The sequence below is a fragment of the Emys orbicularis genome, chromosome 2, assembly GCF_028017835.1.
Source record: "Emys orbicularis isolate rEmyOrb1 chromosome 2, rEmyOrb1.hap1, whole genome shotgun sequence".
Lineage (NCBI taxonomy): Eukaryota > Metazoa > Chordata > Testudines > Emydidae > Emys > Emys orbicularis.
The window spans coordinates 131495160-131566878 of record NC_088684.1 but is presented as its reverse complement, the minus strand read 5'-3'; the positions used below and the strand labels follow the sequence as shown (position 1 = coordinate 131566878).

Here is a 71719-nt window from a genome sequence, read left to right as displayed (position 1 = left end):
TGGAGCGACTCCCTGACTATCTTTAGGTGCCCAAATAACTGTTCCAGTCCATAGTGACCAAATCTTGCAGTTTCACCAGGGCAGTCCTAGTTTTCCATATGGTGTCCCAGGCTTTTCTCTCAAACCATCTGACATGACCCAGTTTTTAATGTCATCAGCCCACACATTTGTTGTAAAATTTTCTAAAATGCCAAAGTGAGTTAGGCTCATTTTCAGAAAGACGCTTAGAAGCTTATTTAGAGTTTATTGCTTGATTAGAATTTGCTCTGTATTTACCAGGGGTGGAAAGTGCAGTGGAACAAGTAAGTGTGAGGAACAATGTTTAGGATGAAGGTGCAGGAGAGACCCTCTCAGAGCTGTTCTTTTGCTCCAACTGATTAACTAGACTTGTTCAGTGTTACATGACAAACTCATTCAGACACAGTTACTAGGAGGTAGAAGCTATTGTTTGTTTGTGCATGTTCTCCATTGCTCATAATCTCATTTCCCAGGTCCATACCCCTGAGATGTGATAGCAGGTACTATCTTTCTAGTTGTTTTCCTGCATGCTGATCACTGTTTTGCCCTGGCTCATAGTGTTCCTTGTGTGACCTGCCAGGGTCAGAAATGTATGTTGTTTCTCAGCTCCACAAAGACTGCATGAACATAATGTCTAACCTCAGCCTGCTGTCAGAGAATAAAGTGGAGAATAAATTTGTAATTGCCTGCGTTCTTGACACATTCCCTGACACTGACTTCACAAACCCCGGTTTCAATTCAGGTATTCTGTTCTGTGTCTCTTTAAAACAACAACCCCACAAGTGCAGAGAAGACAAGTGATCCAGCAACCCTTTATCCTTGGAAACCCAGAGTGCTACACTAAGGCCTGGTCTACACTACACCTTTAATTCGGATTTAGTGGCTTTAATTCGAATTAACTCTGGAACCGTCCACACAACGAAGCCATTTAATTCGAATTAAAGGGCCCTTTAATTCGATTTCTGTACTCCACCCCGACGAGCGGAGTAGCGCCAAAATCGAATTTGTCAATTCGAATTAGCGTTAGTGTGGCCGCAATTCGATGTTATTGGCCTCCAGGAGCTATCCCACAGTGCACCATTGTGACCGCTCTGGCCAGCAATCTGAACTCGCATGCACTGGCCAGGTGGACAGGAAAAGCCCCGGGAACATTTGAATTTCATTTCCTGTTTGCACAGCGTGGAGAGCACAGGTGACCACAGAGAGCTCATCAGCACAGGTAACCATGCAGGCTGATAATCGAAAAAGAGCACCAGCATGGACCGTACAGGAGGTACTGGATTTGATCTCTATATGGGGAGAGGATTCAGTGCTAGCTGAACTGCGTTCGAAAAGACGAAATGCCAAAACTTATGAAAAAATTTCCAAGGGCATGATGGAGAGAGGCCACAATAGGGACACAGATCAGTGCCGCGTGAAAGTCAAGGAGCTCAGACAAGCCTATCAAAAAGCAAAGGAGGCAAACGGTCGCTCCGGGTCAGAGCCGCGGACATGCCGCTTCTACGCTGAGCTAAATGCATTTCTAGGGGGGGCCGCCACCACTACCCCACCTCTGACTGTGGATTCCGAGCTGGGGATAATCTCATCAGGTACACCTGATGATTCCATGGAAGGGGAAGAGGAGGAGGAGGAGGACGAGCTGGCAGAGAGCACCCAGCTCTCCGTTCTCCCCAACAGCCAGGAACTGTTTCTCACCCTGACTGAAGTACCCTCCCAAGCCTCCCAAGCCAGCACCCAAGACCATGACCCCATGGAAGGGACCTCAGGTGAGTTTACCTTTTAAAATATAAAACATGGTTTAAAAGCAAGCATTTTTAATGATTAATTTGCCCTGAGCACTTGGGATGCATTCGCAGCCAGTACAGCTACTGGAAAAGTCTGTTAACATGTCTGGGGATGGAGCGGAAATCCTCCAGGGACATCTCCATGAAGCTCTCCTGGAGGTACTCCAAAAGCCTTGCCACAAGGTTTCTGGGCAGTGCAGCCTTATTCCGTCCTCCATGGTAGGACACTTGACCACGCCATGCTAGTAGCAAGTAATCTGGTATCATTGCCTGACAGAGCCTGGCAGCGTATGGTCCCGGTGTTTGCTGGCATTCAAGCAACATCCGTTCTTTATCTTGCTGTGTAATCCTCAGGAGAGTGATATCGCTTAGGGTAACCTGGTTGAAATAAGGGAATTTAATTAAGGGGACTGAGGTGGCCGTTCCTACTGGGCTGTTTGCCTGTGGCTGAAAAGAAATCCTTCCCTGCATTTAGCCAAGTGCAAGGGGGGGGGGAGGATTGGCCCAGAGTTTTTCGCGTTTTGCTAGCAGGGATCTTCCCTGATACCAGCCACGCGGTGGGGGGAGGGATAAAGCACTCATCCCAGAGAATTCATGGCGGGTGGGGGGGGGGGTGTTAGTTTGGTTCCTGCAGGGATCTTCCCTGATACCAGCCACGCGGTGGGGGGAGGGATAAAGCACTCATCCCAGAGAATTCATGGCGGGTGGGGGGGGGGGTGTTAGTTTGGTTCCTGCAGGGATCTTCCCTGATACCAGCCACGCGGTGGGGGGAGGGATAAAGCACTCATCCCAGAGAATTCATGGCGGGTGGGGGGGGGGGGTGTTAGTTTGGTTCCTGCAGGGATCTTCCCTGATACCAGCCACGCGGTGGGGGGAGGGATAAAGCACTCATCCCAGAGAATTCATGGCGGGTGGGGGGGGGGGGGTGTTAGTTTGGTTCCTGCAGGGATCTTCCCTGATACCAGCCACGCGGTGGGGGGAGGGATAAAGCACTCATCCCAGAGAATTGGATGGGGGGGGGGTGTTAACCTTCAGCAGCAGAAAACAAGCTAACAGGAAAACTGCAGCACAACGGGCTTTGCTTGGTATGTGGGAAAGCAGGGCGCAGAAGCCTAAAGACAGTGGCTTACCATGGCAGCATGCAAGGTGAATTCTGTTGCCCCGACCTGCGTCTGTGATCTCTAGCAGCAAAGCCACAGGCACTCAATATTAAGAGGCAAAATGCGACCTTGCACAGAAATCACATGTGCTATGTAATGTGAATAGTATACACCGTGAAAGAGTATAAGCATTGTTCTGAAAAATGTATCTTTTAAAAAAATTCTCTCCTTTTTTCACTCCCTCCAGCAGGTGCAAATGTTTCAAGCCTCCCTCCTCCTTCCCGAAGGCTATCCCAGATAAGGCGTCGTAAAAAAAAAACGAGAGAAGAGATGTTTTCCGAAATCATGCAATCCACCAGGAATGAAAGAGCTCATCTGAATGAGTGGAAGGAGACGGTTTGCAAGTATAGGAAAGAAGCCAGTGACCGTGAGGACAGGAGGGACCAACGTGAGGACATGAGGGACCAACGTGAGGACAGAAGGGACCAACGTGAGGAGAGGAGAGACGCTCGAGATGAGAGGTGGCGGCAGGAAGATCAGAGGAGTCGGGAAGCAACGCTGGGGCTGCTGCGTGAGCAAACAGACATGCTCCGGCGTCTGGTGGAGCTTCAGGAACGGCTGCTGGAGAACCGAGTGCCGCTACAGCCCCTGTATAACCCCCCTACCTCCTCACCATGTTCCATAGCCTCCACACCCAGATGTGTAAGAACACGGGGGGGGAGGCTCCATACACCCTCCCATTCCACCCCAGTGGACAGCCCAAGCAAAAGGCTGCCATTTTTTTAACCTTTTTTTACTGGGCTTTTCCTTCCCGCAGATCCTCCTCCCAAACCCCACTCAGGTTCTGTGCCGCTACAGCCCCTGTATAACCCCCCTACCTCCTCACCATTTTCCATAGCCTCCACACCCAGATGTGTAAGAACACGGGGGGGGGAGGCTCCGTACACCCTCCCATTCCACCCCAGTGGACAGCCCAAGCAAAAGGCTGCCATTTTCTTAACCTTTTTTTACTGGGCTTTTCCTTCCCGCTGATCCTCCTCCCAAACCCCACTCAGGTTCTCTCCCTCTTTTTCTAATCAATTCATAAAGAATAAATGATTTTTAAACAATGGTGACTTTATTTCCTTTGAAAGCAAGCTGGGGGAAGGGGGAGGGTGGGTTCCTTACAGAGAATGAGTCAATAAAGGGGGCGGGTTTTCAGGAAGGATAAACAAACATAAATTTCACACTGTAGCCTGGCCAGTCATGAAACTGGTTTTCAAAGCTTCCCTAATGCGCAGCGCTTCATCGTGTGCTCTTCTAATCGCCCTGGTGTCTGGCTGCGAGTAATCAGCAGCCAGGCGATTTGCCTCAGCCTCCCACCCTGCCATAAAGGTCTCCCCCTTGCTCTCACAGAGATTGTGAAGCACACAGCAAGCAGTAATAACAATGGGGATATTGGTTTGGCTGAGGTCTGAGCGAGTCAATAAGGATCGCCAGCGACCTTTTAAACGGCCAAATGCACATTCTACCACCATTCTGCACTTGCTCAGCCTGTAGTTGAACAACTCCTGACTCCTGTCCAGGCTGCCTGTGTATGGCTTCATGAGCCATGGCATTAAGGGGTAGGCTGGGTCCCCAAGAATAACAATTGGCATTTCAACATCCCCCACGGTTATTTTCTGGTCCGGAAAGTAAGTCCCTTGCTGCAGCCGTTTAAACAGATTGGTGTTCCTGAAGACGCGAGCGTCATGAACCCTTCCCGGCCAGCCCACATGGATGTTGGTGAAACGTCCCTTGTGATCCACAAGTGCTTGCAGCACCATTGAGAAGTACCCCTTGCGGTTTATGTACTGGGTACCCTGGTGCTCCGGTGCCAAGATAGGAATATGGGTTCCATCTATCGCCCCACCACAGTTAGGGAATCCCATTGCAGCAAAGCCATCCACTATGACCTGCACATTTCCCAGAGTCACTACCTTTCGTAGCAGCACCTCCGTGATTGCTTTGGCTACTTGCATCACAGCAGCCCCCACAGTAGATTTGCCCACTCCAAATTGATTCCCGACTGACCGGTAGCTGTCTGGCGTTGCAAGCTTCCACAGGGCTATCGCCACTCGCTTCTCAACTGTGAGGGCTGCTCTCATCTTGGTATTCTGGCGCTTCAGGGCAGGGGAAAGCAAGTCACAAAGTTCCATGAAAGTGCCCTTACGCATGCGAAAGTTTCTCAGCCACTGGGAATCGTCCCACACCTGCAACACTATGCGGTCCCACCAGTCTGTGCTTGTTTCCCGGGCCCAGAATCGGCGTTCAAAGCCTATAACCTGGCCCATTAACATCATAATCTCCAAAGCACCGGGGCCCGCGGTCTCAGAGAATTCTGTGTCCGTGTCCATGTCCTCATCACGCTGGTCGCTGCGCTGCAATCGCCGCCTCCTCCTCCTCCTCGCCTCTTTTTTCTGGTCCTGTGTAAGCATAAACTCCACGAGAAAGCGCGAGGTGTTTATAATGTTCAAGACTGCGTTCTGGAGCACAACGGGATCCATGCTTGATGCAGAATGGAGTCTGCAGAGTTCACTCAGGAAAAAAGGCGCGAAATGGTTGTCTGCCGTTGCTTTCAGGGAGGGAGGGGGAGGCTGTACCCAGAACTACCTGCGACAATGTTTTTGGCCCCATCATGCACTGGGGTCTCAACCCAGAATTCCAAGGGGGGTGGAGACTGCGGGAACTATGGGATAGCTATGTAAAAGCTACCCACAATGCAACGCTCTGGAAATCGATGCTACTATGGTAGCTTGGACGCAAACCACCGAATTAATGGTGCCTAGTGTGGCCGAATACATTCGATTTTACAAAATCGGTTTCCTAAATTCGAATTATATAAATTCGAATTAATCCTGTAGTGTAGACATACCCCAAGAGAGATGGGAACATGTTCAGTCAGCTGCACCCAAGCTGCTATTGGTAGAGATGAGTAGTCAAAACTATTCTTCCCCCTTGCCGGGGCAAGTTCATGGTTAAGTATCTGCCAACAACTCCCTGACTATCTAACCCACCAGTGCTTTCATGGGGTGCCTTCCCTATCACCACCTCCTTGCTGCAGGGATGGTCCTTGGAAGGGTGGGTTTGGGGTGAGCGTTTCTCATGCTGTAATGATGAATGTTCCAGATGTTCTACAGTGTTAACAACGGGATTTGTGCCCCATGAGGGCCTAAAGGCCCCACTCAAGGATCAGGGCCCCTTGCTGTAGGGGACGTACAATAAGAGTCCCTGTCCCATTGAGTTGAGGGCTAGAGTTTCAATCTAGCTCAGGGCATTGGGCCATAGGTGTCACAATGGGAGCTGCTGGGTGCTAAGTCTGAACAGGAGTTTGACGCCATGGCCCCTAACACATATTACTGCCGCTGTCCTGTTTTCAGCCCTAGATCTCTGAGGACATGACAACACTGTCCCTTTTTTGTTATCCCCATTTCCAGAGGGATAGTCTAAGGCACAGAGAGGCTAAAGGTGTCTCTACAGTTGAAAAAATTAATCTGAATTAACCAACAGTGGATTAGTTAAACGGTGTTAACCCCATGTGGATGTTCTTGTTCAGAATTAAAGTGTCCTTAATTTGGTTCAGTTAATTTGTTTTAATTCTGAATAAGAGGGTCCACACAGGTTTAAGAGGTGGAAATGAGGTTTAACTAATCTGCTTTTAAAAGTTAATTTGGATTAACTTTCCTGAGTGTCCTTGGCAGCTCAGAATGAAACCTTGCTCTGCTGCTTATCTGTCCCCTGCCCTATTCAGTGGGCCCTGGCATCTAGCTCCCCCTCGTTTTCTCTTAGAACAGCTGGCCAATCACATTGCAATCTTTCTCATCTCTCCATCTAAGTATTTCTACAGCTCCTATCACTGTGGTACCTAAGCACTGGAGTCCCCCACTTTCTCCTCCCCACTGCTGGGAATTATTTTAAATCACAGTAGGAAACACAGGTTTCATGTCTCCCACAATCTCTGCTCTGGCCAAGTAATGGCAAAAGTAGTGAACTATTTAGGTGATTCTCTGTTACACTGGGGTCGTGTAAAAGGGCCTTAAACTGTCTGCAAACCGTATGTCAGTCATATTGGACAGCTCCATCTTCAAAGCCACAGTACCCGCTGTTCTCTACAGCTAACTGAGAAGTGCAGCATCAGAAGGGAGGAAGAGGCAACATGCCAGAGCCCTGCGACCTATTCTGTACTGTGACATATCTAATTACCAGGGCTCTTCACTGTTACTGTTGCAACACATCTCCTAAGCAGATGCGAGGCTCCCGCTGTCGGCAGTGACTGCATTTCAGTGGAAGGGGCAGATGCTCAGTGCCTTGCCATTGTACTCTTTACCCGCAATCAGAGTTTCACTGTGCTCTGGAAGTCATGGACCCAGGCACGTGCCCTCTTGACCATTAATTTAGTGGCTGTCAGGGAAATTCCTGCATTCAAAGGGTTGACTATTTTGGAATTTTGTTTAAGACATGCAGACACAGCCTGACCACTGCCAGATAGCGGGGGGCACTAGTGGTGTATCACCGCTCCCAGGGGAATGTGCCTTGCCCGGCTACCTGAGCAAACCTGATAGAGTGATCAGAAGAAGCCCACGTTATTACACGTAGGGAACCTGCTTGGGAGGCTGCAGGATGCAGCGCCCTAGGGAGACATACTCCTACCAGATCTGTGCATTTATTAGTCCAAAGTGGATATGCCTGAATAATGTGCACGTGCTTATTCCTCCCAGACACCTTTAAATGAGTCAATTTAATTGGGCCTGGCTTGTTCAGACCACGCTGTATGAATGTATGCTTGTTCTTTAGATCTTATTGGCCAAATTCTGCCCTGGTGTAAGCAGTTCCAATCACTGATGTAAATGGCATCAAGTCCTCTTATACCAGTGGTGAATTGAGCTTTGCCGTATATATTCCGCACTAGCTCTATCCCCCGACAGCAGCTTCCTGTGTCTGAGTTAGCAGTGGGAGGGAGGCTGCCAAAGAATACATCACCGTTTCCAAGGCCGTTCCCCTGGATGTTTTTCTAAAAGATCGGCTCTAGGAATTATTTTGGGGAAGTTCAATGCCGGGGTTATGCTGGAGGTCATGATCACACTGGTCCCTTCTGGCCTAGGAATCTATGAACCTATTCTTGTTTATAGTTCGTTTTTTGGAAGCCTGAAACTGGCCTGTTTTTCTTATCCATGTTTTCCTCTCTGTCAATGCAGGGCTGCCATTGGGCTGGTTGGTTGCTGCAGGGCGGACGATGCATTATTGTAGGGTTGCTGTGAAGAGTGTTTTGACTCGGGTACAAGAGGGCCAGGCTAAAGCCACACCTGGGAAATGGGGTAGATCTCAGCGTGCACTTGGGAGAGTTGCAAATCCCACATAACGGCAGAGGACTTGCCGCTGTGCTGTGAGGTTCATGGACAGAATCTATTCCCAGGTCTAGGGGCAGGCTCAGAGCTCCAGTGCAGGCCCTCTGGCCCACCCATGGCTTCAGTTTATGGGCTGAGAGGCACCTATTGCTTCTCACCATGCCCTGTGCAGAAACCCCACATCTTCACCCGAGGCCCCCCCCTCACTGTACCAGCCCGCTCAGAGCCAGACTAGAGCCAGGCCTCCTAGGGCTTAGGAGATGTAGAAGCCTCCCAGTGCAGCGGCTCTGCCCAGGCACTCCTGGGGGGACCCCATTGAGCTGAGATACTAAGGGGATGGGAACATGGATAGAGCTTTGCAGCATCTCTGCCAACTGGCAAATTCCACAACACCAATGAGAAGTGTCCTTGCTTCTCTCGCAGACGGTAGCTGCCAATGGAGGACACAGCATTCTCATTCCCTTGCATCCACGAGTTTACCATCTTGAACAAAAGCCCGGGGGCTGCTCAGAAATGACTGCTGCGTAATACATATTCAGCACTGCGATGAGCACAGCATATCAAGCCATGCTGGGCAGAGAGGAGCAGGCCTAGAGCAAGGACATTGCCTATCGGAGTTATTAGAATTGCAGCAGATTTACCTATGAATGACAAGCCTGTAACCGTGTTGTCTCTCTCAAGGAGCACGTTTTCACAGGCTCGCTCATCTACCAGACTGCCTGCTGCTCTGTTTGCGCAAATGACGTATGACTGAAGGGTGATAAATACACAGTAAAGGATTCAGGGAACGCCCTCTTGGTTACCTACATAACTCCCAAATCAGCGCGAGGGCCTTTCACGTCATTCTCGCGCTTTCTCCTTGACTTCCTCTTGCATCTGTTTGCTCTGGGCTTTACTCTTGCTTCCCTCCATTACAGTCAAGCCCTGCTCACACCGTTTTTGCTAGCAGGATCTTCCACATCCAGGGGGACGGGGAAGTTTCCCTAAGGCCTCTGGCACCCCATTTTTCAAAGGAAAATTCCCCCTCCATACAAGGTGGGAGATCCTGCAGGATCTGGCTTGTAGGGTTTGCTCTTGAACTAAGTTTGTGAGTTGAAAACAGAAAAAGCTCTAACAGGAAGCTTGAGCAGCATGATGTGAATGAGGGTATGTCTACACTACAAAATTAGGTCGAATTTATAGAAGCCGGTTTTATAGAAATCGGTTGTATACAGCCGATTGTGTGTGTCCCCACATAAAATGCTCTAAGTGCATGAAGTCGGCGGACCGCGTCCACAGTACCGAGGCTAGCGTCGACTTCCGGCGCATTGCACTATGGGTAGCTATCCCACAGTTCCCGCAGTCTCCGGCGCCCATTGGAATTATGGGTTGAGATCGCAATGCCCGAATGATGCAAAACAGTGCCGCGGGGGGTTCTGGGTACATTGCGTCAGGCCCCTCCCCCTCCGTCACAGCAACGGCAGACAATAGATTCGCGCCTTTTTACCTGGGTTACCTGTGCAGACAACATACCTCGGCAAGCATGGAGCCCGCTCAGCTCAGCTCACCGTCACCATATGTCATCCGGGTGCCGGCAGACGTGGGACTGCATTGCTACACAGCAGCAGCAGCTAACTGCCTTTTGGCGGTAGACGGTGCAGCATGACTGGTAGCCTTCATCGGCGATCGGGATGCTGGTAGCTGTGGGGCTGGCAGCCGTAGGGCTGCATTGCACCAGCCCCTTACCTTTTGCCTTTTGGCAGTAGATGGTTTATTATGACTGGTAACCGTCCTCGTCGGACAATGATGGCTATCAATCGTAGTATACTATTTTCTGCCAAGTATTGTCTGCTAAGCACCCAGAAGAGGCCGAGGGCGATCTGGGTGCTGGCAGACATGTGGCTGGCACACGTGGGGCTACATTGCTACACAGCAGCAACCCCTTGCCTTTTGGCAGTAAATAGTATATTATGACTGGTATCCGTCATCATCATACTGCCAAGCACCCAGTATTTGCTGCCAAGCACCCAGAAAATGCTGAGGGCTATCAGTCATGCTGCACCGTCGTCTTAAGATGTAAAAAATAGATTTGTTCTGTATTCATTTCCTTCCCCCCTCCCTCTGTCAAATCAACGGCCCGCTAAACCCAGGCTTAGGAGTTCAATCTCGGGGGGGGGCATTCTGTGTGAGAAGTTGTTTGTATTTCTCCCTGATGCACAGCCACCTTTCTTGATTTTAATTCCCTGTACCTGTACGCCATGTCGTCACTCGCCCCTCCCTCCCTCCCTCCCTCTCTCCTTCCCCTGGTCCTTCAGATACTAGTTTCGCGCCTTTTTTCAGACCGGACGCCATAGCTAGCACTGGGATCATGGAGCCCGCTCAGATCACCGCGGCAATTATGAGCACTATGAACACCACGCGCATTGTCCTGGAGTATATGCAGAGCCAGGACATGCCAAAGCAAAACCAGGACCAGCCGAGGAGGAGGCGATTGCAGCGCGGCGACGAGAGTGATGAGGAAATGGACATGGACCTAGACCTCTCACAAGGCACAGGCCCCAGCAATGTGGAAATCATGGTGTTCCTGGGGCAGGTTCATGCCGTGGAACGCCGATTCTGGGCCCGGGAAACAAGCACAGACTGGTGGGACCGCATCGTGCTGCAGGTGTGGGACGATTCCCAGTGGCTGCGAAACTTTCGCATGCGTAAGGGCACTTTCATGGAACTTTGTGACTTGCTTTCCCCTGCCCTGAAGCGCCAGAATACCAGGATGAGAGCAGCCCTCACAGTTGAGAAGCGAGTGGCGATAGCCCTGTGGAAGCTTGCAACGCCAGACAGCTACCGGTCAGTCGGGAATCAATTTGGAGTGGGCAAATCTACTGTGGGGGCTGCTGTGATCCAAGTTGCCAGGGCAATGAGAGACCTGGTGATATCAAGGGTAGTGACTCTGGGAAACGTGCAGGACATAGTGGATGGCTTTGCTGCAATGGGATTCCCAAACTGTGGTGGGGCAATAGATGGAACCCATATCCCTATCTTGGCACCGGAGCACCAAGCCACCGAGTACATAAACCGCAAGGGGTACTTCTCAATGCTGCTGCAAGCCCTGGTGGATCACAAGGGACGTTTCACCGACATCAACGTGGGCTGGCCGGGAAGGGTACATGATGCTCGCGTCTTCAGGCACTCTGTTCTGTTTCGAAAGCTGGAGCAAGGGACTTTCTTCCCGGACCAGAAAATAACCGTTGGGGATGTTGAAATGCCTATCGTGATCCTTGGGGACCCAGCCTACCCCTTAATGCCATGGCTCATGAAGCCGTACAGAGGCAGCCTGGACAGGAGTCAGGACCTGTTCAACTACAGGCTGAGCAAGTGCCGAATGGTGGTGGAATGTGCATTTGGGCGTTTAAAAGCGCGCTGGCGCAGCTTACTGACTCGCTCAGACCTTAGCGAAAAGAATATCCCCATTGTTATTGCTGCTTGCTGTGCGCTCCACAATATCTGAGAGAGTAAGGGGGAGACATTTATGGCGGGGTGGGAGGTAGAGGCAAATCGCCTGGCCGCTGATTACGCGCAGCCAGACACCAGGTCGGTTAGAGCAGCACAGCAGGGCACGGTGCGCATCAGAGAAGCTTTGAAAACTAGTTTTGTGACTGGCCAGGCTACGGTGTGAAACTTCTGTTTGTTTCTCCTTGATGAAATCTCCGCCCCCCCCACCCACCCGGTTAACTCTACTTCCCTGTAAACCAACCACCCCACCCTCCCCTACCCTCCCCCCTTCAAGCACCACTTGCAGAGGCAATAAAGTCATTGTTACTTCACATTCATGCATTCTTTATTAATTCATCACACAACTAGGGGGATAATTGCAAAGGTAGCCCGGGATGGGTGGGGGAGGAGGGAAGGAAAAGGACACACTGCAGTTTAAAACTTTAAAACTTTAACACTTATTGCTCGGGAAATCATCTAGGGTGGAGTGACTGGGTGGCCGGAGGCCCCCCCACCGTGTTCTTGGGCGTCTGGGTGAGGAGGCAATGGGACTTGGGGAGGAGGGCTGTTGGTTACACAGGGGCTGTAGCGGCGGTCTCTGCTCCTGCTGCCTTTCCTGCAGCTCAACCATACGCAGGAGCATATCAGTTTGATGCTCCAGCAGCCGGAGCATCGACTCTTGCCTTCTGTGTGCAAGCTGACGCCACCTCTCCTCTTCAGCCCGCGATTCAGCACGCCACCTCTCCTCTCGCTCATATTGGGCTTTTCTAAAATCAGTAATTGACTGCCTCCACGCATTCTGCTGTGCTCTGTCAGCGTGGGAGGCAGTCTGTAGTTCAGTAAACATATCATCACGCGTCCTTCGCTTCCGCTTTCGAATATTCACTAGCCTCTGTGAAGGAGAAACATTTGCAGCTGGTGGAGGAGAAGGGAGAGGTGGTTAAAAAAGATACATTTTAGAGAACAATGGGTACACTCTTTCACGTTAGATTTTGCTGTTCACATCACACAGCACATGTGCTTTCGTTACAAGGTCGCATTTTTCCTCTTATATTGAGAGCCTGCAGGTTTGGTGTGAGAGATCACTCACGCAGTGCCAGGCCACAGATTTCAGCTTGCAGGCAGCCATGGTAAGACACAGTCTTTTGGCTTTTTTAACCTTGTTAACATGTGGGGATGGTTTAAAACAGTACTGCTCTCATTAACCATACCAAGCACCCGTTGGGTTGGCCATTTAAAATGGGTTTGCAATGTAAAAGGAGGGGCTGCGGTTTCCGGGTTAACATGCAGCACAAACCCAACTAACTCCCCTCCCCCCCACACCCAATTCTCTGGGATGGTCACTTCACCCCTCCCCCCCACCGCGTGGTTAACAGCGGGGAATATTTCTGTTCAGCAGAGCAGGAAGGGGCACCTCTGAATGTCCCCTTAATAAAATCGCCCCATTTCAACCAGGTGACCGTGAATGATATCACTCTCCTGAGGATAACAAAGAGCAATAAGGAATGGATGTTGTCTGCATGCCAGCAAACACCGGGACCATACGCTGCCATGCTTTGTTATGCAGTGATTCCAGACTACGTGCTACTGGCCTGGCGTGGTAAAGTGTCCTACCATGGCGGACGGGATAAGGCAGCCCTCCCCAGAAACCTTTTGCAAAGGCTTTGGGAGTACATGAAGGAGAGCTTTCTGGAGATGTCCCTGGAGGATTTCCGCTCCATCCCCATACACGTTAACAGACTTTTCCAGTAGCTGTACTGGCCGCGATTGCCAGGGCAAATTAATCATTAATCATTAAACACGCTTGCTTTTAAACCATGTGTAATATTTACAAAGGTACACTCACCAGAGGTCCCCTGTGTGCCCACAGGGTCTTGGGTGAGTTCGGGGGTTACTGGTTCCAGGTCCAGGGTGATAAACATATCCTGGCTGTTGGGGAAACCGGTTTCTCCGCTTCCTTGCTGCTGTGAGCTATCTATATTATCTCCATCCTCATCTTCCTCGTCCCCCGAACCCGCTTCCCTGTGTGTTTCTCCAGTGAGGGACTCATGGGACTCATAGCACACGGTTGGGGTAGTGGTGGCTGCACCCCCTAGAATGGCATGCAGCTCCGCGTAGAAGCGGCATGTTTGCGGCTCAGCCCCGGACCTTCCATTTGCTTCTCTGGCTTTGTGGTAGGCTTGCCTTAGCTCCTTAATTTTCACGCGGCACTGCTGTGCGTCCCTGTTATGGCCTCTGTCCTTCATGGCCTTGGAGACCTTTTCTAATATTTTGCCATTTCGTTTACTGCTTCGGAGTTCGGCCAGCACAGATTCATCTCCCCATATGGCGAGCAGATCCCGTACCTCCCGTTCGGTCCAGGCTGGAGCTCTTTTGCGATCCTGGGACTCCATCACGGTTACCTGTGCTGATGAGCTCTGCGTGGTCACCTGTGCTCTCCACGCTGAGCAAACAGGAAATGAAATTCAAACGTTCGCGGGGCTTTTCCTGTCTACCTGGCCAGTGCATCTGAGTTGAGAGTGCTGTCCAGAGCGGTCACAATGAAGCACTGTGGGATAGCTCCCGGAGGCCAATAACGTCGAATTCCGTCCACACTAACCCAATTCCGACCCCCTAAGGCCGATTTTATCGCTAATCCCCTCGTCGGAGGTGGTGTAAAGAAACCGGTTTAAAGGGCCCTTTAAGTCGAAAGAAAGGGCTTCCTCGTGTGAACGTGTCCAGGCTAAATTCGAATTAACGCGGCTAAAGTCGACCTAAACTCGTAGTGTAGACCAGGCCTGAGACTGTGAGGGCTCAGATCTCAGGGGAGTAGACCCTTCAGCCACAGGGAGGGCTTCTCACTTGCATAAATATTTGCTAGCTTGGGACATGCCAGCTATGAAATTCTTTAATCCATCATAAAATGGAGTAATTGGGTGTGATTAACTGCACACAACACAGCTGTTGCTGGCATGTTTACACGGCAGGGTGCACGGGCAGAGCACAGACAGCGGAGCTGCTTGCTTTGTCTGGAATGAGTGGCAGGACCGATCAATCCATGTAGAAGCGGGTGAATCCAACATGCTGGAAACACCATGGGAGCTTTCAGTGCTATTTTGCCAAGCCATCTGGAGTCTCTGCATTCACTCCTCCAATGTGTTTGCTACCAAATGAATTTCTTAAGCTCTTGGTGCTTGAACTGGGGGACAGGAGAGTGCTGGCTGACAAGGCTGGCAGAGCCATATTCCCTGCTGGAGGAGCTTGTCAAGCGGCCCTGAGTATCCCTGCAATTAGCTCCTAGAACTGTGGATTTAACATTTGTGGCTTGGCTGCACTAGAGTTTTACCTCCATTTTCTCCAAACCTTTCCCTAGGGGAAGCCAAAAACATTTGGGCAATGGGCACTGTCCACACAAGCCTTTACAAGTATGCTGCTAACTACCTCGAGTGAAACGTCAGTCAGCTGGCTGGAGGTAAACGTACCCCTTGGGAGATTCATTATCGACATGCCAGCTATGAAATTCTTTAATCCATCATAAAATGGAGTAATTGGACTGCACCCAGCACAGCTGTTCCTGGCATGTTTACATGGTGCACAGGCAGCAGAGCATTTGCACAGATGCATCCTGATTGCAGAGAGGGGGCAAAGCACTGCCAGGTCAGAATGGCAGCACTTCACACCCACTGCACACTTGCTTTGCACGCGGGCAAAGGGCTACAGGAGGGGCGGAACAGTGGAAAATCTGGACCGTATGTCATTCGTTGGCCAGAGCACAGGTCTGGTTCTCCGCTCTCGCATCCCAAGGTGAATGAGGAGTAACTCCACTGAAGTCAAAGGAGCTAGCCTGGTGCAAGATCAGAATCAGGCCCCAAGGTTTTAATTTCTCATTCACCAACTTCACTACTTAGTCACTGACTAGTGACTAAGACGCAAAGCAGGGAGTGGTCAGGATACGGGTCCTAGCGTGCCCGCTGTCCGAGTGCTGCACTGATGTTGACACATTCCCAGCTTTCTGCTTGCATTGATTCACTCTGCGTTCTGCATCTACCTTGCAGTGAAAACGATTTGCTGCTTTTTTTCCCCCCAGGTGACCCCAGGTGTGTAGCAAGTGTGATGTCCTCTGCCTCTGCTTTACCCCTACAGGACTGAGCAGTGAGGCGCTTCCACGCTTTGTCGGGGGCATGTTCGGCTCAGCCTTCAAAAACAACGACCCCCTTCAAAGTGGCTCGGAGCCACACAATTCCCCACCTTGGCCTAGCCTGCTGCTGCCAAGATTTCCTTTGTTTGCTTTCTGCAATTATCTGTTGCCCTAATTGAATGGCTGTTCGTAATTACAGGAGCTGGTGATAGCCTCTGTGGCAGTGCTGGGATTCCAGGTGTCTCTGAGCTGTGTGGAGATGGAAATTCCAGCTGATTGTCTGATTTCCTCCCCCCCCCCCAAACCTGATACCTGCATTTCAGTTACTCAGTGAGGATTCATGCTTCAATATGATGGGTAAGAAACCCCCATTTCAACAATATTCTTTCTTCACTGGAATGGAATCCACGGGCACAGCATGAGAGGAAGGATGCTGTGTTAACATACTGGATGGGGTTCACAAGGTGCTCAGTTAGCCACCTGGCTCTGCCACAGACTAACTGTCTGACCTTGGGCAAGTCACTTCACCTCTCTGTGCCTCAGCTCCCCATCTTTATCATGTGGGGGTGGGGGGGGGTACAGTGCTTCCTCTTTGCCTTGTCTATTTAGGCTGGGATTTTGAAAGGAGCTAGGCTCCGTTCCGTTCCTTTGACAATCCCACTGTGAGATTGTAAATTCTTCAGCGCAGGGGCTGGAGTTTGCACTGGTTTGGCTACTTCAGTAGCTAAAAAACTCATTGCAGGGCTGGAGCTCCAGGTCCAGCCCAGTGCAAGTTGACCCCCACCAATGTACCTGCACGCTGCATACCCCTTAGGGCCGGTCTGCACTGGGAATGCACATCGCTGTAGTGACATGTCTCTCCGGGGTGTGAAAAATCTCTGAGACCACCAATAAAGGGCTCTGCAGGATGGGGATGGGTTAGGTGCAGAGGCGCTGGCTCACTAGTGGGTGCCTGGGTGGGGGCACTGCCACGCTGTGGCTTCCACAGTAGCGGTAATGGGGACGTCACCTGCTCCTGTTACACTTGTAGCAGCTGGGACAGGGGAATGCAATTCCTTTGTTGCTGTGATGCAGACAAACAAGACTGCAGCCATCCCTCCTCCTCCCAGTCATTACGTTTTTATGGCAGAGAAGAGACCGTTTTAAATATTAACGAGCTCGGCACAAATGTCTCACTTCCTGCTGCCAACAAAAACATCTCTCTGCCTGATGCTTGTCAGGATGGGCTCGGGAGATCTCCCCACAGCTCTCCTTTCAGAAGGAACTTCGCCCTTCTCATTAGATCCTATCCCATCCCATCCTTTGAGTAGCGTCTCCTGGGGTCCCCTCCCCCTCTCTGATTGCTCCTTTAATGACTCATTGTCTTAAGAGCCTATTGTCATTATCCCCACTCTGTCTTCCTTTGTTCTCAGCAAGGATTAGGTTCAAGTGCGATTTCACCAGTCAGAGCATCTATCGCTCAATAAACTCAAGTCCCTTGGGCTCTGGACAGCTCACTCATTAGTTGTCAAAATATATGTATTTAAGAGCTGAGTTGTCAAAAGTTTTCGCCACGCCATTGCCGACGCCCACACAAAGTACATGCAGTTATACAGGTCGGGATTTTGCACAGCTCCATACCTGCGTCCTTCGTTATCGTTTATAGCTAGGTAATACTTAGTCACCTCAACCATGTTGGGGCCCCATTGTGCTTGGCGCTGTACAAACAAAGGAAATGTCACTCCGTGCCCCAAAAAGCTAGCAATCAAAGGTTCTGACCCTGCCAAGATGTACGTGTGCCGAATTTTAACCTCATCGATAGTCCAATGAAGGTGGCTCCTGCACTACTCCTGTGCTTGAAGTTAAGCCCATGCATAAATCTTTGCAGGTTGCAGCATTAAAAACCAGGCAGATGGAACAAACAAGTGGATGAGGAGGAGGGAGGACAAGGTAACGAAAATAAGCAAATGCTTAAACAGAGACTAGCTGTGTGAGCAGTATCTCTCCACTTGCCACGTGTCTGGCCAGATGTGCAGTCTCCCCAGGCAAATATCCAATTGTACATGCAGGCGCTTTAATGGACTGCGTAATTTTTCCCTTGGTGAATGATTGATTTGGGTTTGGGTAGTTGCAAAGCTTCGCTCTCATTCCTCCTGCCTAGACTCTGATTCTCAGGCATAGGTGCTGGTGGAAACAGTAAAAAAGCCTGAGCAGAGAACATCCATGCAAGGAGCTCAGGGTCTGCACTTACTCCTGTCAAAGTCAGTGGGAGTTTGCCATTATTCTGTGGAGCTAGAAGGGACTCCTAGTTATCTCCATTCTTTCAGCAGATATGGATGGCAGGTAATTAATTGAGCAGTAACTGCATTAAAGTCAGTGCTAGAAAATCAATTCAAAAATTGCTTAACAAGCCTGTGTCTTTAGGGAGTCCATCCACTGCCATCTGAGACCCAGACTTTCCACTCTGTGTTTGGAAATGACCTTAATTGAGTCTTTCAGTTACTAAGTGGCTTAGCTGGTCTGAAGCTGAGACTCCCCTGGCTGCGGAGAAGTGGCTGCTCTTTGTACTTGTATATCTTGTGTTAATACCTCACTCAGGGTGGCTTCAGCAAGGATAAGAAGGGCATGAGACGGCTCCATGGCAGAGGATGGTCCAGCAGGGGGAGTTCAGATTTGGGAGTGGGGAGCGGTGGCTAGAGGTTGTACCATAGGAAATAACATTCAGAAGCATAGAATGGGCCAGAGTCATCCCTGGTTATAAATTAGGCCTAATACACCTCTACCCCGATATAATGCTGTCCTCGGGAGCCAAAAAATCTTACCGCGTTATAGGTGAAACTGCGTTATATCGAACTTGCTTTGATCCGCCGGAGTGCGCAGCCCCGCTCCCCTGGAGCGCTGCTTTACCGCGTTATATCCGAATTCGTGTTATATCGGGTCATGTTATATTGGGGTGGAGGTGTATATGTTTAGTGTCTGATCCAGATACCTGGGTAGTTGTTTGACAGGGACTGGAGGAAGGCTGCGAGTATGTTCCATGTTAAAGGTGCTTTTCTATTGCTTTGATTTACTGTATGACTGAGCTAAGTAGTGACCCATATGTGATTATTAACACTGCGGGCTGCCTGAGCTAACAGGTACCGTGCGTGAGTGCCTAATGCTGCTGAGTGGTCGTCAGGATGTTACTCTATGTTTTATTAATTGTTAGACTTTCTCAAGGCTTTGGTTTGGACATTTTTATGTTTAAATCCAAATAAGTAAATAAACTGGGCTTGATGACGAAATGCATGGGACTAGATAATCAAGCCAGCTTAGAATGGCAGATCTGCCATGTAGACACTCGCATCCGATCTGTTCAGCTGCCTTTGTTACTGTGCACGGCACAGTGGTCTGATCACAGCTCCGAGAGCCAGGAACTCCTGAGTTATGTGATTCTGAGAAGGGCAATTTCCTTCTGTGCCGCTGTTGCTGAGGGATTTGATTTGTCAGTGTTTACACAGTTCTTTGAAAATGCAGCGCTATAGATGTGGTTGTTATGTTGCTGTTTCTGACCTCTTAATCGTTCATTCATTTTTAAGTGCAGTGGGTTGTTTTTTTCTATCACCTGATTGAAGGGAAGGCAGGAGCCCCTCAGAAGGGCACAGGCACAAGTAGCTGCACTCTCTTTATTGAGGTGAGTGCTTCTGCATATATTTTTATTCGTGACCTATCCACTAATGGACAGAGAAATTATTGTCTTATATCTGAAGCAACCAAATATCTCTAGTCTCTTCCTTTCAACCCGCACCCACGGGCTACGGCCATATACCAAAGATAACAATGACGTTCATACCTACTTCATATTTAGTGCTTTTCATCCATAGTTCTCAAAGGGTGCGTCTGCACAGCAAGCAGAAACCTGCGGCAGCGAATCCCGAAGATTGGGGTCCACAGATTCAGGCTTACGGGGCTCATGCAACGGCACTAAAAATAGTGTGTGTCGACATTCAGGCTGGAGCTTGGGGTCTGACACCTACAGGCTGGGGCTTTTAGCACCACAGAGCTAGCCCTGTGAGCCTGAGTTTGTAGACCTGGGCTCTGTGACTCGCTGCGGCAGGTTTTGGCTTGGTCTCTAGAGGTACCCAAAGGGCCCGAGAGAGGAAGTAGGCTGCCAACTCTCCTTACTCCAGAGGACTCAGACTCCAGAAAGGACTGCTAACGGCTGCCTGTCTTAGAGAAGAAATAGGGCTTAGCTGTGATGGATATAAAGGGGGTTCTTTACATAGTCTGCTGGGCACAGATCCTGTGGTTCCCACTGGCCCCTGATCGACCCAGCCTAGTGCTACCCAGTGTCACCACACAGTGTCTTCCTGGCCTGGACTCAGCAGTCATGGAAAGGGCTGTTGATGACACTGCAGTGGCTTCAGTCACATCTGCCAGTGACCTCTCTCCAGGTCATGCGTTTCTCTGGGCACAGAGGGTGCCTCGTAACACAGGAACAAGGGAGCATCCACTGACAGGAAAACACAGCAAAGTCAAAACTGACGAAAGGAAGTGCTTTTTTTACTTGATGCATAATTAGACTGTGGAACTCAATACCACAGGAAGCGGCTGAGGAAAAGAACTTAGCAAAACTTGAAGAGGGACTGGATATTTATATGTATAACTAGAATAGCCAGAGTTAATGTTATAATTATCATAGTTGATTTTTGGAGGAGCTATAAAGGCTCCTAATTCAGGGTTTCCGCTAATCTCTAACTATTAGGGATTAGGTTGAGACCTGTATGGGGGCAGATTATACCACATCTGCCTGTGGCAGAGTTCTCACACCTTCCTCTGAAGCTGCCCGCTGTCACTGACAGAATATGGGACTATATGGACCTGGAGCCTGATCTAGTCTAGCAGGGCCTGTGTTCCATTGAAGTCTTCGCTCAGGCAACACAGTGCAAGGGAAGAGGAAGTGGGTTGACATTGGGTCAAGAAGGGGGACTGAACAGGTGAAGTGGTGGGAGCCAGGGAAGGGGGGAACCTTGAGCTCAGGCAGGAGCGGGAGACTGTCGGGCAGGACAGCAGGAGCGCTGGGAAGCACGGAGTTTGCAGTCCACACTGTCCCCGGTTATTCTAAGGGAGTAACGTGTTTCTTTTTTACAATAAAGGCCACAAGGCTCCAGCCAACTTGTCCATCGCCACACATCACCCTCTCGGTAGTAGCTCGTCGTATGGCTGTGAGGGACCCTGAGATGATACGGGCGGGGCCAATTGCAAAGGCCCCTTTGTGTCGCCACCATCTGCACAACTGAGTGCAGCCTGGAGAACATTCGGCTGGTTTGTTTCACTTCCGAGAGCTGAGGTTTTCCCCCTCCCCTGCCCCAAGAAACACACGAGAGTTTACCCTGCTCCTGAGATGTGGTTCTTAAAATAAAATGAATTGCTGTTTCAAAAACAGGCTGGCACGACTGGAATGCAAATGAACAGGCCACACCGCCTGATTGAAACGTACCGACAAAACAACTCCTTCATGTGTCAGGAACGCAGCCCATTGTCAGAGGAAAATGTGAATTAACGAGTCATTGCAATAATCCCAGGAGGCCAGGCAGCCATACGAGTGACATGTCCAACTCGTCTCAATTCAGACAGAACCGCTCCGCCCTCCATTTCCAGGTGCATCTTTTGCAGCTTCCTGCCATGTCCTTGTCCAGCATGCGCGTGAGCCCAGCACAAACACCAGCTCCTAGCCCCAGGCACATCTGGAGTGGACCTGCAATGAGGCTCTGACACAGGTGGGATTGGGAACGTGGTGCTGTGACTGTGTGTAGGGGCTGAAGGACCCTACCAAGGAAGGCTGGCCTTGTGGTTAAAGCACTGGATTGGGACTCAGCTGATCTAGCTTCAGCTCCTGGCTCAGACACTGGCTTCCTGTGTGACTCTGGGTAAGTCTCTTTGGGTACAATTTTCAAAAGCCTCTAAGTGACTTTGGAGCCCGAGTCCCCTTTTCATAAGTGACTTGGGCCCCTGGAGCCTGAGCCTAACTGAATGGCAAGGTCTCCTAAGTTACCTAGGAATTGGGAGAATGTTGCCCATTGTGTTTCTGCGCCTCAGTTCTGCAAAGCAGGGATCCTGCCTTGCTGTTTAGGTTGTCGGTGCTTCGTGTCAGGGGCTGTCTCCTATTACATGTGTGTACAGCGCTAGCAGAGTGGGGCCGGGGCCTCTAGATGCTGCGTCGCATAATAGCTCATTGACACATGCACCCCAGAGACTCCCTCAGAACCTGCTGCAGCTGTGCATGCGGCCGGGGGTCTCAACGGCATACGCGGGCACACTGCATGGTGCACCCTGTAGAAGGAGCTGGGCCTGAATCCTTGGCGTTTGGGCTGTAAGGCAACACTGGCAGATTTCTCAGCCTCCCTTTACGCGTCCCTTGGTTTTTGAGCCATTGATCGTGATCCTGTCCCTGTGCATCAGATACATGATTGAAGCCAGTAGAAGCTACCGGTGCTCAGCACCTGTGAATATCAGGCTCTAAGAGTCTCTGAGCAAGGATTTTTCACTAATAGTAGTGATACCTAGGCTAGGGCTACACTACCACTTATGTCGGTGTAACTTACGTCACTGAGGGGTGTGAATAAGCCACCCCCAGGAGAAACATAAGTTACACCAACCTAAGCGTCAGTGTGGACAGGGCTATGTTGGCGGGAGAGCGTCTCCTAGCACCAGAGCTACCGCTGCTCCTTGGTGGATTAGTAAAGTCAACAGGAGAGCTCCCTCCTGTTGGCTTAGCGCGGTTACCCAGAGAGCTCATAGCTGCATTGGTGCAGGTGCACCGTGGTAAACTCTCCAGTGTAGCCATCGCCTTCGCACTTCCGAAGCAACTCCCACCTAGGAGTCTCCAAGCACGTTCTTCATTAAACCTCACAGTGCCCCAGGGAGCTAGAAAAGCATCATTGCACCCATTTCTCAGATGGGGAAACAGAGAAAGGGGCAGGGATTTGCCCAATGCCTCTGTTGCAGGCACAGAGGCCCGAGAACAGCAACAGCGGGGTTCGTTGCCCGGCGTGCTTCGCGCCAATAAACATACCGGGGTGGAGAAACAATCCAAGTTTATTTGAGATCTCAAAGTGGTGCAAGGAGACAGGCAAGTCTCAAATCGAGCACACCAGCAAAAACAGTTTCTCTCTTCATATACTTTTCACAACTAAGCCCCCCCTCTCTCCCCCTCTACCATCCCCCCCACTCCCCCTCCCCTCTCTACCGAAGGCATGTTTATACATTTAAGCCGTTAAATCATTCTAGGGCTATAAATCTAGCTTGTTAGTAACATTCCTCTAAACAGGTATTTGGTTTTGTTTACCTTTAGTTTATTACCCCTTCTCCATCTAGAAACAGGCAAACCTCATCATTATCGCTTGGTACCTGGTATGAGGGGGGGGTTGTAATTGGTAACTGGCTATTTACACATTCCAATTCCTGTCCTTGGCTCTTGAGGTCGATTAGAGTTAAACGTGGAAGGACAGAGTTTAAACATGGAAGAACTCTGGTTCATATATATAGGCCTAGTAACCCCAACAGTTCCCTCCTTTGAGAATACTCAACAAACTTTTGGCTGAGTTTCCTCATATTCTGTAGACAAGATACGATTGAGTGCCATAGAGCTGGGGTTCTCAATGAGAGGGTATGCTGGGATTTCTGGGGAACGGGGGGCACAAAGCTTACGGAGGAGCAATTTAAAACAAGCAATCAGGAGGAGGGTGACCAGGCACAGTACCACACCTGTGAGGAGGAGACGCACAAGGCTATTTCCTAGTCCTCCTAGGTTGGGCAACCAACTCCAAAGGGAATCAAAAACTGTGGGTTCCCTTTCCTGAGCCTTCCACTGCTCAAAAGCCTGTTCAGCTGACAGGACGTGCTTGTTAATGTCCTGTGAGTTTTCTGGGACATAAGTACAACATTCACTCCCAATAAGGACACACACCCCGCCCTGGGAGGCTAAAACATAATCTAAGGCCTGTCTGTTTTGCAGGGACAGCAACCGGAGCTGGTAAAGCTCTGAGTTAAGGCTTTCCTCTATGGCCAAGGTCTCATTGGCATACTTGGTGAGAAACACAGAGAGCCTACGATAAAACTGAGCCAGTCGTCCCACCCCAAAGGATGGGAGAAAGATCATACCCAATCTGTCTCCTTCTGAAATGGGCTCTGGGGTGGCATACAAAGATCTACGCTGCCTAGGGCGGCCAGGGGGCAGTTTAGGGAAGACACGAAGGGGAGGGGCAAGATATCCTAGGTAGCAGCTTCCATACCACCGATGCGGTAGCCACTTATAGGCAGAGGTACCGCAAATATAAAAGGAGTGGCCATTCCCTACCAAGCCATTATAACCGCTACTCCACCTATTTGTTTGTCTGACATTAAACGATCCGAACCGGGCGGTAGAGTCGGATTTGCCGTTAACATAGACAGGGACGGAAGCGTCACTGTCGGGGGATAAATAATACTGACAGGCGCTATTCCCAGCAAACCAGGTGTGATTGCTGGACTTAAACTGTCGATAGCACACCAAACCAGGGGCCACTGGCCGCAACCTAATAGGGGAAGGGATATACGTTGAGTTGGCCTGCGGCTTCCAGGGGTCGTCCCTTAACGCATACTGGGACTCAATGGTACAGTTCTGCGACAAGGGGGTAACCGAGGCATTTTTCCCCCTACTGAACCATCCCCAACAGATATCTGACCAATTCTGGGGAACTACCCTCCAGGGTAACCCTGCAGCATGGTGCAGGATTTGGGAGCATACCCAGCAGTTAGAGAGGTTAAACTCTTGGGCAAAGCAAACCTTCAGGGACTCATATGTGTTTGTCTCTAAGTTAGTAGGGATTCCTTTCCATCCCGCATGTGCCTGGGGGGGAAACGGGAGTTAACAAGAGGAGTGTCTCTATGGCAAAGAGCACCACTGTGGCAGACCCTGGACCTGAACTCATATTGGGCAGGTGACCCTAGGGCCTAACAATCACAATTCCCCAAATACCCACAAAATAACAATTACCAATAGCAAGCAGATTAAAAACAACAGGGACCAGGCCACCAGGTTAGGCCGGCCCTGTGAAAATAAACACAACCAACGCTCAGAGGTCTCGCGGGGAGTGCGCTGTGACTGTCCAAAGAGATCACGGGGCATTCCCAGCAGACACTATTGTCGCCTGAATAACAGCTTAAGTCCCAGATCGTCGCTGGCAGTCTTCTCTGCAGGCTGGACGGTCCACTGTTTAGGAGCAGGCACTGCTTTCAAGCGAGAGTGATGAATCCAGTTCTTGTGTCCCTCAACCTTTGCTGCTGTATGGGAGACCAGCAGGACGGTGTGAGGTCCCTTCCACTTCTCTTGGAGAGGCTCGTCCTTCCAAGTCCGAACGAGTACAGAATCGCCTGGCTGCAAGGAGTGAATCGGGGCATCCAGCGGGAGAGGCTGCAAATCTTTGGTATACCTGTGGAGAGAACAAAGAACAGCAGACAGAGAGCACATGTACTGAGATAAGAAGCCACACCCCATTTCCCACTCCCCTGCCAGAACCGGTGTACCATTCATAGGCCATGCCCTTCCAAACATAATCTCGAAAGGACTGAGCCCTAACCTGCCCTTAGGGAGAGCGCGAATGCGGAGCAAAACAAGGGGCAAAGCATCAGGCCACTTAAGGGAAGCCTCTTGGCAAACCTTTGAGAGGTGCCGCTTAAGAGTCTGATTTGTACGCTCCACTACCCCACTGGCCTGCGGTCACCATGGCGTGTGAAGCTTCCAGGGGATCTGTAGGGCATCCGATATCTTCTGAACGACTTGGGATGTGAAGTGTGTTCCATTGTCAGATTCCATCCACTGGGGGAGCAATCTGAGCCTTACTCTGTGCCACTCGATATCCTCGGAGTCCAACAAAGATCAGGAGGCTCACAGTGGCTTTAAGGCAATAGGTTAGACCCACAGCAGCAATTAACAAGTCATCCGCATATTGCAGGAGGAGGACTTTGTCCTCGTTGTCCCACTCCTCCAAGTCTCTAGCCAGGGCCTGGCTGAAAAGGGTGGGGGAATTTTTAAATCCCTGGGCCAGCACTGTCCAGCAAAGCTGCTTTCTAACCCTCCTTTTTGTCCTCCCACTCGAAGGAGAAAATCTCCTGAGACTGGGGGTCAACCGGAATCGTGAAGAAGGCATCCTTTAAATCCAGGACTGAAAAATGGGTGTACTGCCCCCCTATAGAGGCCAACAATGTATACGGATTTGGAACAAGGGGGTGTAGAGTCTTAACCCGCTCATTAACTGCCCTCAGGTCCTGGACCAGCCGGTATGTGCCATTGGGCTTTTGTACAGGCAAGATAGGAGTGTTCCAAGCTGACTGGCATTCTCGAAGTACCCCGCACTTTAGGAACTGGTCTATAGTCTCCTGCAGTCCCTCTCTGGCTTCCCTTTTGATTGGATACTGCTTGATTCGCACTGGACCTTTTCCTGGCAAAAGCTGAACAGTAATAGGAGTATGATGGGCTGCCTTTCCTGGGATCCCTGATGCCCATACCAGAGGAAAAACCCGCTTCTCCCACTGACTCCACTCTGGGGCTTGCATAGCTGATGGCTCAATTGCAAGTGTCATTATCCAGGCATTCTCTAGGGGTAAGGTGAGGCTTATTTCATCTTGAGTGAAATGCAGGGTGGCACCTAAGCGACAAAGCAGGTCCCGTCCCAATAGAGGCGTTGGACAATCGGGGAGGTAAACCAGTTTGTGAGATAGAATTCTGTTCCCCAAAGCACATTCCGCTGGGGCATATACTGGGCACTTAGTTCCTTTCCCTGTGGCTCCCACCACAGTGAGGGAATCTGCCACAGGCAGCTGAAGGGGTTGGTTTACAGCAGTTCGTGCAGCTCCAGAGTCTATTAAAAAGTCTATGTCTGAATCTCCCACCCGCATTTTTACTCGGGGTTCCGGGGGCAGGATAGTCCGTCTCCCCTGACACCCCTATTCTTGATCCTCTGCTGCCATCATAGGGGTACCTTCCCTTTCAGGGCTCTCATTTTTCCAATGTCCCTCCTTTCGGCATATGGCACACTGGTTGCGTCCCAGACGCCTTTCCTGTAAGCCAGGGCACCCACGCCCACGTCCTCTCATTCCCCGGCCCCTTCCACCTTCCTGAAATCTTCCCCTGCCACCAGCCTGTACTGCTGCAACCATCATTTTCACTTGCCTCTTCCTTTTCTCCCTCCCTAAGGCTGTAAGCCCTGTTTGCAGTTTCCAGAATCTGTGCCATTGTCATGCCCATCAAATCCTCCTTTTTCTGTAGTTTCCTTTTAATATCAGGGGCAGCACGGCTGGTAAAGATACCCTTTATAATTGCCTCAGTAGCCTGATCATCGGGATTTGCATTAGTAGTTTGCCTGATGGTATCCCGAATACGCTGCAGAAAAGCAACCGGACTCTCTTTTGGCTCCTGTACTAACTCATACGGCTTAGCCCAATTGTTATGTCGGACAGCTGAGTGTCGGAGACCATGTAATAGGAGCTCCTTGTATACAGTGAGACGGGTGAGATCCGCCGGCACGTTGGGATTCCACCGGGGGTCTGCTGTAGGGACCTGGACTGCAGCAACAGGGACGTTTGCTGCATCTGCCTCATGTCTATGCTGTGCCTCCTTCCGTGCCTTAGACACAACCTGATTTCGCTCCACCTCAGACAGCAGGGTCCGCATAAGGATATTACAGTCATCCCAGTCAGGCTTATGGCTAGCCAGACACCCTTCAAAGACCGAGATAAACTTGCTTGGATTCGTAGAAAATTCCCCTGCCTGTGCCTTAAAAGCTGCTAGGTCCACTGGGTTAAAAGGCACATGGGTATAAACCTGCATTGTAGTGGCTGGGCGATTATCTGTTCCAGTACGGGCTATCCGAGTCTCAGTAATCAATGGATAGAATCCCACCGAGGGGGCAATCTCTGGGACCTGAGGCACCCTGTCTTTATATGGTGGGGGTGTTGGAGCCGAAGGGGACACCGACTCTGCCATCACAACTGGGGGAGGGTTCTGGGGACTAACAGTAGTTACTACCGAACCTGTCGGAGTCAAATTACACCTTTGCAAAAGATCTGACCTATTTCTTAACAACATAAACAACTGTACATACATATGTTCATTCCATTTACCCGTACGCTGACAAAACAAAAGCAATTGAAGGATCGTATTATAATTAAGTGATCCCTCCGGTGGCCACCTTTCCTGGTCCTCTAGCTGATATTGAGGCCAGTCTACTGTACAGAATCTTTTCAGTTTACTTTTAATTAACGGATCCGATCCAAACACTTTCCAGTTCACCAGAATGCATTCTAAGGGCGTACACCTTGCCCTGCCTGCAGTACTCTGCCCCTGCCCCATACTCTAGGGAGACACTGGGCGTCCCCAGGTCAAAACAGGTAAAGTCCCCACTGGACTGTTCCTACCTTATCCAAGGGTCCGGTTCTGCACCGTCGCCCGCAGCTGCTTCTCCACTAATCGAGCGCGTTGCACCGTTGTACCCTCCGGGGTCGACCAAACCACGTCTCCGCCGAGGCCCCCGATGAAGTCACCGGTGCGCGCTGGGCGTCGGGCGTCGCCGCAATCCGTCGACCTCCGAGAGGGGTCCGGGCAAGGCTAAATTTCAGCCTCGAGCCCACCCAGGGACGCCAAGACTGTTGCAGGCACAGAGGCCCGAGGACAGCAACAGCGGGGTTCATTGCCCGGTGTGCTTCGTGCCAATAAACATACCGGGGTGGAGAAACAATCCAAGTTTATTTGAGATCTCAAAGTGGTGCAAGGAGACAGGCAAGTCTCAAATCGAGCACACCAGCAAAAACAGTTTCTCTCTTCATATACTTTTCACAACTAAGCCCCCCCCCTCTCCCCCTCTACCACCCCCCACCACTCCCCCTCCCCTCTCTACCGAAGGCATGTTTATACATTTAAGCCGTTAAATCATTCTAGGGCTATAAATCTAGCTTGTTAGTAACATTCCTCTAAACAGGTATTTGGTTTTGTTTACCTTTAGTTTATTACCCCTTCTCCATCTAGAAACATGCAAACCTCATCATTATCGCTTGGTACCTGGTATGAGGTGGGGTTGTAATTGGTAACTGGCTATTTACACATTCCAATTCCTGTCCTTGGCTCTTGAGGTCGATTAGAGTTTAAACATGGAAGAACTCTGGTTCATATATATAGGCCTAGTAACCCCAACACCTCCCTTGAACTCGTCAGGCCCAAGGGAGTCGTTGGAATTCATTATCTGTGTCACTCAACATGATACCACGGCTCCTGTGTGAGGTGTTGGGCTCTGCTGAAATGCACATAATAATAGTCAGAAAGCCATAGTTTCTGTATTTCCCTTGACAAGCTACAGATCATGACATGTTGTGACTGCTGCTCAGCCAGACCTAGCGAGCACTCAAGCTGTATCATGATATATGTCACATGTTTCCTGTTCTTAATGGATTGTCACAAGAGGAAGGCATGTGGTGCAGTGACAGCTGGCAAGATGTGCCGGCTATTCCTTCCTCTCCATCTGTACAGAGAACAGCTCTACAGCTGAGCCACTCCCCTTGCTGAAGGAGCCCAGCCGTTCCAATGCACACTGCTAAGTGCTTCTCGACTCCCCATTCCACTTGTTCTGTCAGGCCCTCCATGTGTGTACGCCTGCTTTCATCTTCTAAGTGGGGAAATGCAGTTTGCTTGCATCTGATATGGCAGTGATCAAAGTCATTCAGTGGTGATTGATGCCTTTGAAACTTCAGACAGATGCAGACTGCCAATGGGCAGAAGTCTGATAAATCGTGGGATGAAGAGGCAGCTACGACAAATGCCCTGGTGCGCGGGATGGGTTTGCTGGATTGGTCTTGTATAAACACACCACTAGAACTCTCCAACCCTGAGCTGCATTAAGGTCTGAGTCTGCTGCCCTTATGTTCCCTGGTACCCTCCTCTGCCACCACCACCCCTCAAATCATTGGGGCTCCAGTGAAATCCAGGGGAGGGCTTGAATACCAGATACTACTCTATGGGAAGGCAGCAGGAATAGACACATAGGGCTGTATTATGGCATTTCAGATAGGACGGGAGTGTCACATTTCTAAGTTGCTGGCTACTCTCATTTGCAAGCCCAGATGTGCTGGGATATCAGTCATTGGGCAAACCAGTTCAAAATGACAGGCCCCACTCCTAGCCAAGTGCAGCCAAGGTTCCAGTCTGAGCCTGGCCAGAGCATATGCAAAATACCAGTCACTAACCGGGAAATGGTATGTGCTAAAATCCTAGAAAAGTGGAGCAAGGAACACAGGGCTGCTCGTGCTCTCCCTCACACCTACAGCTGCTAGTTTTCATTTGGAACAGGTTTTGGAGGGAAAATGGCTTTTTTATCAAAAAGTAAAATTCTAGGGGAAATACCCCTTTCCAACTAAATTTTCCAGATCCTGGTCAGGATTGGTTTCAGTTAAAGGGGAGAGGGGTTGGGTTTTCAATGAAACCTGAAAATTTTTGAAGCAAAACTTTGACAAAACCTTTTTTTCACATGACCAAAAACTTCGAACACCAATGTCGATCCATCAGCGCCAGTGGGGTTACTCCTGATTTGCACCAGCATAGGGCCTATTCTGTGCAATATCCATCTGAAGTATCATTTCCCTCCTGCTGCGTCCCTCTGACCCATCTCCCTGAACTCAGTGAGAGACTGAGACAAAAAAAGGAACTGCTCAAACTACCTCCACTAGCACCTCTCTGCCTGGCATTGGCCGCACTGATAACCCCCCTTCACTCCTTCCCGCAACGGCAGCAGAATTCTGCACTGCCCCAAACAGCCAGAGGTTCATTAGTATGCTTGGCTTCCCACCTCAAAGTCGTGATAGCTGCCGACCCTGAGCCTTTCCCAGCGAATCACATCGCTTCAGATGCTGTTTGCACCCTGGCAATGGGTTTGGGAGTGAAGCTCGAATGGCAGATTCCATTAAGATAATAGTTGTCAAACACGTAAAGTGAAAGTGAGAGCCATCAAGTGCTGCTGGAAACCCATGATCTGTCTACACTGCCTTGTAAACTTGGGCTCATGCTCGGCTTTGAGTCCAACCCCTCCCCCCACGTCCACACACATAAGAACGGCCACACTGGGTCAGACCAAAGGTCCATCTAGTCCAGTATCCTGTCTTCTGACAGTGGTGCCAGGTGCCCCAGAGGGAATGAACAGAACAGATCATCATCAAGTGATCCATCCCCTGTCGCTCATTCCCAGATCTTCTGGCGCACAAATCTTTCTGACTTGGCCCTTACGTCTTAGGGGGTGGGTTCAAGCCCAAGTCCCGCTGGGATTCAGGGCCAAGCCCTGTCATTTTGCAGTGTGGATGCAGCTCAAGCCTGGGTTTGTAGGTGACTTGAGTTGGGTCTGTGTGTAGTATTGTCACTCCAGCCTAGTCCAGCACTTGTAAACCCGGGTTCACAATGCAGGGAGGAGGCACAAGTGCAGTCTTGGAAAGACCAAGTCTGCAGCTGTGGGTCCCACAGACCCCAGTGTACAGTGCAGTGCAGCTGCACCCTGAGCGGTCTCCAGAGAGTCCTCGGAATCGGCCAGTCCAGTAAACAGCCATGTTCTCATTCCCTGCTGCTCTGATCTGAGACAGAGCTGGTGTGAGGTGGATAACTCAGTGAGGACTTCAGTACGCCACGTGGCCTATTCATGATCCAGCGGCTGTTCCAGTACTACACAGTCCATAGGGGGAGCCCTGCGTTGACTAGAAAGGAGGCTGAGTGGACTTCCCATCTCAAATTTCTATGATACTAAGTTATAAACAAAGATGTTCAATTAATTCTTTTCCTGAAGTTGTTTTAATGGTAACTCTTCCTTGTGTAGTCTAGTCATGAGTTCTAATCCTGCCTCTCTGTGCCATTCAGTATATTACTTGGCCACTCTGTGCCTCAGTTTCCCCCAGAACACTACCTCCCTAGGGCATTGTGCAGATTACTGAGTTAATGTCTATGGATAGTGCTTTGAAAATGGAAATGTCTATAAACATGTTCGGTGTTATTGGTCTTCGTTGTTCTGCTATGTCAGGTGAGCTCTGAGGGAGGAGAAATCAGCACATAGTACTTAACGGAGGAAGGATGGTCCAGTGGCTTAGGTATAGAACAGAATTTAGGAGATCTGGGTTAAATTCCCTGCTCTGCCACTGACTTGCTGTGTGACCTCAGGCAAGTCACTTCACCTCTCTGTGATTCAATTCTCCCTCTGTAAAATGGGCAGGATATATCTCTTCACCCACCCTCCTCTGTCTTGCTAATTCAGACCCATGAGCTCTTGGGGGCAGAGATGGTCTCTCACTATGCATATGTACAGGCCCCAGCACAGAGGGGCCCCAATCTCAGCTGGGATTCCTACATGCTACTATAATATTATTGCCCCTTGAACTCACACTGGACCAACAGACACTCCAGCAAGCTGGTTCTGAGTTATGCTAATAAGCGTAGTTACATTCACTTTAAGGCCCCTTTCCCCTGCCAGAGCAGTGTGAAGGGGCCTTTGTGTGAATGAGAATCAGCCCCAATCTGTCTCCAAACACATAACTCACCAGCAGTAATTGGGGAGTCTCTGGGAATAAGGAGCAGAACCATTCCCTGGGGGCTGGAGGGAGTTGGGTTTGGATCATCCATGGGGTTGTTCTCCAAATACCGCTGACAAAGGGCAGCATTTCCATTCACTGGGAAGAAGGTGGAAGGAAACCTCCCAGGGAACAAACCCTTCTTGGCATATGAGAGCACTGGGGGGGTGTTGTCATACTAATTGAATAGCTCTCTGATGCGATGTGCTGGCAACAACGCAGAAAAACAACAGTTTTTGCCACTGTAGACAAAGTGATTTCAGAGGTGTTAATTAATGCGTTTCTAAAAGCCCCCTGCGGATGAGTCGACAAAGCAAGCAATATATCCAGCACTAATTGCCTGAGCGCGGAAGCCTTCATATTGGATTGATCTCTGATTTATGTAGGAACCACCCTCTCTGCACAATTGAGTGTTTTGTTCCTTCCTCTGTCTGCCAAAAGAGCTAGTTATACATGCAGGTGATGGATTCAGTTGAGAACAGGGCCTTTGGCTTTTCTTCCAGGAGACTGGACAAATGAGGATTAAGCTTCAAGTTTAATTTACTGGATTGCAGATGAAAAACAAATTCACAACATCCTCCCTGAATCAATAATCTGTCAGTCATGTTTGGTATGATGGAGCAGCCTGGGGAGTCCCTGTAACAGAAACAGATGGCCTCAAGACTTTCACAAAATACACCTGATTCTGACCATTTCATTAGCAACAGCCGTGGAGAGGGTTTTCCTGGGCTCCCCTTCCCTGACTCCCCTGGCCTGAGTGGGGAAAGCGAATCCAACCTGATGTCTTATGGTGTGATCATGTGGTTCAGGACACATTGATTTCAAGGCCGCTCTTTGGTGCAGGATTCATTTTCTCTTGGAAAAGGAGGATGCTGCAAAGATGGGAAATGGGGTGGGTTGGTGTTCTGGAAAGCTCCCATTAGCCTGTGAAATGGGTCACCACTCACGTTGGGGCAAAATGCAATGGTCCCTTTTGGCCTGTAACACACAAGGGCAGGAATTTCTGTTGGCATCCAGGATCTAGTTTTCTGCATTTAAATATTGGGATTCCCTGCTAGATTAACTTAGTGCTGGGGCACCGCACTAGTTTGGCAGCTCATTTTAGACCAGGGGTCGGCAACCTTTCAGAAGTGGTGTGCCGAGTCTTCATTTATTCACTCTGATTTAAGGTTTCGCGTGCCAGTAATACATTTTAACGTTTTTAGAAGGTGTCTCTCTATAAATCTATATTATATAACTAAACTATTGTTGTATGTAAAGTAATAAGGTTTTTAAAATGTTTAAGAAGCTTCATTTAAAATTAAATTAAAATGCAGAGCCCCCCAGACCGATGGCCAGGACCTGGGCAGTGTGAGTGCCACTGAAAATCAGCTCGCGTGCCGCCTTTGGCACGCGTGCCATAGGTTGCCTACCCCTGTTTTAGACTCTCCTCTTTATGTTCAGTTCTTTCTGCCTCTGCCTCCAATCCCCTTTGTTCTTTGGAGTCCTTCTCATTTCTCATTGCCACAAATCCCAGAAATCCAGAGAAATGGCACAGAACCCATTAAAACACTGTGATGAATTTCCCTATGTATCGCAGGGGCAAGACACGGGCGTGAGGAAAAGTCACTGATTCACAGTGCTCATGATTTTCCAGCAATGTGATTATGAATAGACGTGAGCTGATTTAGCATGGGCTTTGTAACCAACAGGAAATGGTTACGCTATTGTGTGTACAATTTGCATGAGCTAATCTACATTCAAAGAAGGGGTACAGATGGATCAAAGAGCATAATAGACTCATGTTCTAGCAGACCTGTGTGGCTGACTGCCTGCTCAGGATGTGTTGCCAGTGAAATCTCCAAGGGCCAATCACTGGAACAGGCACACTGTGTATTGCACATCACAAGCTCTGCTGAGGGGCAATGCCCTTGGGGGACATGCAGTTCTGCATTGTCCCCAAGCAGCCCCTGGCAGCTGGGGAGAAGATGGGGTAAGCTCTCTTCTCCGACACAGCAATGTGCATCTGGAGTAACTGCCCTGAGAGAAATGGTATTACTCTAAATTTACACAAGTGTAAATGAACAGAATTTGGCCAACGGTCTTTGGTGATGTCTGCTATTCCATTGTTTCAGTAGTTCATCGTGTCCACAGGAGGAATTTTTGCTGAGCAAAATGCCAAGCAGTAACAAAGGCCTAGTCCGTACTAGATGAGTGCACTGGTTGAACTAAATCAATCAGAAAATTGATCCATTATACTGGGGGAAATTCCTAATCCAGATGCGCTAAACCAGTTTAACCCTTGCCAATTTCACTGTAACGTACTGACTCAGCTGAACCTGTTTAAATAAAGGTTAAACCGTCTTAAGTGTATCTATATTAAGGGTTTGTACTAGTTGAATTAGATTATTTTTTAATCTATTTAGTTAAACCAGTGCATATTTCTAGTCTAGACAGGGTCAAGGAGCAGGAATGGTGAAAAGCATCAGGAACCTGCCTACTCCCATGCTTGAAGATAAGCATCTGCTTAAGTGCTTTGCTGGATTGGGGCCTAGATGGGTTTTCTTTTTTAATCCTTTCAGTTTTAAAGTGATCTTAGTAACAAAAGTGTGGAGTGTTTATTGTGGCACTCTCCCTGGATACAGCTGCGATTTCTTGTGTTACACTGCAGAGCTGCTGGAATGGTTTTTGTGTACTGAAGTACTGACCCTGGAACCTTGCAAGAGCATCCAGAGAGAGACTTCGGCTGCCCTATCAGCTTTGGGATTCTCTTCCGCACATATAACAGATGGGGCGGCCCAACAGCAGTAGGAGCTTGACAGGCAGCAGTTTGCTAACACAAGAAGACAAATACTCATAGATTTTTTTTTTTAAATGCAAAACTGAATCCTGACCTGTGAAATACATTTTTCCACCCCCAAAAGAACCACATTCTGATTGCAAGCCAAGGAAACTCTGCATGGAGTTGTAGCTTTAAGACATAGACATTTTATATGACAGCTAGCCTCAACTATACACTGAAAGCGATTGACAGATATTTGTGCATCGATAGGAATATTGAACAGCAGCTCCATGCGATTCATTTTGCATTTACAAAACAGAATATGAATAGCTAGGTACCGGGCCTGAGGGGAAAATACTCCTCACTGCACACTCATCACCGTAACAAATAAAAGTGACGTTTGCAAATGGAAAGAGACAGCATTCCCATCTCGCCAGCCGTCTCACTCATCCCATGCTTTGCAGACTTTGTTCAGAGGGGTGATTTTATCAATATCCTGCAGGTGAAGTCCCTGTTTCTGGGCCTGTCCATTCTGCACGGGGCAGGGGACTTTGGCATGCAGGTTCTTGAGGCAGACGGAGTCGGAGGATTCCCTGTCCGTGAAGATCTTGTTGCGAGTGCTGAAGCCACTGGTGCTGCCCGTCACCTTCTCCGAATAGGCCTCATGATGCCCTATCTCCTCCGAGCAAACTTGGAACTTGAAGGCTGCCTGGAAGCCCCGCTTGAAGTTCTCATTGAAGTAGCCATAGATGATGGGATTGACGCTGCTGTTGGAGAAGGCCAGCCAGTGCGCGAAGGGGAAGATGTAGCCCGTCAGCAGGTCGATCTGGTCGTCATCCAGCTTGGTGTAGTCTGTGAACAGCATCAGGGTCCACAGGGGCAGCCAGGAAAGCATGAAGAGCAGGGCCACCAGAATGAGCATCTTGATTACCTTGACCTTCCTCCTGGAGACAGCAGCACTGCAGCACTCCTGGTTCTCCACCCTGTGCTTGCTCACCGGGCCCGATGACCTGTAGAGTTTGACGCCAATCCTACCGTACATGACCATGATGAGGGTCAATGGGGCCACGTAGATGTGGGCAAAAAGGACAGTGGTGTAGACCTTGCGCATCTCGCTGTTGGGCCAGGCCTCGTAGCAGGAATACAAGGGGTAAGCCAGGCTCTGGTTGTCATTGTACACCATGTAGTGATCCTCAATCTGCACCACCGTGAGCATGACAGCAGAAGGGCACATGATGGTGATGGCCAGGACCCAGATGACCACGATGGTGTTCAGGGCCTTGAGCAGACTGAGCTTCGATTTAAAGGGATAAATGATGCAGCGGAACCTGATGCAAAACCAACACACGGATAGGTGAGTTCTACTGAGAGAAACTTTCACAGAGCAAGACCCAAAAGCAATCTAAGCACAAAGCAGTACCAGGTTCTCCTGGGACATGGTGCATGATTACCTTGGGCCAGGAAAACTGGTAGTTAACTCCCAGATCATGTCTCTTTGGGCCCGGGCCCATGCCCACAGAGGTGGAAAGGGGCAGAGGTCCCCAGTATCTAATCCAACCACTTGCTGGGTTTTTCAAAAGCTCTTAGTATTGGCCTAATTCTGCTTCCATTGAAGTCATGGTAAAACTTCCATTGAAAGAGAGAAGGGGTGAAATTGTGGATTGGTGCTAAAATGCCAAGATTGACTTCAACAGAGCCAGAATTTCACGGCTTGTGTCTTTACACTGTACCCCCATTCTGCAGTGGAGGTACCGGTTATTGATTCCATAGCACCAAGGAGCCCCAGTCCTGGACGAGGCCCCTGCTGTGCTAGGCGCTGTACAAACACAGAACAAAGGGATGGTTTCTGCTCTGAAGAGCTGATGATCTAAGTGTAAGACAAGCACAGCAGGTGGGGACAGGCAAGGGTGGAGCACAAGGAAACACTGAGACCGTGCTGGTTAGGAGGATAGGCAGTGGTCTCGGGACACCAGCAACATGACCGTTGTCAGGTGAATGTAGGCTTCGTGGCAAAGGAGATTTGAGAAGGAGGATGAGTAAGGTTTGTGGCTGTGGAGGGGATGCTCGTTCCAAGCGTGAGAGGCAGAAGGGGAGAGAGCTTTTAAATGAAAACCTAACCACTTTTTGACAAAAATGGATATTTTTCATGAATTTCTGTTTGATCAAAAAATCCATTTTCCATCATTAAAAAAACAAAACAAAAACACACCACCCCGGTACCATCCCCCTTTCAGAGGAAAACATTCAACCAGCTCTAAAAATACCTTTTTTTCTTAGGACAGAGGGGTTGCCAGATTAGCTCAGACCAGGAGTCCCTCTTGCCCAGTATCTCACCCTGGACAGGGGCCAGTACCAGCTGCCCTCAGAGGAAGGGTCAAAAAAACCTGCAACAGGCATTTATGGAATCACCTGTGCAGAGGACCATTTTCTTCCTAACTCTGATCAGTTAGAGGCTGGCATGTGCCCGGAAGCGGGAAGGTAGAACCAATGGCCTACCCTTCCATTCCAGTCTTATCTGGAGTTTGCAGGTTCACTCATAAAGTCAAACTCCCCCAGTTAACCTGCAGCATAAGATTGCAAAACAAGGAAGCCTGCATTTGATTGAGGTAATTGTCTGCCTTTGCCACATTGTGCTGATGTGAATGGCTGCGAGGAGGCACACGGCTCTGAATGATTAAAACGTACGGGAGTGGAAATAACCTTTTGATTCTGGCTGTTTCTTACTTGAAACAATTTTGGAGTTATTAATTCAGCAGTTCCATAACTGTTCTCCAAGTAATGGGGTTTTTAATTAAACGTAGTTGTCTTGCAAAAATATCAGTCTTTGAAGCCGTTCACGCTCAGCGTAGCGTCACAAATTTCAGACATGAAAAGCCTCGCGTTGGGACTGGATGGCTCAGGGACTGATAAAGGGAAGAGGAGCGGCCCCAGCAGCACACAGCTCTGTCCTGCCCCTCGTGCTAGCAGGTCCTAGCTGATGGCTGCTCAGGGCCCATTGTGTGGAAGGAGCTTGGGGCTTGCATGTGGGCAGGCATCCACTAGGCAAAAGCCACCAGCAGAACTGGCCTGGACTGGCCACATAGCACCTAAGGGCAGGCCTGCCCTTGGAAGGCTTGGCCAGTCCTGCTCTGCTGATGTGCTATAGCAGCCAAGCGCTCCCAGTGTGGACACAGCTTACACCAGCGCTGCGCTTTAGATGCTACTGTCTAGCTCATGCCTGCCTCCACCCCCACCACCCTGGCTTTTGCCAGCACACCTCTGTTGGCCAAAAATCTCACCCCTGACCAATAGAGCTATGCAAGCAAAAGTTCTGTGGTGTCGACCTGGCCTAAAGGCCAAATGCTTGCAGCGAGCAAGGTTCCCCCTCAGCACCTTGGCAGGGCAGTGTGGGGAAGGTGGCGTGGCTGCACCAGATACTGCCGGCACTGTGGATAAAGAGCCTGCTCCAATCTATCTTTCCCCGTTGATCTTAATGAGAGTCGGAAGGGGGTTCAGAGCCCTGTGCTTTGATTTTCTTTATTTAAAGTCAGGGGGTGGGGGAGCTTCCGTTTATGCTGCTGCAGCTCCACTTTCCCTTGTACAGCCTCTTCTCACCTGTCCACGGCAATCGCCACCAGCGTGAAAACAGACGAGGACACAGACATGCCCTGAACCAGCCCACTCATCTTGCAGATTCCATTGCTGAAGGGCCAGCCTAGCAGAAAACAATCAGACATGGGTCAGTGTGAGTCTGGGGGAAGCAGAAGCTCGTCAAACCCAAGAGGTGCAGTTTCAACTCAGTTGCTGCACCATGAAACGCCAATGCAGTTTGCTTTGCCCAGGGGAGATCACATGATAGAGAGATTGGGAGAGGATGCTGTGGCCGAATACAGCACTAATTGCGCGCTGCAGCTGAAAAGAGTCCATGCAGCTTGCACATTAAGCCCCTACCCTGCAGAGAAGCTGTTGGGGGTGATTTCATTGTTAGCGGCTCTTCTCTGCCAAAGCAGCAATCGTCTCACTACAGGAACTCAGACAAGTTACAGAGTGGTAGCCGTGTTAGTCTGTATCAGCAAAAAGAATGAGGAGTACTTGTGGCACCTTAGAGACTAACAAATTTATTTGGGCATAAGCGTCCGTGGGCTAAAACCCACTTCATTGGATGCATGCAGTGGAAAATACAGTAGGAAGATATATATATATATACACGGAGAACATGAAAAAATGGGTGTTGCCATACCAACTCTAATAAGACTAATCAATTAAGGTGGGCTATTATCAGCAGGAGAAAAAAAACTTTTGTAGTGATAATCACTGTCTTTTGTAGTGATAATAACTAAAGTTTTTTTTCTCCTGCTGATAATAGCCCACCTTAATTATTAGTCTCGTTAGAGTTGGTATGGCAACACCCATTTTTTCATGTTCTCTGTGTATATATACATCTTCCTACTGTATTTTCCACTGCATGCATCTGATGAGTGGGTTTTAGCCCACGAAAGCTTATGCCCAAATACATTTGTTAGTCTCTAAGGTGCCACAAGGACTCCTCATTCTTTTTTCAGACAAGTTAGCATCTTATATATGTATATGAAATGTCCAACTGAGAACAGTTGGCAGATCTGGGGAGTGATGGGGTGCAGGCCTGGGCAATCATGGGGTGCTGCAGGTCAGGATCGAAGGGCACTGGCAGACTGTGTGAGGGGGGCTGCAGGACAGATATTAAAGGCGTTGTCAGAGCAGTGTGGAAGCCCAGAACTGGAGCAGAAAGCCCTGTGGGTCAGGATTGCTGTGACTTAGCAGGGCTGTGTGGGAGCTCTGGACTTGCAGTAGCAGAGAGTTTTCACTGGCAACGCTGCCAGGGTCAGTGGGCTGGCAGGGGGCACAGCAGGTCTGGACTGGTGTCTCTTGGCAGAGATGTGTGTGGGAAGTTTATACAGAATCTCCTCTCCCTGCACTTGGGCAGCACTGTCAGCCCCTCACTCCAGCAAGCAGAGAATTCACTTACCAGTTAGAGAAAATGAGATGCATTTCTGTGGCCCATTTAGTGAGCGTGTCTCAGAGCATCCCAGTATCCTTAACCCTCCAAGGACTTTGGGTGCCAGCAACCATAGAAGCTTCAATGTGTTAGACAAAGTCATTGTTTTTTCCAGGCTACAAGCCTGAGACCATACAGATGCCAGCTGCCTCCTGCCTGACCCCTCTGGCAAGGGCATTATTCCGAGTTGCTCCTGGGCCAGAGCAGGAAGCGCTTAGCCAGTCACCCCTACCCAGGCCTAGGCAGCACAGGAGAACAACCCCGTGTGCTCTAGAGGGGAGGGAGCTGCTGTGCTCAGCAGACACTTAATGAAGCCTGAGGGAACAGTACTGATCCCTGTGGAGAGTCCTGGCCTGGGGACGGGCCCCAGCCGTCACCGGGCCAGCTCAGGAATGCAAGAAGAGACTCTCCTGACCCATTCTACCATGTGCAGCAGCCCCACAACTTTCCTTAGGGACCAAGGACCTGATCCAGAGGTCGCTGGAGCCAACAGTTGACTTCAGCGGGCTTTGGATCAAGCCTGTAGCACACACAAAATGCCTGCACAATTCCCCTCATCTTGCCAACAGCATGGAGCAGAGCATGCTAAGGTGCTAAGCAGCTGCTGATCCCATGGAAGTCAGTGGGAACTACAGGCCCTCGGCCCCTTTGCAAACAAGGCAGCATTTATTTAGAAGTCTGCCACGAGGCACCCAGGTTTGCAAATGTTGGCTAGCTTTGCAGCACTCGTACAACCCTAAATGATCCCTGTCTCTCTCAGGTGCTTACACCTTTGGATGCTCCCAATGGAGCTTCATTGCCTGTGTTCCTAAGGCTGCTTTAGGTCTTAGTGGTTTCCTTACTCTTAGCATTTATAAGTCAATTTCCTTCTTCAAAGGAATTAATAAGTATTAGCTGACACCTCCCCTCTGAGGCAGGTGCGTATGTAAATGGCCCAGAGCAGTGGAGTTATGTGCCTGAGAACCCAGAGGAAACTGGGATTGAGTCAATCCTGTGCTCAGGGCCTCTCTTCTCATCAACTCTTGTAGGTGGGACACTGCTGGAGGTCTGGCCAGCACAGAGAGCGCTCAGTGTCACCCTCTCTCCTTACCTGTGATTAAATTGTCCACGAGTGTGGTGGGCACACAAAAAATCCCAACCAGCAGGTCGCTGATGGCTAGGTTGAGGATAAAGAGGTTGGTGACTGTTCTCATCGGGCTGTTCTTCAGCACAATGAAGCAAACCAGACTGTTCCCAACCATGCACAAGGCGAAGATAAACAAGTAGGAGATTATATAGATAGCGGCAACAGGCGGGGAGTGCTGGTAGTAGGGCAAATATGTCAAGTTCCTTTTATGGCTCATTAAAGAAGAGATCGTCTTGTTGATTCTGCCTTCTGACTCCATCCTGGGGCCATCCATGGGCTGGCAGGGATTTTGCTCAGCTGTGAAAGACCATAGGAGAATTATGGGAATTTCAGTGTTTTGACAACAGAGAAGTTTCAAGTTGTGACAAGACTCTCAGAAACAATGGGTATCAGAGTGGTGCAGATATAGAGACTGAGATGGGCGTGTGCAGAGATAGATAGATGTCCCCGGGGATAGATGCAGAAATGGGTATAGGTGGAGTGGTGAAAGATAGAGAAATGAGAGAAGGAATATTTGTACAAGACAATTTCCCCAGATATGTACAAACCAGCTTGGAATGTGTCAAGTGAAGTAAACAACTTATTAACTCATAGGCAGAACATTAATGGGAGAGGCAAGGCTGAAGGGAAAGTCCACCCAGCAGAAAAGTCATCTGCGTAATTGGCATTCCATTATTGCATTTGTGTAATTAGTTTATGTACATAATGAGGGGGAGCACAATGACACCGCGGGAGCGGGCGGCGCAGCTCTGCTGTGTAATTATTATGCCTTTTAATGAGCAGGTGCCACAATAAGACAGATCCTCAGCTGGTGTGAATTGCCAGAGCTCCACTAAGCCAATGCAGCTCTGACCGTCTACACCAGCTCAGGATCTGCCCTTCTGTTTTCAGACTAATTCCATCCCTTGCGTTTCGAGTGGTTCTCTTCCCTAAAGGAGATTTGCATGCAAATTGGCTCTCAGTGCCTGAGTTATCCACCGATGCGCCTTGCTCAACAAGGGAGAGAGTTAGACTCTCAACAGCACAATATCTTCTGCACAGCAACCAGCAATGAGGCCCCCCTGAGGGGATGGAGCAGCAGGGGCAGTTGGCTTCTGAAGGAGCAAAGGGCTTTGGTTTTGGGGTAGCTAATAAGGGCATGCCTCCACTGCAATAGAAGACACGCAGCAGAGCTGAGGCTGGCCCGGGTCAGCTGACCTGGGCTCGGGCTGCAGAGCTATAAAATTGCCGTATGGACGTCCAGGTTCAGGCTACAGATATGGCCTAGCCCATCCTTTCTCCATGGCTTGTCCCACTTTTATTGCCACTGCATGTTAAAGAGCAAAGGACTTATAATAATGGGCATGTAGTGAAGAAAGGAATGCAAGCATCCTGCTCTAGTCCTTCATCAAAAGAGAGAGTGCCTCGCTACTACAGTGAGAGATGATTTACAGAAGAGGTAAGTAGCTAGGGAGAGATTTTTTGTATTGCACATATCAGCCTCAAACAGTGATCAGGGCTCCATTGCGCTAGGCACTGACAGCCCCTGACCCAAAGAGCTTGCAATCTAGATAGATAGATCTGTATGGGGAGGGAGGGAGGCTAGATAGATACCGGAACAAATTATTAAACAATCCATTTGTTCAAACGTAGAGGAGAACAGGGTTATAAGAAATAGCCAACAGAGATTTGTCAAGAGTAAATCATGTCAAACCAACCTACTTTCCCTCTTTCACAGGGTAGCCAGCCTAGTGGGTAGGGGGGAAGGGGTAGCTGTGTATCTTGATTTTGACCCAGTTCCACATGACGTTCTCATAAGCAAATCAGGGAAATATGATCTAGATTTAGTTTCTATAAGGTGGGTGCACACCTGGTTGAAAGGAATAGATGGCTGTCACACTAGGTGGGAGGACTTCTCAAGTGATGTCCCACAGGGGTCTGTCCGGGGTCCGGTGCTATTCAATATTTTCATTAATGCCTTAGATGACGGAGTGGAGAGTAGGCTTATAAAATTTGCAGATGACTCCAAGATGGGAGGGATTGCAAGCACGTTGGAGGAGGATTCGAATTCAAAAAGATTTTGATAAATTGAAGAATGGGTCTAAAATCAATAAGATGAAATTCAATAACGACAAGTGCAAAGTACTGCACTTAGGAAGGAAAAATCAAATGCGCAGCTACAAAAAGAGGAATAAGGAGCTAGGCAGCAGTACTGCAGAAAACATTTGGGGAGTTAGAGTGCCTCTCGTGCAGAAGGAGTCAATTTGGGGGCTGTATTAACAAGAGTGGTGTCCCATTGTTCCTGTGTGTAAGACACGGGAGGTAATTATCCCAGTGTACTTGGCACTGGTGAGGCCACGCTGGAGGACTCTGTCCAGTTCTGGGTACCCCAGTTTAGGAAAGATGTGAACAAATTGGACAGAGTCCAGAGGATAGTAACAAAAATGATAAAAGGTTTAGAAAACCTGATCTATGAGGAAAGGTTGAAAGAATTGGGAATGTTGAGTCTAGAGAAGAGAAGGTGGGGTGGGGTGGAGGGGCTGATAACAGTCCCCAAATATATCAGAGGTTGTTATAAAGAGGATGGTGATCAGTTGTTCTCCATGTGCACTGAGGGTAGGGCAAGAAGTGATGGGCTTAATCTGCAGCAAGGCAGACTGAGGTTAGATAATAGGAAAAACTTTCTAACTCTCAGGGGAGTTAAGCTCTGGAACAGGCTCCCAAGGGGGCGGGGGGGGGGGTGGAATCCCCATCATTGGAGGCTTGTAAGAACAGCCTGGACAAACAGCTGTCAGGGATGGGCTAGGTTCATCTGGTCCTGCCAAGGGCAGGGGGCTGGACTTGATGACCTCGCGAGGTCTCTTCCAGCCCAGTATCTCTGTGGTGGATGGATGGATAGACACCTGCATGCGTTTGGATGAGATTTTTTACAAAGTTTACATCCAGTGAAAATACAAACTGGATTCCTGCCCCCTTACAGGAGATGGGCTACATGGGACATAATAGGCCAGGGGTTGGCAACCTTTCAGAAGTGGTGTGCCGAATCTTCATTTATTCACTCTAATTTAAGGTTTTGCGTGCCAGTAATACATTTTAACGTTTTTAGAAGGTCTCTTTCTACAAGTCTATAATATATAACTAAACTATTGTTGTATGTAAAGTAAATAAGGTTTTTAAAATGTTTAAGAAGCTTCATTTAAAATTAAATTAAAATGTAGAGCCCCCCGGACTGGTGGCCAGGACCCAGGCAGTGTTAGTGCCACTGAAAATCAGCTTGCGTGCCGCCTTCAGCACGCGTGCCATAGGTTGCCTACCTCTGTAATAGGCCCTTTTCATCTCTGTCTCTTATTCGCCAGCTGACTTGTCCCTGAGCAAAGCACTGTGTTACAGTGGGAACTCTATGAGCATCCTATTGAGGGGCACTAGAGGGCAGTTCTGGGCTGAGAGAAAGCCCGGAAAGCTTTGGCTGGACAAAGGGCATGTTCTGGGCTGTCGGGTGCTGTCAGTGCTGAGTGTCGGTTTTAAGCTGTCAGGCTCACTCCAGGGAGATTTCCAGACACTTGCTGTAAGCCCTGTCCAAACTCCCTCCCCCAGCCACCCCTAAAAGCCGAGGGCGGGGTCGCACTTTCAGGCACACCCCCGAGCAAGGGTGAGTGGGGATGCACAAGGAGCCTGGTCCTCAGAGAGGTTGCTCTGTGGCACAGTGACTCCCATCATTCCCCACCTGTGCCTGCTGGGGCGCTGTCAGCGAGAGCCCTTTCCAGGTGCGGCATAGTCCCCGTGCAGCCAGCCAGCTCCCACGGGCCCCACGGGGAACCAGGGCTTCGCCCTCTTGCCCACTCGCTATCCAGTTACTGCCAGGGAAGCATCCCTGCATGCCAGGGCCCCAATCCATGTGACCCTAATGCAGGCCAGGCACAGAGGGTGTGATAGTCCTTACCCCCCCACCCCCGACACACACACACACCCTTGTGCAGAAGGCCCCGGCATGATCAAGCCATTGATCTTTAACTTTCTTGGCCATCCTGGTGCTGCCCACGTGCTAAGAATTGTCTGCCCAGCACCTCATCCAAATGGCTGAATTCCTGGCACGGACCATCCCAGTCTGATCCCCACTGTCTGGCGGTGTGTAATTCTCCCCCACTCTCTGGAGCTACAGTGCTTTCCCCTGGGGAATGCCACACACCCCACTCTGCAGGGCAAAGCCAACCGGGCAGGAGCCTCTTCCCCTTCATGTGACTGGCTCCTCCTTATGCCTTGTTCCAGGGCACTCAGGAGTTCATCTAGGCTGTCCAAGCTGCACCTCTTGTTGAAGTATCTCCCGCGTGCACACATTTCCCTCCTGTTGGGAACAGAACCGCTACCATCGGCACCAAAGAATAAGGTTACAGGTGGCCTGGAGATCAAGACATGCAGACAGTTATCTGTTCTCACTCAACCACCTGGAGAAAAAATGTTCTGCTGAGATAAGCCTAATCGATAAACACAGAGCGGTCATTGTCACATCCTTCAGAGCCCTATTCAGCGGTACAAGAATACAAGCAGTTCCCTCGTCTCCTTAGACTCCTTCCACATCTAAGGCTATAGCTCCGCTCACACAGCAAGCGCCAACACTCATGCTTTAATTCTATGCCCAGGCTGAATGATACAGAGCCCTGTCGTTAACCGGTTGCTCCAGTGAACTGATTTGGACCCTGAAGGCAGTAGAAATAGATCATGTTCATCTGATAGAGCTTTCAAAGTTCCCTGCAACATTTGGGGCATGTTTTTGGCTGATCCAAGGAGGGGTTTGTTCTGATTTTGAGAAGTTATTAGTGCAAATTCTTTCACTGAGTCTCTTTCTGCTTTGTTGATCAATGACCCCTCACTTACCGGGAAACATAAAATACCTACAATATCTATTTCTTCATCATTCTTGATATTGCGAGGGGAGACAGATTTTGCATCCATTTCAGCCGCCAGGAGAATAGCACCACTTCTCCATAGGGCAGCTCTGCAGAATATCAGGAATTATTTAGTTTCTTACCTGTGTCCTCTAGGAGTTGAGGGAATCCTCCTTTCAGGCTGGCAGAAGAAGCTACCAACTTCCCATTTAAAATCTTATATTTCCAGCACAAGAAGACTGGCCAGTAAAAAAAGAAAAAGAAAGACAGGTCTGATCTCTAAATTATCTAAGCTTAACCCCTCAATCCATGGTGGAAATAAAATGCGAGCCTGTTCTGTGGTGATAGATGGGAGGTGCAGTTGTTTCTAATATGCTTATCTGCCTGAGCTCAGACTGAATGCAGACTCCTAGGTCCCCTTTATTATAAAGACAAGAACAGTGATGTCACTGAAAAGGCTTCAAAATGCAGAGACCAGTTGGAAGGACCTTTTGGTGTGAGTCTCTCTGTCACTCTCTCGCTTCTCCCTCCTCCTCCTTAAAGAACCCATTCCTTCTCACTCTGCACTTGTTCAAATCTTTTGGTCTAACCACATTTTTTTTAAACGTCCCCCTTAAAGAGGCAAGATGGTTTAAATCGACGCATCGCATGGAATCACAGTGGGTTAGAAAGCTCAATCCTGGCTCAATCATGCTGACACGTTTATTTTGGCATGCATGGAAAGCGTGGGGATGTGATTATTCTTTTGAATAACAACCCCTTGCCTGCCTCTTCGTCCCAGCCTCTCAAAGCACTTTACAGACACTCATCGAACACCGTAGCCCCACGGGGAGGTAAGTATTATCCCCTCATGTACAGAGGGGGAACTGGGGCACAGAAAAGTGCCTTGCCCAGTAGAAAGCAAAACCCTTGTCTCCCAGCCCTCTGCACTGAATGCAGGGCCGTAGCAACAAAGAACGTGGCCCCCTCCGAACGGTGGCCCCCTCCGAACATATGTCCGGGCGGGGCCCCATACAATGCAGAAACTGGAATGCGGTATTTATTTTGCCACTTTTAGGGGCCCCCTTCCTTGCGGGGCCCCCTCCGGTCGGAGGGTACGGAGGGCGCTCGCTACGCCTCTGACTGAATGAATGAGCTCATCAAGCTTATGATTGATGATGGGCCAAACAGCTCTATGCAGCTTGTGCAAGGTGCAAGTCCAGTATTTTCACCCCCTGATAAACACAAGTGCCCCTGTTCTTTCCTCCTCTTCCCCCTCCCCTCCACCCCACAGAGCGTTTCAACAGCATTAGCTTTGGATTGAAATCTGCTGTACATTAAAGGTTGTTTGTTTAAATGTTGCATAGCTTCACAGCATCCTTGAGCTTGTCTAGCACAGTGTTTTTCAACCTTTTTTTGGGCAAAGGCACACTTGTTTCATGAAAAAAATCACGAGGCACACCACCATTAGAAAATGTTAAAAAATTTAACTCTGTGCCTATATTGACTATATATAAAGTAATTCGATGTCTCCTCCTGTCCTCCTCCTGTTAGTGTAACAGTGACACCGGAGCTATTTATAGTCCTTAACATCAGTGGTGGGATTCAAAAATTTTAGTAACCAGTTCCGACATTCAAGCATGGTTTAATATTTTTTTCCCACGGCACACCAGGCAACATCTCGCGGCACACTAGTGTGCCGCGGAACAGTGGTTGAAAAACACTGGTCTAGCACACACAGTCACAGCATGTTGTTCACTCTGATTTCGGATGCTAATTGAGCCTGGGAAGGTGCAACTGTATCATTCACACAAATTGGGACGTGTAGCTTGGAAAGTTCCTTCCACCAGGAACGTGCTGAAGAGGAATGCAGGCTCGGTGGAGGCAACTGGGATGGGGAAAAGGCACATTTAAAATGTACACATTCAAAGTCCTCTAGAATATATACCAAGAAAACAAATACACTTAAAGGTTTCCTTTCCTTACTACCTCTGAGTCTCTGCATAGTTTTGCACCCAGCCTTCTGCCCCTTGCAGTGGAGTCAATTATGGACTTAGGTGGAAGTGAAGTAAGGGAGCAGCACTTAGGACAATCATACCAATGAGTGTTATTTAATTAGGTTCTGCCAGCCTTGGCAAGGCACGCTAATGCTTTGGCTGGTCATATGGGCATTTCCCAGGGGAAATTACAGCCAGACCTGTCCTCTTAACCTCAGTATATACTGGAATGAAATTTAGCAAATAAATCTGAGGCAGGTTAGGCACAACACTCATTTTTCTCCTGGCTGTTTTAACAACAGAAGCCTATATACTGAAGTGAAATATCTAGGCTAGAGAGATGCTATTTGTCTATAAACAAATGCAAGAAGTATAATGAATAAACCGGAAGAACTGAAAGTATTAGTACAATAAGATAAATTATGACTTAACTGGCATCCCAGAGACTTGGTGGGATAAATCTCATGACTATAATATAGATATAGAGGGGTCTGGCTTATTCAGGAAGGACAGGCAGGGAAAAGAGGGAGGCAGTATTGCATTATAGGTCAATATACACACTTGTTCTGAGGTCTAGCAGGGGGTGAGAGGCAGACCAGTTGAAAGTCTCTGGGTAAAGATAAAATGGGGAAACGCAAGGGTGACATCCTGTTAGGGGTCTACTATAGGCCACCAAATTAAGAAGAGGAGGTAGATGAGGCATTTGTAGAACAAATAGCAGAAATAACCAAAATGCAAGACCTGGTAATAATGGGGGGACTTTAACTACCCAGACATCTGTTGGAAAAGTAAAATAGCACAATACAAAATGTCCCATAAATTCTTGGCCTTTACTGGGGACAACTTCTTGTATCAGAAAGTGAAGGAAATAAGCAGGGGGCAGCCCTTTTAGACCTGATTCTGACCAACAGGGAGGAATTGGTAGTGAATCTGAAGGTGGAAGGCAGTTTGGGTGAAAGTGACTGTGAAATGAGAGATTTCATGCTTCTAAGGAAAGAACGGAGTGAGAGCAGCAGAATAAGAACAATGGACTTCAGAAAAGCTGACTTTAACAGACTCAGAGAACTGGCATGCAAGATCCCATGGGAAGAAACTCTAAGGCATAAAGGAGTTCAGGAGAACCAACAGTTTCTCAAGGAGACAATATTAAAGGCACAACTGCAAACCATCCCAATGCAAAGGAAAGACAGTAAGAATAGTCAAAGGCCAATATGGCTCCATCTGGAGCTTTTTAATGACCTGAAAAGCAAAAGGGAATCCTACAAAAAGTATAAACATGCATGAATTGCTAAGGAGGAGCACAAAAAAGATCACAAGCTTGTATGGACACAATCGAAACTGCTAAGGCACAAAATGAGTCATGTATAGGAAGGGACATAAAATGCAGTAAGAAGAGGCTCTTTATACATTAGAAGCGAGAGCAAGACAAGAGCTCCTCTACTTAGCCAGGAAGGGGAGATAATTACTGATGATATGAAGAAGGCTGAGATGGTTAATGCCTATTTTGCTTCAGTCTTCACTAAAAGGGTTAATGGTGACCAGATACTCAACGCAATTAATATTAAAAACAAGGGGGAAGGAATGCAAGCCAAATTAGGGGAAAGAACAGGTTCAAGAATATTTGGATAAGTTAGAAGTATTCAAGTTGGCAGGGCCTGATGAAAGTCATCTGGGGTACTTATGGAACAAACTCAGAACCGTTAGAATCTTTGAGAACTGCTGGAGGACAGCGGAGGTCCCAGGGGACTGGGGGAAGGGAAAAAACAGTACATCTCTTTAAAAAGGGGAACAAAGAGGACCTGGGGAATTGTAGACCAGTCAGCCTAACTTCAGTACCTGGAAAGATACTGAAACAAATAATTAAACAATCAATTTATAAGCACCTAGAGGATAATAGGGATAGCCAGCATGGATTTGTCAAGAGCAAATCACGTCAAATCAACCTTATTTCCTTCTTTGACAGGGTTACTGGCTGAGTGGATGGGGGGAAGCCGTAGATATGAGATACCTTGATTTTAGTAAGGGTTTTGACACAATGCCATATGATATTCTCATAAGCAAACCAGGGGAAAGTGGTCTAGATTAAATTACTATAAAGTGGGTGCACAATTGGTTGAAAACACATGGTCAAAGAGCAGTTATCAATGGTTTGCTGGCACACTGGAAGTGTCTCTAGTGAGGTCTCACAGGGGTCTGTCCTGGGTCCGGTACTATTCAATATTTTCATTAATGACTTGGCTAATGGAGTGGAGAGTAGGCTTATAAAATTTGCAGATGACACCAAAATGGGAGGGGTTGCAAGCACTTTGGAGGACAGGATTAGAATTCAATGACCTTGGCAAATTAGAGAATTGGTCTGAATGCAAAAAGAGGAAATTCAATAAAGGTAAGTGTGAAGGAGGGAAGGAAGGAAAAATCAAATGCTAAACTACAAAGTGGGAGATACTTGGCTAGGTGGTAGTACTGCTGAAAAGGATCTGAGGGTTGAGTTGAAGACAACAATGTGATGCAGTTGCAAATCAGGTTGATATTCTAGGGTTTATTACCAGGAGTCTCATATATAGGACACAAGAGGTAATTGGTGCTGGTGAGGCCTCAGCTGGAGTACTGTGTCCAATTCTGGGCACCCCGCTTTAGGAAAGATGTGGACAAATTGGAGAGAGCCCATAGAAGAGCAACAACAATGATATAAGATTTAGAAAACCTGACCTATGAGGAAAGGTTAAAAAACTGAGCATGTTTAGTCTTGAGAAAAGAAAACAGAGGGGACCTGATAATAGTATTCAAATATGTTCAGGGTTGTTGTTATACAGAGGACGATGATCAATTGTTCTCCATGTCCACTGAAGGTCGGACAAGAAGTAATGGGCTTAATCTGCAGCAAAGGAGACTGAAGTTTGATATTAGGAAAAACTTTCTAACTCTAAGGACAGTTAAGCTCTGGAACAGGCTTTCAAGGGAGGTTGTGGAATCCCTGACACTGGTGATGTTTAAGAACAGGTTGGACAAACAGCTGTCAGGGATGGTCTGAGTTTACTTGGTCCTGCCTCAGCGCAGGGGGGTGGACTTGATGACTTCTCGAGGTCCCTTTCAGCCCGACAGTTCTATGATTCTGTGCTATTCTTATTCAGCTGTGTCCACACCTTTCTTGAATCTTACCAAACCAATTGTCTTAGTAATATCAATCCATAACCGTCTCAGAGCTGACTCTGTACACTTCATTCTGAAAATATACTGACCATCAACATGGTAAAAATAATGGCCTGACTTTCAAAATCGCTCAGCATCCAGCAGCCCCCACTGAGAACAATTGAGAGCTCCCCAGCCAGACACACACACCCCTACTAGGAACAATGGGAGCTGCTGGGTGCTAAGCATTTTTTAAAATCTTGCCATACGTATAATTCCCCATCATGATAATACATGGCACAAACCTGAACTAACCTAGTAACCTTCATATGTCCTTGTAAATTGGGCATTTTACAGATGGGGAAACTGAGGCAATAAATGGTTAAGTGGGTTGCTCAGAGTTACAAAGGGTCATTCAGAGTCAGGATTAGAACTCAGGAGTTCCTACAGTCTAGTCCTGTGAGTGGACCACTCAACTGCCATTCACACACAGAATACACACATGCAGGTCGGCTGGATTCTGCCCCCTTTACACATGCCCCCAATCCACATGAAATACTGTTGAACACACAAACCCCTTGCCATGTCTAATCTGGGGTCTGAGCCAGGGGTCGCTAATGCCAATGCTTTTATAAAGTAAGTGCATAATTGCCATTTTTCAAAGCAGGGAGAGCTTGTGCTAAAGGATCCAGAAACCAAAGGAAGCCCTAAATAATGAAAGAGCTCATCCGCATACCGCATCGCAAATGCAAATCACCCTGGTGTCCTGGGATTTTTCACTTAGACCATTGGCAACACCATCAGTTTGTCAGGTTCATAATTAAAGTTCAGCTGAGATCTGCGTGCCAGCGATGGGCTACCAAGTCACAGAGCGTATCGACACAGCCTTCAGTGTAGGCGGGTCTGAGGCCAGCCAGATGCTCGGAGTCTGGCAGCAGTTACTCTCCGCCTGATGCCTGTGGATTGCTAGAATCACTTGCTTTAACTGCTTCTTACCCAAGTGCCCTCTTCCTGCAAGACAGAATACACTAGCCTCCTATCTAACCACGTCATCTTTATTCCTTCCCTACTCCCACCCCGTACTCTGTGCCCCTGCTGTCCTGGTCTTTACCTCGATTCTATGCTGTGTGGCAGGACAGCTGTCGTTATTTATATGTGAGGTCTGTTCTCATTAGATATTACTGGAATTTGTAATGCCAGTAGCACTCAGTGGTCCTAGTTGAGATCAGACCCCGTTGTGCTAGCTTGCTGTATATATACTTAGTGAGAGATAGTCTTGTCTATTTAGACTGTGAGCCATTTGGGGGCAGGGACTGAGACAATTGAAGGATTATCACCCCTATTGTACAGGAGGGGAGCTGAGGCACAGATAGATTAAGTGATTTGCCCAAGGTTGTGTGTGTGTGTGTGTCACCGGGAGAGAGAGAGAGATAGAGCGAGCATTATCATAGTTCAGGGGAGCAGTGAGCACTGCAGTCTTTGGTGCTTCTCCAAACCAAACCCCAAGCGCTGAACCTTGTGGTCCCCCTGTCACGCGTTGCTAATGGCTGCTTTAAACCACAGTTATCAAGGGGCTTTACAATAAACAATTGTTCCTAGAACCAAAGTGTCCTCTGGCGGTTGGGAAAGGCCTATTACGTAATGGGTGCTACCACAAATAAAGAATGTAAAAGGGGGTGGGAGGGAATCCCCCAACTCTGCAGCACGTGGCCCTCAGTCTGCATGGCTGCACCAAACCACACTGCCCCTGCTTGCTTTACTATGTGCTGCCCAGGGACTAAGGTTTGCACTCAGGTGTGTTTGTGAGATGAATGCAAAGCTGATTCCGAGGAGACATGTGGTGCCTGGGAGGTGCGGGAGATCAGGCAGGGAGGCATCAGGCTGGCAGGTGCTGTTTGTGGCTAATTGGTATTAATGGAGTGGGTGTCTAAATGTGACTGACTGGAGCTGCGCTCAGTTGTATTTTCCAGCAGACTCAGAATGCCATTGGTGGTGAGCAGGACGTGGTATGCCTTAAATCACCAAGGATGAAATGCAGCCTGGTGCAAAAGTCTGCTTGAGGCCCATGAGCCCCATGTAAGCCTTCAGACTCCAAATCTGTCCCAGTCCATGCACATTCTGTCACTGACTCCCACAGTATCAGGGTTTGGCCTTCATTGCTGGGCTCAGCTGGTTCCCAGAATCTTGGGCAGGGGTCGCTACACCCCATCTGCATGGCCTGGGTGCCACAGAGTGTAATGTCCTTGTGGGGAGCAGGAAAGTGGAAAGGAATAAACATGGCTATTTCCAGGGCCGGCTCCAGGCACCAGCTTACCAAGCAGGTGCTTGGAGCGGCCACTCCGGAGAGAGGTGGCACGTCCAGCTGTTTGGCGGCAATTCGGCGGACTGTCCCTCACTCCTGCTCAGAGCGAAGGACCTCCTGCCGAATTGCCGCCGCAGAGCGCGATCGCGATCGTGGCTTTTTTTTTTTTTTCTTTGGCTGCTTGGGGCAGCCAAAACCCTGGAGCCGGCCCTGGCTATTTCTCCTTTACAAAACCTGATTCTGTGTGTGAGGAGCAAACATCTAAGGGATTTAACCATGTCTCTTGGGGGGTCACGGCTGTGGCTTCAGTTTGGGATTAGCTGGGAAAGAACAGACACAAATTCTTCTGGCACACGAAGCAAACCCCTGCCTGCAGGTTGCTACTTCCCCACCAATGTGAGATTTGCATTAAGTATGGGCGTGATTCCTCACAGCCTTTCACATTGGGCCTGTGCAAAATGGGTGTAAAACGCTCCCATGCTTCTGTGGGAATGTTTTACCTTCGCTTTGCACAGATATTAATAACGACACAAGGGCGTGCTATGCTCCATTGCCCAACACCATGGTGCAGCCCTTTGCCCTTGTGCAGAATGGGTGTAAATGCTCCCATTCTGGTTTGTGCACACTATGCACAGGTGTAAACGCCTACCTGTGGGGCAAGCCCCAGGTGCAAGGCAGGCTAGCTGCAAAGCCACCTCCTTGTTCTCCTTTAACTCCCTCCTTAAAGTCCTTCTCCAGCATGGGCCCTACAAAAAGCTGGGCAATGGACAGGCAGTTGGTGCTTGTTGTGCTGACTGGTACCAGCTCACTGGCACTTTGTGCCCCCCTTTGTTTGTTTGTTGTTTGCTCCCGATGTCCACTCTCTTACACTTACATGGCAAGCGCCTTGTGGGAGAGAACGTCCCTTTGCTCTGTGTTTGTGCAGCGCCTGGCACAGTGGGGCCCTGATCCATGGCAGGGGCCCCTGGGTGCTACCACAGTACGGGGGGAATCCGACCCGATGTATGCGCTTGATGTTCACCCTCGTGCATTTTCACTCTCCTATGTGATGGAAACAAGACTGCAAATGCTTCTAAGGGCCACAATTGCATGACAGTGCATTAGCTTATTTAACTGTACCCACTAACAAAGGGAAGTTAGTTTTATGTTTTGCTAGCCAGCCTGTTGCTAAGGTGGCTAACTGCAGTTATTTCATTCCCCACCCCGTGCTAGTGGGGGAGAGCTCACTCCATCCTTTAAGTCATTTGGATTTGAGTCATTGTTTTCTTGATGTTTTTCTCTCTGTAATCTGAAATGTGCAGCCAGCTCCCTTATAAAAAGATTGCAGTAAATAATAAGATCATATTTCAATGCTGCCTAAATCCTACAGGATTTCAAAACTGGTTATAAACATAGGTGCTAAATACTAAACACCCTCCTACAAAGGTGTTCCTGTAGGATAGCTGAAATGCCAGACCATTTTACTGTGTTATTATTTATCGGCATTTCCAAGGCACCCACCATCAGCAGAGGACAGAGCACCTCACACGCAGCTCTCTCAGCCCCAGCCAGGTACCATTACCTCCATCCTGCCGCTCGAGTAACTGAGGCCCTGGGCAGGGTAATGACTTGCCCAGGGTAACAGAGAAAGGCTATGGCAGCACACTGAGCAGAATCTAGATTGCCTGACTCACCGGCCTCCACCTTAAACACCAGGCCCTGATGCTTCCCCAGGAAGGTCTGATTTGTTTTGAGAGTCATCACTGACATTTCTAGGACCTGATTCTCCATATCCCTGCAGCTTGTGTTGTCATTGAGACCAGTGCAAGGTGAGTGTAAGCTCTACCGTAGCATTTTGCATGGACTTTGCACTGGTGTAAATGACTGCACAAGGCACAGGGCAGTGGAGACTCAGGCCCACAGTGTCCAAAATGCTGCAGTTGCAAGAGAAGTATTATCCCGGTAGCCTAGGGCCCTGCTAGAAAATACAGTAGAACCTCAGAGTTACAACAGTAACCTCCTTGGGACTGGAGGTTGTTCATAACTCTGAAATGTTCCTAACGCTGAACAAAACGTTATGGTTGTTCTTTCAAAAGTTTACAACTGAACATTGACGTAATACAGCTTTGAAACTTTACTATGCAGAAGAAAAATCCTGCTTTTAACTATGAAACAAACACAGACAGCTTGGCTAGGCCCCAGGCTGTGCAGCCCAGGGGAAAGCACCCTGTTACAGGCCTGCTCTGCCCACTCCTTCTGTTCTTGGCCTGGGGTCCTTGTTCCCCATTTCAGACCTGGTTTCCTTAACTTTTTTTAGACTTTTTTTAGTAGTTTACTTTTAACACAGTACTGTACTCTACAGTATTTGCTTCCCCCCCCCCCCCCCCTCCATCTCTGCTGCCTGATTGTGTACTTCCGGTTCCAAATGAGGTGTGTGGTTGACCGGTCAGTTCGTAACCTTGGTGTTCATAACTTTGAGGTTCTACTGTAGCATCAGGTGAGCTTGGTACCAACAGCAGATCATGATCTGACCAGAGTGCTATCTGTGCTAATGATATTGCAACAGAGAAAGACCTGGATGTGACACCCTGGCACCCGAATATTCACCACTGTCATGTAATTAGGATATGTTTTGTACAAAGTATGCTTTGTGAGGTATCATTCTAAAAGTCTTGATCTTCTAGACAGTAATATCTCGTTGGATTGTATGTGCTATCATCGTATGTGAAGTTATGAAGTTTGGCTATGTATGGGGGGAGGGATAGCTCAGTGTTTTGAGCATTGGCCTGCTAAACCCAGGGTTGTGAGTTCAATCCTTGAGGGGGCCACTTAGGGATCTGGGGCAAAAATCAGTACTTGGTCCTGCTAGTGAAGGCAGGGGGCTGGACTCAATGACCTTTCAGGGTCCCTTCCAGCTCTATGAGATAGGTATATCTACATATATTATTATCTGTTACTGAAACATGTTGTGAGGTTGAAAACACCCACAAGCAGCCTTTCAGGTACAACAGTAAAAAGGCCAAACAATGTTAATGGTTATGAGGAAATGCTCGCAAGCCCAAGGATTACCCCAGGAACCATGTATAATAGAAACCTCTCAGAGATAGCACTACACAATGGGAACTGTTTGACCCAGGTCACAGCAAAAGAGCTTTTCAGCAAGGGGGGAGGGATAGCTCAGTGGTTTGAGCATTGGCCTGCTAAACCCAGGGTTGTGAGTTCAACCCTTGAGGGGGCCATTTAGGGATCTGGGGCAAAAATCTGTCTGGGGATTAGACCTGCTTTGAGCAGGAGGTTGGACTAGATGACCTCCTGAGGTCCTTTCCAACCCTGATATTCTGTGAAGTGGGGAGAAGATATAAAAGGGAGGAAATGACATCCTGGGGGGACCTCACTCTCCCTACAACACCACACCTGGAAACACCTGAGGTGTAAGGACTGAACTGTGGGAAGTGATGGTCCTAGGCTAGAGGGATTCCTAACCTGTGTACAAAAACCAGAAAAACCCAAGCTGCAGAGCCAAGGCAGCTTGTGCTGTAAGAATCTACCAGCCTGTTTATCACTCAGGGTGAGAATTTTCTAATTTACATCCTACCTATCTAGTGTGTTAAACTCAGTTTGCAGTTTTGTTTATTTACTTAGGTACTCTGCTTTGATCTGTTTGCTATCACTTATAATCACTTAAATCAATCTGTTTGTAGTTAATAAATTTGCTTTTGTTTTGTCTAAAACCAGTGTGTGGAAATTATAACTCAGGGCAGAAAGCTGGTGCATATCTCTCGCCGCATTGAGGGAGGGGGCGAATTTTATGAGCTTACGCTGTACAGTTCCATATGCAGTACAAGATGGTATCATTCTGGGTTTACACTCCAGAGGGGGGGGCGTGCCTTAGCAACTGGGAGGTACCTTATCTGAGCTTTCCCATGCAGAGCTGATCTCAGCATCTGTGTGAAGCTGCAGCAGGGTGTGTCCCTACCTGTGTGTATGCTGGTGAAAGAGCAGGCTTGGAGAACTTGACAACTTATCACAGCACCACAGTGGTAGAGGGAGCCCAGGCTGGCGGGTCAGGCAGGCTCAGTGGCACCCCAGTTCCAAGTGGCACCCCGGGTGGAACCTGTCACAGTGCACCCCCTTTAAAAAAGCCCCAAATCCCTCTATTGACTATGTGCAAGCCGACAAGGAGTGAGTGAGATATAGATGCATGTCGGCAGAGGGAGGGAGTTGGCTGCCCTGGGGGAGTTTGTGGAGTATAGACAGAGAGGCTGGATTTACACAGCAGCTGGGAGGGTGCTTCCCCGCTCAGGTAGACGTACACGCGCTAGCTCTGCTCGAGCTAGTGCCTAAAAATAGCAGCGTGGCCACACCACCTGAGACAGTCCCGCCTGACCCTCTGGGTACATACTTGGTAGGGGCTAGCCCCTGATGCAGACTGTGCTGCCACAGTCACACTGCTATTTTTAGGTGCTAGCTCAAGCAGAGCTAGACCATGTGCATCAGCCAACGCTGGGAATTACGCCTCTCAGCTGCAGGTTAGATGTGCCCAGGCAGAGCTGCCTGCCCTGGGGGAGTGTGCAGAGTATAGACATATCGAGGGACCGCCTGGGTTCCATTCCCAGCTCTGAGAGACAGCATTAGAGTACGGTACTGGAAGTCAAGATGCCTGGTTTTTATTGCTGGCTCTGTCACTGGCAGCATGACTTGGGCAAGTCAGATAAACGCTCTGTTTACTTCTTTGTCAGCTGAGGATAATGACACATACCTATCTCCAAGGGCAGTTGTGAGGGTCTGTTAATTAATGTCTCCAATGTGGTTTGAGGTACTTGGGGGAAAGGTACAATAAGCATGCAAATGAAATGACTCTTCTTTTATTATCTTGAAAGGCACCCTAGTCTGTGCACAAACCTAGGCTTGTGAGTGAGAATAACTTCTACAGCTCACACTGACTCGAATGGACCCCCCAGTATTTCAAACCCTGGGCTAAATCATTCTCTTGTCTGTTGCTCCATAAGGCCATGTGAACCCTGTGGCAGAGAAATGACAAGAAACTTCTATTTGCTCCAAGAAAAAGCATTAGTTACCAAGCTGTGTTTCAGTGCAGAGTATAATGGAGCCAGTCTCAACCCACAGTAGCTCAGGAACCACAAAGAACGATCCACTCCAAGATAGCGCAACTGGGGACAAGCACTTACCTGAAGGCACTGAAAGGGCTGAGTTCAGTTTGATTGCTCTGAGTCATGAGACAAATGAATTGGAAGTGTGAGCTGTCCTCGTAGGCCAAAGCGGTGATGGATGGAAAAGGCGGCTCCATCTGATGCTTTAATTTCCTTTTAAGTGTCGTGCTAGTTGCATAATGTTAAAAGCAGAAAATGTTCTTGTGTGCAGTGAAGAGGGACTGTGAAAAATAAATAAATAAGGCCGGGTGGAAAATTCCCAGCACAACAGCAGTGCTGGCAGATATCCACCACCCGTCTCCCTTTCTGAACCCTTTGGTCCCGGTAGCTCAAGAGTTCACTCTCCGCACTAAATGGACAACAGCCGGGCAGCGCTATTGCATGAAACAGAATAATTACTGTTAATAAAGAATAACCAATATGTGACTCAGGGACTTTTCAAGAGAGCGGAATCAATTATTGCATCTCTTACATCAGACACACACACCCCACACAGCAGTGACTCCATCTCGCTAATGCTATCTCGACTTGCTGCCGGAGTATGACCCTTTGTGTTACCCTAAAGCACAGGCCCTCCTCAGCTGGGCACATTCAAGCGGGACCATGAGAACCATTATATCTGCGGACCATTTTCCTTGCGTCAGTAAGACACAATACCAGCCGAACAGAGACTTCAAAACTCTTTCCTTCCATCACACTTGCTAGCGGTGATTCTTCTCAGTGGATACAGAATCTTGTTTTCTGGCTACACTGAGAGCCCTGAAATCGACTGAGGCACATGAATCATCCCCAATGGGGGAGAGAGTTGTGGGGTTCTTCAGAGACATCCTGGGAAATGAAGTTGTAAGTTTTGATCTTCCACTTCCATGAGCTCATTGTTAGAGAAAGTCGGGGGGAAGACAGGGGAAGCTGAGACAGGTCACCAGGAGCTGAAGAGACAGACCAGAGTGCGGATTCCCACAGGGATGAATGCTAAGAATGGACTGTGACAAACAGAAAGGCTACAGCACTCTGGGGAGATTTTGTCCAGTGCAAGGTGGAAAATTGGGTCCCTTGAATTTGCCAACAGACTGTGCATCTCACTGTATCCACTTTCATTGCTCAGTCTTTGCAGCATGGATCAAGATGGATCCTCATTGATGCTGTTCCAGAATCCACCTCCCTGGTCCATTGAGAGGGTGTATTCAGTGCATTAAATATTTTTTAGGCATATCAAGCCTGAAAAATCTCACCAAGCCAATTAAAACTGCTCCCTGATTGCTGAACGTACGGGTTTCATTCGGAATTTGCATAATTTCCAACCTTCTCTCATCAAACTAATTCTCTTCAGCTAATGCATCTTCCCCAAGTCTGCTGCTGTCTGACAGGAATAAATAAGTGTTTGGGTGACATTTCCAGCACATAGAAACGGATTACACAGGGAATTTACACTTAGAACATGAGAAGTTATTTCCAATCTGAAGGGCAGTTGCTTCGGATTTTGCTCCTTTGGGACACCTAGGGCAGAACTCACTCACTTGGTCTCAGACTGGCACCTTTTTCCTTTGCTTTAAGGACCTCTTAGTGATCATTAAAAAGAAAAGAGCTTTTCCATATTTTGTTTTCATGTCAGGACTTGTGCAAAGAATCTGTATATATGTATTTAGTAGAAAATCTCTCCGGTGAGAGTCCTGGATTTTTGGGAATGAGACTGTTGATTTTATTACACCTTGCTTTATTTCGGCTTCCTTCAGAGGTTGCATGACACTGGGTTTGGGTCATCAGCTGCTTTTGAAAAGGTTACAAGGTCCATAGAGCTCAGATTGTCATATGTGAGTGGGGAGAAGAGGTATTGGGCCTAATGCACAGGACTGCGGCTCAGGAGAACTGGGTACTGTTCTAAGCACTGACTCACTTGGACAAGACACTTAACTATTCTTCTTCCTTATCTGTAAAATGGGGACAATTTTGGCCTACTTCACAGGAGTGCCAGGAATCTAAATTAATTCATTATTTGTTCTACTTATTACTTGTATTCCCGTGTTCCTGCTAAGCACTGTCCAAACATATATAAACATACAGTGCCTGTTCCAAAGAGCTTATAATTAATGGCCCTGATCCTGCAGAGCACTAATGAATCTGACTGTAGGGTGGGGGCCAGGATTTGTAATGGGCTTTGAGACCCTTAGATGGAAGGCTCTGTATACTGCAAGGTAGGGTTGCTATCTTTATCATTCGTACACATCTGTATTGCAGGGTGCACTCTTTCCAATGGCGTGTTGCATTTTGCAAAACTAGGTAAAGAGCATGAAAAGCAATTTCTCCTGGGGTCTTAGGCACAGACTTCGATAGAGAAAGTCACAGAAAAATCTCAAATTTATTGTAGGTGCCCTCAGGCACTTCACTCTTCTCTTACCACTCCTGGTATTTTCCTCTGGCACATGTCTCCGTTTAAGCCCACACAGTGCAGTGGGGGAAGTGGGCTCAGAAGCGGCAAATCCTATAGCTGGCCTCAGTACCAGTTTATCTCCTAATTTCAGGGCAGCGAGACTAATCCGATGCTATTACTAATGCATTTGAAATGTTAATGAACTCGGGGGTCTACCCACACTTTTCCTAGTAAAGGCTAGAACTAAAAACCCGTGCCAGGGTTGAGTGTGGTATTTTACATTCCAGGTACACAAAGGCAGCAAGCAAGGCATTGAGGATGTTCCCAAAGCAGAGCAGATGCCCAGCTGCGCCAGGGGACACATGAACTCCACATCACAGAATCACCAGCACAGCCGATCTGCACCTGCTCTTTGAACTGCGAAATGGCCTCAGTGGAGGGTAGACTATCAATGATTCTTTGCAGCTCAGCCATGAGGTAGGTCACTAGAATTATCTCCATGATATAGAGGGGGAATGGGGGGCAGAGAGGTTACGTGACTTGCTAAAGGTTATAGCAGAGGAGTCTGTGTCAGAGCCGGAATTAGGACTCAGGAGTTCTGACATCCGGGCGTGTGCTCCGCCCGCTAGACCAAAAAATCAGTGGAAGTTACATCCTGCAGAGTGAAACACCAGGTCCCAGGTCTGTCTCCTCCCACCATTTCCAAACTATGGGAATCATAAACTTCCACTTGTGCAGCCAATGGGGACCTAGGGCCTGGCTTGCATTCACACTACAGCCCCTGTCCACTGCTCTGGCAGGGTAACGTAGGAGTGTAGGATTTATGTTAATGTCTCATCCGTGGGGCTAGCCCGGAGCTCACAACCCAGCTTGCAGGGAAAGGCTGCTACTTGCTGAGCACTGATACCCACCATCAGCCAGCACAAGCCCGGCAGCTGAATGATGTGGAGTGTGGGGAGAGCTGGTGGAGACGTGGTGTCTGGGGAGAAGGCAGCGAGCCTGGGGAGGCGATGAAAGTTCCAGCTCCTTCTTGCACAGAGAGGGAAGGTCGACCATCTGGCCTTCTCCTGATTGCCAGCTCTTAGAGGATTTCTTCAGGCTCAGATTTGAATAGGACCATCTGCGCTATAATTAAAGGGACTAAACACTGCTCCTCAGCTTTATAGCCTCTCCAAATATATCTATACACACACTCACCCCTTTCAATTGCTCTCAGATGTTCAGGAGGGTCCTGGCGCTGCTCAGAAGGAAGGGTGCTGCGCAGCATTTCAGAGGCCTCTCTCCCTTCTCTACGTGCTCTAGCCTGCTTTGTGTTGCACAGGTGGCATTTATTTAGCAAAGAGGTGCTGTGTTGGTGTCACAGAGTGTGGGGGAGTCAGGGCCCTGCACCTCTCTTCCTGGGATTCACCGTGACCCTCAGCCAGCCAGTAAAACAAAAGGTTTATTGGACAGTAGGAACGCAGTCTAAAACAGACTGTAGGTACAGCCAGGACCCCCTCAGTCAAGTCCTTCTGGGGGGCAGGGAGCTTACACCCCAGCCTCCAGGTTCCCTGCGTTCCACCACCCAGCACCAAACTGAAACTAAAAACTCCTCAAGCAGCTCTCTTCTCCCCTCCCCCTGCTCCTCCTCTTCTTTGTTCAGTCTCCCGGGCAGAAGGTGTCACTTCTCCCAACCCCCCTCCTGGCTCAGGTTACAGTTCAGGTAGCTTCCTTCAAGGGAAGTCCCCCATCCCCAATGTAACTCCCCTGCAACATTCCCAGGTCAAATCTGCCCCGCTCCCTGCTCCGTCACAGTTGGTATGCCAGAGCATAGGGGAGATGCAGTCCCTCAAGCACCCATGGGGGTGGGGGGTTGCCTCACCTAACTCAGAGCATAGGGGAGGTGCTCTGCTGGGATCAGAAATGGAGACAGGGGTACGCAGGGACTGGAGAACCCTTACAGTCGGAGCTTTGCGACTGCAGCATTAACCCCTTTCGGGATATGTCTACACTGCAGCTGGGACCATGCTACAGCACAGGTAGAACTACACACGCTAGCTCTGCTCGGGCTAGCGTGCTAAAAATAGAAGTGTGGTGGACTACAGCAGCCTGGGAAGTGGCTGGAGCTACAAACCCGCCCGGCCCCCCGAGTACATAGGCAGGTGGCCACAGCCACATTGCTATATTTAGCATGCTCACTAGAGCAGAGCTAGCCTGTGTCTGTCTGCCCATGCTGAGAAGCACCCTCCCAGCTGCAGTGTAGACATACTCAAAGTTAGTTACAGCTCAGACTCCTTACGCCGCTGAGAGTCCAGGGGATGAAAAGGTTCAAACAACTTTTCAAAGAGAATGGAAGGTGGGACTTTCCCTAAAGCGTCTTTTTCAGATCAGCTACAGGACACCAGCTACATTGCAGGTGAGAGGGAGCAGAATTGTCTCCTGTTGCGATTAATGTGTGCGCCTTTGGCATCTGCACGCACGAGCTGGGCTAAATACCCATTGCCCGGGTAAATGGCCAACTGGACCGTGCACATGCAAAGCAGATGAGCAGCTGCACACACACAAATGCACGTGGCTCACCGGCCTCAATTCCCAGTCCCAGTAAGTTATCTCCCTCCTGAGCCCTGGTTAGAGTTCGGACAGCAAACAGTCTGCCAAATCAATCCGTGGCGGTCACAGGGAAACGAGTTAAGGCTGATGCGCCATCCTGGCAGCGTGGCAGGGGAGGCGTTCCAGGGAGCTCATGACAGTGCTTTATCATGCCTCACCTTACAGCATGGGCTTTAAAATCTGCAAGAGAGAGATGATGGAGTCATCATGAGACTATTTCAGTCATAAAGCATCCATTTTCCCTAAAGCGCTTATGAGAGGCCCGGCGGGTGTCTAGTGGATAGGGTGCTGCACGCAGGGCCGGCTCCAGGCACCAGGCAACCAAGCTGGTGCTTGGGGCAGCACCTGGAGGGGGGCGGCGCGGCGCTCGGGCCGCCGGGGAGAGCGGGGCCACAGCCGGGCTCGCCGCCCTCCCCCCGGCGCTCTGGCCGCCCTCCCCCCCGCGCCCTCCCCCCGGCTGCCGCGCTCTGGCCGCCAGGGGGAGAGCCGAGCCCCCGCCGGGGCTCGCCGCCCTGCCCCCGCCGGGGCTCTGGCCGCCGGGGGGGGGGGGGGGGGGGAAGAGCCGAGCTCCCGCCGGGGCTCGCCGCCCTCCTCCCAGGGCTCCGGCCGCCCTCCCCTCTGGCGCCCTCCCCCCGGCCGCCGGGGGGAGAGCGGAGCCCCCGCCGGGACTCGCCACCCTCGCCCCGGGGCTCCGCCCCCCCTCCCCCCGGCGGGAGAGCGGAGCCCCCACCGGGGCTCGCCGCTCCGCCCCCCCCCCCCCCGCAGGGGGGGGGGGGGGCGGCGGCGGCGGCTTTTTTGCCTGGGGCGGCAAAAAAGCCAGAGCCGGCCCTGGCTGCACGGGGACTCAGGAGACCTGGGTTCTAATTCTGCCCACTTGACCTGCAATGTGAGCTTGGGCAAGTCATTTTCCTTCCTGCCCTTTGTGTCCTGTCTGTTTAGGGGTAAGCCCTTTCAGGTAGCGGCTGTTTCTCAGCGTGAGTTTGTGCAGTGCCCAGCACAACGGAGTCCTGAGATCCGCTGGGGCTTCTAGGCACTACTGTCAGATAATACTACTGGGCCCTGGTCCTATATGACGGGATAGTCGCAGAGTTACAAAATTGTCATGCAAATGTATGAGCTCAAGCACCAAACCTCTTCACGCCCCCCACCTCCAGCCATGACAGCGACAAGAACAGAAATGCAACCCCTCCTCTCCCTGCCAAACCGCTGAGACTCACCCGGGCAGGTGGGTGAGAGGAGTGCTGCCGGGCTGAGCTAGGGAGCAAGACCTTCGGAGTCACTTCAGCACAAGCTGCACGTCAGTAAGAATCTTAAAGGCCGGTGCGAGGGTGCTGCATGTGACTGTCCTGCCCTCATGGGCAGTGGTGACAGGGGCTTCCCAAACATTCCCAAGGAGAATCCCCAGAAGAGGAAATCCCGTCCTGGGGCTGGATTCATTTCCCTGTGTGCCTTTCTCTGCCAGTTCAGATGTACGATCCCCATAGCCCACAGACCTCCCTGGCGCAGCAATATCCACCTAAGCCTGAAGATGAATTTCCTTCCAACACTCTGTTGTTGATTCCAGTCCCATGCTCCTGATTGTTCTGCGTAGCACACAAATGATGAGAGTCTGCTCCAATGAGCAGTTCTGTTTCCAGGCATGGCAAAATCCCTCCGGATGAACTTTTCTCCTCCTCTCTCCCCTCACTCTTGCTATTTTCTCAGCCTGCTCAGGAATACAGAGCGCTGATCTGTAATTTCCTTGCTGGCGACATCTCTTACCTTAATTGTGTCTGCCTCTGCTACCGTTTCCATTTAGCATTTGTCATTCCCTTCATCAGGCCTGACATCTTGCCTCAACTAAATTGCTGCAATACCTCCAGCCTTCTCAGCCTGTCATTTCAAGGGGCTAATTTTCCTCGTAATCAGGCATCCCGGTGAGTTTCTTGTTTAAGTGAAAGGTATGGTTACCCTGGTTACTTTATATTCTAGGGGAACGGGGGTGCAGAGGAAAGGAATGGATGCAATGCAAAGCCAGAACAAGGCAGGGAGTAGTCCGTTGCGTGGCACATTGCACCAGTCTTTTATGGAGACTTAAGCAATCAGCCACATCGCCAGACTCATCTTAAAGAGCTCCAGATAAATGAGAGTCATCCAGTCAGTCATTCTAAGAGCACTTTCAAGAGTGTTCATAAGTGTCTTCCCTTACCTCAGCTACAGGGCCGGCTCCAGGCACCAGCTTGGCAAGCAGGTGCTTGGGGCGGCTGCTCGGGAGAGGGGCGGCACCTCCAGCTATTCGGCGGCAATTTGGTGGATGGTCCCTCACTCCCGCTCAGAGCGAAGGACCTTCCCCCGAATTGCCGCCGCAGATCGCGATCGCAGCTATTTTTTTTTTTTTTTTTTTGGCTGCTTGGGGCGGCCAAAACCCTGGAGCTGGCCCTGCTCAGCTAACATACATTAATAGTTTGGTCTGCCTGAATAAGGAGCCAAATCTGCTGCTAAATCCTTGATTATAAAAGAGTGCTGCTCCCGGCCAGTCTCGGCTTCCCCAAGGGTCTGTGGGTATGTACGAGAGAGGTGCAAACAATTTATTGCAAAATCCAAAACTGGTCACAATTCAGCACGTTTGCATTACGTTACCGACACCGAGTGAGGACTGGTGCCACCAGGGGGTCCAGGCCACGGCTCCCTGCAGTGGTTAGCAGCACTCCTTCAGCTGCAATTCTATGTGGGGATGTTAGTTGTGGCGGGAAGGTGCCAGCCTGACAGCCATGGAGACTGAAGGTCTCTCCATAGTCACAGGCCAGACAGCACAGTGCAAAGCTTCCCTCACTGCCTCTCAGTGAGAACAAAGGGCAGGGGGATGCCTTTGACAGGCCTAACATCATAACTGGGGCTGCTAACGCTGGCTCTAGAAGAGCTCATGGGAATGGCTGTCCAGAGCTCACGCGGCACTTCAGAGACGAGAGCCCAGAAGCAGGTGACAGTGACCCAGCCTGTCCCCAGTCAGTGCAGGAGGCCATGTGCTCTTGAGCACCATGTCTTGTAGGCCCATCTCCCCCACAGGCCACTGCTTGCCTAGGAAGGGCAGCTCCCTGCAAGACACCTGTGTGTTTGTGTGCTCTCCTAATAACGTGCATCGTTCCCATGCAGCCCCCTTCAATCAAGCTGCTTAATTCAGAATCCCCTGTGACAGGACCACATAGTGTGAGCCTTAGAGAGTGCGAAGGAGACACCTCGCTGCACTGAAGGGGCTTCTCGGAACAATCGAACCGAGAGAGAAGTGGCCTGCAGGGACATAACATTAGGCCTGTTTGTGCCTATGCCTCTAATAACCACAGCCCATGAGGTGTAATTTGCTGACACGACCCCTTTCTGTCCACAGAACCTTGTGAGTTCTGTTCCCTTGTCTCAATGCTAGTGTCCATAATGGACGTTCCCTGGCAGAGCACGCTGAGGCCCGGATTCTTCAGAAGCAGCCCAGCTTAGCCTCTGGTCTGATGCCTACTTTTCTGAGTGCAAAGAATTGCAGCACGTTAGACTGTGCTCAGCTCCCAGTTAGGGAGTTATAAAATGTTCCTGAAATGATTTGAAGGCACAAACTTGGTCTCTCATAGCAGAAACCTCTTACTTAAATCAGGCCATAGACACACATTTCATTAGGTCATGAGAGGTCTTCTGAACACACCAGGTCCTGAGTATTTATCCCAGATCTTCACATAAATAATAAGATTTTACATTTCTCTAGGGCTGTGCACCCAGAATAACCTCAGTGTGCTTCACAGTTGGATGCAAACATCACTTCTCTTATTAATGAAGTGCAGCCCCACCTGGGGTGGAACACAGTTGTGACGTTGTGCAGTCTATATGGTTTTATAAAAACATGATAATAAGTGAATATAATGTAACTGGGATAGTTTTAGAAAAATTTGACAATAAGTGAATATAATGCAACTGGGGTATGCTTTGTGCAAAAGGTCTCTTGTAAGGTATCATTACAAAGCTCGTCCCCTAACGCCCCTACTCTACTTGCGCTACATTGATGACATCTTCATCATCTGGACCCATGGAAAAGAAGCCCTTGAGGAATTCCACCATGATTTCAATAATTTCCATCCCACCATCAACCTCAGCCTAGATCAATCCACACAAGCGGTCCATTTCCTGGACACTACTGTGCTAATAAGCGATGGTCACATAAATACCACCCTGTACCGGAAACCTACTGACCGCTACACTTACCTACATGCCTCCAGCTTCCATCCAGGACACACCACACGATCCATTGTCTACAGCCAAGCTCTAAGATATAACCGCATTTGCTCCAATCCCTCAGATAGAGACAAGCACCTACAAGATCTCTATCAAGCATTCTTAAAACTACAATACCCACCTGCTGAAGTGAAAAAACAGATTGACAGAGCCAGACGAGTACCCAGAAGTCACCTCCTACAAGACAGGGCCAACAAAGAAAATAACAGAACACCACTAGCTGTCACCTTCAGCCCCCAACTAAAACCTCTCCAGCGCATCATCAGAGATCTACAACCTATCCTGAAAGATGATCCTTTACTCTCACAGATCTTGGGAGACAGACCTGTCCTCGCTTACAGACAACCCCCCAACCTAAAGCAAATACTCACCAGCAACCACACATCACTGAACAAAAACACTGACCCAGGAACCTATCCTTGTAACAAAGCCCGATGCCAACTCTGTCCACATATCTATTCAAGTGACACCATCATAGGGCCTAATCACATCAGCCATACCATCAGTGGCTCGTTCACCTGCACATCTACCAATGTGATATATGCCATCATGTGCCAGCAATGCCCCTCTGCCATGTACATTGGCCAAACCGGACAGTCTCTACGCAAAAGAATTAATGGACACAAATCTGACATCAGGAATCATAATACTCAAAAACCAGTGGGAGAACACTTTAACCTGTCTGGCCATTCTTTGACAGACCTGCGGGTGGCTATCTTAAAACAGAAAAACTTCAAAAACAGACTCCAAGGAGAGACTGCTGAGCTGGAATTGATATGCAAACTAGACACAATCAACTCAGGGCTAAATAGGGATTGGGAATGGCTGAGCCATTACAAACATTGAATCTATCTCGCCTTGTAAGTATTTTCACACTTGCTTCTTATCAAACTGTCTGTACTGAGCCATCTTGATTATCACTTCAAAAGTTTTTTTTCTCTTACTTAATTGGCCTCTCAGAGTTGGTAAGACAACTCCCACCTGTTCATGCTCTCTGTATGTGTGTGTATATATATCTCCTCAATATATGGTTCACTCTATATGCATCCGAAGAAGTGGGTTGTAGCCCACGAAAGCTTATGCTCTAATAAATTTGTTAGTCTCTAAGGTGCCACAAGTACTCCTGTTATTATTACAAAGCTCATAATCTACTGAGTGTGATCATCCTCTTTGTAGAAATGTACCACTCTTGTATCTAAAACTAGAAATATAAAACATAACTCTGAGGGCCTATTGTAATTATGTAAAGTGTAGGCCATTAATGATGGTTTGGAATCTTGATGACTCCCATTAACAAGGACCATTGTCTGCAGATGACTGTGTTTACCTGTGAGTCTTCCTGTATATGTGTGTGCTGGCAAGTGAGTAATGAAGTCTTGCAGTGACATGTGATCATGTCACCTGAACTGGAATCCATCTTTAACCTGGTGCTTTTCCAGTGAGGGGGGGGTGGAAACCCAGAGGGACAAAGGGTTCCCGCCTTATGCAAAAGATATATAAAGGGGTGGAAGAGAACAAAGAAGGGAGAGAGGAGCCATCATGAAGAATCCCCTAGCTATCACCTGAGCTGGAACAAGAGCTGTACCAGGGGAAAGAATTGTGCCCAGGCCTGGAAGGTGTCCAGTCTGAGAAAAACGTACTGAAACATCTCTGAGGGTGAGATTATCTGTATTTAGTTTGATTAGACATAGATTTGCGCATTTTATTTTATTTTGCTTGGTGACTTACTTTGTTCTGTCTGTTACTACTTGGAACCACTTAAATCCTACTGTCTGTATTTAATAAAATCACTTTTTATTTAGTAATTTACTCAGAGTATGTATTAATACCTGGGGGAGCAAACAACTGTGCATATCTCTCTATCAGTGTTATAGAGGGCGAACAATTTATAAGTTTGCCCTGCATAAGCTTTATGTAGGGTAAAACGGATTTATTTGGGTTTAGACCCCATTGGGAGTTGGGCATCTGAGTGCTAAAGACAAGCACACTACTGTGAGCTGTTTTCAGGTAAACTTGCAGCCTTGGGACAAGTGATTCAGACCCTGGGTCTGTGTTAGAGCAGACTGGAGTGTCTGGCTCAGCAAGACAGGGTGCTGGAGTCCTGAGTTGGCAGGGAAAACAGGAGCAGAAGTAGTCTTGGTACATTGGGTGGCAGCTCCCAAGGGGGTTTCTGTGATCCAACCCGTCACAACAGTAACTAGTGAACAGTGACAGCAACACTGCACAATGGGTTGGGGCAAGATGTAAAGAAGAATCTGATCTCCAATTGACCGTGCAGGGAGCATGTGCTGGCTTGCAATTAACTGAGCTGAATTTGGCCAGATTTGTAGATTTTAGGCCAGAAGGGACCATTGTGATCATCCAGTCTGACCTGCATAACCCAGGCCATAGAACTTCTCCAAAATATTCCTCGTTTGAATTATGGCAGAACTTTTAGAAAAACATCCCATCTTGATTTTAAAATGTCCAGTGATGGAGAATTCACCACAGCTGTTGGTAAGCTGTCCCAAAGGTTAATTACCCTTGCTGTTAAAAATAATGTACACCTTATTTCCAGTCTGGTAGCTTCCGTTTCCAGCCATTGGACCATGTTATACATTTGTCTGCTGCACTGAAGAGCCCTCTATTATCAAATTTCGGTTCCCCAGGCAGGCACTGACAAGTTGTGATCAAGTCACCCCTTAACCTTCTCTTTTGTAAGCTCTTTGGATCTATCTCTCTAAGACGTTTTCCAATCCTCCTTCAAATCATTCTCTTGGCTTTTCTCTGAACCGCTTCCAATTTGTCAACATCCTTCCTGAATTGTAGACACCAGAACTGGATGCAGCACTCCAATAGGCATCAGATCTGTGCCAAATACAGAGGTATATAACTCCCCTACTCCTACTTGAGATTCCCTTGTTTATGAGTCTAAGGATCACAATAGCCCTTTTGGCCACAGCGTTGCTCTGGGAGTTCGTGTTCAGCTAATACCCACCAGGATCTCCAAGTCTTTTTCAGAGTCTTACTTCACAGGGTAGAGTCCCCCATCCTGTAAGTATGGCCTACAGTCTTTGTTCCTGCATATATAACCTTACATTTAGCCATATTAAAATACATATTGTTTGCTTGTGACCTGCTTACTAAGTGATCTAGGTTAACACCTTCCTCTATGAAAAGAACCATTGCATCTTTAATGACCTTGGTTTAATATCCCCTTCAAAAGATGCCTGGCGCAGCTCCATTCTCTTCTGTTCATGATCTAACGTTGCACTCTTCATCACAGCATCTGAGCATCTATCAGTTTGGCATAGGGAAAGTGACTCCCCACTGAGACCACCTCCGCCAGGGGACGGTAACTTCCCGCTGAACCCAGCTCAGCATGGCTCTTATTGGCTCACCAGAAGGCAACTTCTTTACTGTTTGTTGATTTCAATCCACCAGGGTTCCAGACCAAGTGTATAATACAGGGGTTGGCAACCTTTCAGAAGTGGTGTGCCGAGTCTTCATTTATTCACTCTGATTTAAGGTTTCGTATGCCAGTAATACATTTTAACGTTTTTAGAAGGTCTCTTTCTATAAGTCTGTATAATATATAACTAAACTACTGTTGTATGTAAAGTAAATAAGGTTTTTAAAATGTTTAAGAAGCTTCATTTAAAATTAAATTAAAATGCAGAGCCCCCTGGACCGGTGGCCAGGACCCGGGCAGCGTGAGTGCCACTGAAAATCAGCTCGCACCCGTGCCATAGGTTGCCTACCCCTGATATAATAG

The 71719-nt window shown here is 49.0% G+C and overlaps 1 protein-coding gene across 1 annotated transcript; it reads right to left on the bottom strand.

The window, feature by feature from the left end:
- Positions 1–35640: 35640 nt before the first annotated feature.
- LOC135874483 (neuropeptide FF receptor 1-like) lies at positions 35641–41612 on the bottom strand. Its single transcript, XM_065399314.1, has 3 exons — positions 41303–41612; positions 38793–38892; positions 35641–36526 (listed from the first exon to the last, which is right to left on the bottom strand). Exons 1-3 carry the CDS (start codon positions 41610–41612, stop codon positions 35641–35643), a joined length of 1296 nt encoding a protein of 431 aa, XP_065255386.1.
- Positions 41613–71719: the final 30107 nt, after the last annotated feature.

Coding starts and splice junctions, on each gene's coding strand:
- LOC135874483 (XM_065399314.1), bottom strand. CDS start 41,612: ATGGATGGCCCCAGGATGGAGTCAGAAGGCAGAATCAACAAGACGATC. Junction 38,893..41,302: donor CGTGGACAATTTAATCACAG/GTAAGGAGAGAG, acceptor GTTTTCTGCTAG/GCTGGCCCTTCAGCAATGGA. Junction 36,527..38,792: donor GTGGCGATTGCCGTGGACAG/GTGAGAAGAGGC, acceptor GTTTTGCATCAG/GTTCCGCTGCATCATTTATC.